This window comes from Hippopotamus amphibius, chromosome 17 (genome assembly GCF_030028045.1).
Source record: "Hippopotamus amphibius kiboko isolate mHipAmp2 chromosome 17, mHipAmp2.hap2, whole genome shotgun sequence".
Taxonomy (NCBI): Eukaryota; Metazoa; Chordata; class Mammalia; order Artiodactyla; family Hippopotamidae; genus Hippopotamus; species Hippopotamus amphibius.
The window spans coordinates 9,610,682-9,681,623 of NC_080202.1; the positions used below are offsets into that span (position 1 = coordinate 9,610,682).

General features: G+C 44.5%; 3 protein-coding genes across 6 annotated transcripts; 2 read left to right on the plus strand and 1 right to left on the minus strand.

Annotated features, from left to right (window-relative positions):
* Positions 1–9,341: 9,341 nt before the first annotated feature.
* ZFP3 (ZFP3 zinc finger protein) lies at positions 9,342–19,932 on the plus strand. Of its 3 annotated transcripts, none has more exons than XM_057715776.1 (3): positions 9,342–9,531; positions 11,562–11,708; positions 17,983–19,932. In XM_057715776.1, exon 3 carries the CDS (start codon positions 17,991–17,993, stop codon positions 19,500–19,502), a length of 1,512 nt encoding a protein of 503 aa, XP_057571759.1. In that variant the 5' UTR covers positions 9,342–9,531; positions 11,562–11,708; positions 17,983–17,990; the 3' UTR covers positions 19,503–19,932. The 3 variants fall into 3 exon arrangements, with proteins under 3 accessions (XP_057571759.1, XP_057571761.1, XP_057571760.1); XM_057715778.1 differs by having other exon boundaries at positions 11,562–11,704; XM_057715777.1 differs by lacking the exon at positions 11,562–11,708.
* Positions 19,933–34,498: 14,566 nt separating this feature from the next.
* On the minus strand, positions 34,499–54,392 carry LOC130840350 (zinc finger protein 232-like). 2 transcript variants are annotated; one of them, XM_057715780.1, is made up of 4 exons: positions 38,889–38,995; positions 37,350–37,827; positions 36,952–37,078; positions 34,499–35,277 (listed from the first exon to the last, which is right to left on the minus strand). In XM_057715780.1, the coding sequence occupies exons 1-4, from the start codon at positions 38,909–38,911 to the stop codon at positions 34,532–34,534; spliced, it is 1,374 nt and encodes a 457-aa protein (XP_057571763.1). In that variant the 5' UTR covers positions 38,912–38,995; the 3' UTR covers positions 34,499–34,531. The 2 variants fall into 2 exon arrangements, with proteins under 2 accessions (XP_057571763.1, XP_057571762.1); XM_057715779.1 differs by lacking the exons at positions 36,952–37,078; positions 37,350–37,827; positions 38,889–38,995 and adding exons at positions 47,372–47,467; positions 52,464–54,392 and having other exon boundaries at positions 34,499–34,915.
* Positions 40,080–41,518, plus strand: LOC130840351 (eukaryotic initiation factor 4A-III-like). Its single transcript, XM_057715781.1, has one exon. It carries the CDS (start codon positions 40,081–40,083, stop codon positions 41,314–41,316), a length of 1,236 nt encoding a protein of 411 aa, XP_057571764.1. The 5' UTR covers position 40,080; the 3' UTR covers positions 41,317–41,518.
* Positions 54,393–70,942: the final 16,550 nt, after the last annotated feature.

Below are 70,942 nucleotides of genomic sequence, written 5' to 3' on the forward strand. Positions count from 1 at the left end.
TCCCACATGCCACGGAGCAAGTAAGCCCATGCGCCACAACTACTAAGCCTGTGCTCTAGAGCCCGTGAGCCACAACTACTGAGCCTGCGTGCCACAACTACTGAAGCCCGCACACCTAGAGCCCGTGCTCTGCAACAAACCACTGCAATGAGAAGGCCACACACCACAAGGAAGAGTAGCCCCAGCTCGCCACAACTAGAGAAAGCCCGAGTGCAGCAATGAAGACCCAACACAGCCTAAATAAATAAATAAATAAATAAATAAATAAATAAAAATAAGTGAAACAAGGAAATCCCCTGGCGGTCCAATGGTTAGGAATCATTGCCTTCACTGTGGGCGTCTGGGTTAGATCCCTGCCAGCCATGTGGTGTGGCCAAAAAAAAAAAAAAAAGGTAAAACAAAGAATTACAAAGGTGGCAAAAATGTAGTGTCATAATTTTAAATGATTGTGCATTCTATAACCTCACTCTTGCACTTATTGTGTAATGGTGCTAATGTTAGCATTGAAAAATGAAAGTGTGATGTCATAAAACTCCGTAGAAAAGTTTCAACAACTGCTATGCCACTTGATCCTATCTATACGTTTAGGAGCGAGTACCTTGTGAAATTGTACAGATAATAAACATAGCCTTAAAGCAAAACACGTTCATTGACTGTAGGTTTATGAGCCACGTGATGTCACCAAACTCACTTTTTATCTTTATTCCTTTTGGGGAAATTGCCTTAAATTATTTGATGTCTCCAGAAACTAATTTCTTGCCTGAAACTGTCAGCTCTGTAGATGGTGGTTTTCTCATCCTGCATATCGTGGGCAGACGTGCCAAGTCTGCCCATTTTCAGATAAGCGAGCCAAGAGGTTTAGCCGCTTATTAAGCTCCCAGAAATACTAATTGGCAGAGCCAGGACCAGAATCCAGGTCTTGTGATGCTAATCCAATGCTCTTTTTACCTCTTTACAACAGCAGGAGCTGGGACTTAACCCTTTAAAGGGTACGTCAGCCCTTCTTCCTCCTTCCTGTCAGAAGGCCACTTTCACTCAAGTATCTATGCCTGCCTGGAGCACCTGAACTCCAGAGACACCAAATAGATCCAAGATCCAGGTGGCTCCTCAATAGTCTAGCCAGGGATTCTTAACCTGGGGGCACATTGGATCCCCCGGGGAGCTTTGCTGATGTTTCCATCTCATCTCCAGAAATTCTGAAATATTTGGTCTACAGAGCAGCCTGGGATTTTTTTTTTTTTTTTGCCCTAAAATTTTGGCATTTTGTTGTTTAATGTTGCTACCAAAGAACAGAAAAGGATCTGCCTATTAAACCTGCTTCAAAGAAGGTCATGGAGTTTTGCGAGGACGTGGTTTCTGATAATCATTTAAGAAGTCAGAACACCTACCCCTTTGAAGCAGATGCCTGGCTTTAGGCAAAGCTCTTTGGCTCTCCTCCCCACAGAATTAATCTCTTGGATGGTTTTAGGGTGGCAGATTAGTCCCACAAGCTGAGGGCTGAAACAAACCTAGTCATACCTGAACATCGTGTGCTGTTGTTGGGTGTGCTGTTCTAAAGGGGCAGAATAGTTCTTACTGGTCTCTGATGAGGCTGAAATGTCTGTTGTCTTGCATGATTTAACACTTAGTAGGCCTTGTCAAGGGAAGGGAGGCCTTGTCCCCCAATTTTGACAAGGTCTAATGTAATCATTTGTGTCCCTCTCCATGCATCCCAGTCTCCGCCAGGTTCAGCCGCTTTCCTCTCTCATCCTAACAACTCAGATCTCATATTAAGCAGTATTTATTAGGATGATGGGAGCTGTGACCTACTTGCCCAATTTAAAGATATCTATTCATCTCCTCCAGGGATGCTGCTTTTCCTTCTGGAGACTTTCAACCTGTGCCCACTAGTGCTGGAAATGGTCCCAAATTCTTCCAGCATCTTGGCACCAAAGATACTGCCTTTGGACATACCGGATCAGTGTGTCCTCCCTTGGGTCCAGCACGGTAGGTCAAAGTGCATACTCAGTCATGAGAAAGGAAAGGTCTAGTTTGACCATCTAGAATGTATAATTCTATAAGATTGATTGTTGCTTATCCAGGGGTGGCCCTGTCCAAAATTAAAGAATGACATTAACCAAGCTTGATAGTTTGCTACATTTTGGTTCACTGACCCTCCAGTGTTATGTAGAACTTGCAGACTCTAGGTTCAGCTAATGTTCCTTATCAACCCTCTGAAAAAGTTACCAACCTCATGATGACTGCTGATCTGATGGGATATAAGGAGCTTTGCAAAGCCAGCTTCACCCTGTGCCCCAAATCCCTGCCATTACTCTTCTGGGTTAAGGTACTGTTCCTTAAGGCCATTGTTTACATTCAGTTTAATCACAGAAGACTTTTCCAGGTAAGCGTTTCTCAGTCAACATGTACAGACCATCTCTGGTCAGTGCTGTGCTCTGGACACAGTCCCAGAGGGAAGGTTGTGTTCTTATCACTAGGTGGGGAGATGTCAAATATTCTTACAAGAGAATACAAGATACAAAAGGTTGAATTAGCCCAACTGCCAAAGGTCAGGAGGACAGTGGAGGAGCGACTGAAAAAAGAAGAGAGCGCAGGAAGGCTTTGTGGATGTGATTTTTTGGAACCAGGTCTTCAAGTAGGGAAGCTAGATAGGTAACCCAAACACCCTCCTCATGCAGGATTTTATTCCGATAGATGGGAGATACTTTATGTACGTGTAAGGCAAGTGTGGATTTTTCTGGATGTTACATTTGAGATTTCCTCTCTGGAGCTGACTTTTGGTCAAAATAGTGGCAAAACAGGCCTGGATAAAACACAGCCCCGTTAAAGGATGGAAGCAGATGTGTATTCAGTGGGATTTTAGGAAGACAGCCAGGTTGGAGTGAGGAGAACCTGGGGAGGAATCTGAAGATGTGGGTGCTGAGACTTCCCTGGTGGCCCAGCGGTTGAGAATCCGCCTGCCAATGCAGGGGACATGGGTTCGATCCCTGGTCCGGGAAGGTCCCACATGCCATGGAGCAACCAAGCCCGTGCACCACAACTACTGAGCCTGCTCTCTAGAGCCCCTGTGCCACAGTTATTGAGCCCCTGTGCTGCAACTACTGAAGCTCAAGTGCCTAGATCCTGTGCTCTGCAACAAGAGAAGCCACCTCAATGCGAAGCCAGCACACTGCAACAAAGAGAAGCCCCCACCCACTGCAACCAGAGAAAGCCCATGCGCAGCAACGAAGACGCAACGCAGCCAAAAAAAAAAAAGATGTGGGTGCTTATCTGATCTCTCTGCTTCTGACCTGAGTAAACCTGGACAAGTCACTGAATCCTTTGGGCAACCATCAGCTGTGAAAGACTTTTCTACAATTGCTTTAGATAGCCTAAGCTTCCAGAAACTCTGATCGTGGCTAGTATATAGGAGAGGGCTTTGTAAACTATGTTAGGTGTTTTTAAGGTTTGGATTTATTGTTCTTTTAACCCATGCCTCAAAGCCTATACCCCCTGAATGAGATCCATACACCATGATTTCATATATGGCATCCGTGTAGTGATGTGAAGGATCATTTGAATGGCTCACTACTGCAGGGGTAGAGAGAGTCTGAATGAGGGAGGAAGGCAACGAGCCCAGGATATACCTAGAGAGAGGACATGTGGGTGTTGGCAGCAGAATTAAGCCTGAGACAACGGGGACCTTTTGCTTGAGAGGGACTCTGAAGTGTCACCACAGCTATGGATTTGCGTACAGTGGACCCAAGGACAGCATTGTGGGCAGGGGTGTGAAGTCAGAGAAAACACAGTATGAAGAGCAAGTAAACAGAGTGTGAGTAATGGCAAATGGATCACATTGACCTGAGAGAACGGCTGTATCACAGAGAAGGGATCTTGTTGGAGGACTGAATAGTTCATCCAAGACTTTTTTAAAAATTGAAGTATCGTTGGTTTACCATGTTGTGTTAGTTTCGGGTGTACTGCAAAGTGATACAGATATATACATGTGTGTATACATATATATATATCCTTTTTCAAATTGTTTTCCATTATAGATTATTATGATATTGCATATAATTCCCTGTGCTATACAGTAGGTCCTTGTTGTTTGTTTTATATATAGTAGTATATGTCTGTTAATCCTAAACTCCTAATTTATTCCTCCCCCCCACCTCCCCCCTTTGGTAACCATAAGTTTGTTTTCTATGTCTGTGAGTATGTTTCTGGTTTGTTTTTTTTAAAAATAAATTTATTTATTTGTTGGGTGCATTGGGTCTTCGTTGCTGCACACAGGTTTTCTCTAGTTGTGGCGAGAGGGGGCTACTCTTTGTTGCAGTGCGCGGGCTCTCATTGCTGTGGCTTCTCTTGTTGTGGAGCATGGACTTTAGGTGCATAGGCTTCAGTAGTTGCGGCATACAGGCTCAATAGTTGTGGCGCATGGGCTTAGTTGCTCCAAGGTATGTGGGATCTTCCTGGAGCAGGACTCGAATCCATGTCCCCTGCATTGGCAGGTGGATTCTTAATCACTGTGCCACCAGGGAAGTCCCTGTTTCTGTTTTATAAATAAGTTCATTTATATCATTTTTTAAGATTCCACATATAAGTGACATCAAGTGATATTTGTCTTTCTCTGCCTGATTTGCTTCACTTAGTATGATAATCTCTAGGTCTATCCATGTTGCTGCAAATGGCATTATTTCATTCTTTTTTATGACTGAGTAGAATTCCATTGTCTTTATATATACCACATCTTTTTTAATATAAATTTATTTATCTATTCATCTATTTATTTATCTATTTATTTTATTGGCTGTGTTGGGTCTTGATTGCTGCACACAGGTTTTCTCTAGTTGCGGCGAGCAGGACTACTCTTCCTTGTGCTGCACAGGCTCCTCATTGTGGTGGCCTTATTGCAGAGCACGGGCTCTAGGCATGTGGGCTTCAGTAGTTGTGACACATGGGCTCAACAGTTGTGGCTCGCAGGCTCTAGAGTGCAGGCTCAACAGTTGTGGCGCATGGGCTTAGTTGCTCTGCAGCATGTGGTATCTTCCTGGGGCAGAGATTGAACCCGTGTCCCCTGCACTGGCAGGCAGATTCTTAACCACTGCACCACCTAGGAAGTCCCATCACATCTTCTTTATACATTCATCTGTTGAGGGACACTTAGGTTGCTTCCATGTCTTGGCTATTGTGAATAGTGTTGCTATGAATGTTGGGGTGCATGTATCTTTTTGAATTAGGGTTTCCATCTTTTCTGAATATCATCCATGATTTTTAGGGGCCGTATCTTGAGCTGGGAAAACAGCACCATGAAGATAGCAAGGAGTCATTCTGGCCACCTTCAGGTTCTCTAGTCATATTGGGAACTTACATGTCCCTGTGATGGTGGGAGATGCTTGGACTTGATTTTCCTCCCATGTTGTTTTCTCAAAATAGGGCTTCAGAAATATTCATGTAGGACTACCTTGGCCTGGATGGCAAATAATTTCTACTCACATGGGAAATCAGACTATACTTAGTAGCAGTTTCCTGAAGCCTTGTGATGGAGGGGCTCGATGGCAGATTTGGGGCTCAGTGGGCAGAGGTATTATCAGGGCTCAGTGATGTCTTAGCCCTGGTGGCAAGTGGGCTCATTATTTTGCTGACCGTGAAGACTCTGGAGCCCTAGGGAGGAGCCTCATACCCTGGGGTACAGCTTTCTTCTGCTTTGTCCTCTGATCACTTGCTCCCTTGTACATTCTGCTGTTGTCTATTTCCAGTGCATCCCCTCCCACCTCCTCCAGCTCTCCTTCCTCAAAGTCCAGTACTGCCTTCTCTGCCAGGGCAGCCTTCTCTTCTCTGCCTCTCCACCTGGCACTGAACCATGGAACAGTTACTGGGAGAATGAGGTTTCCAGGTGTTGCTGCATTTTATCCCGTGTGAAAGGGGCCATGATTTCACCTGAGAGAGAGACATGGACCTTACAAGACCCTGAAGGCACCTCTTAGGTTTAGAACTTGCCCAAGAAGGATCTGCTATCCTGACACAGTGATAATGTGACCTTGCTGAATCAGACTCAGAATTGGTCTTTCTGGGCTCCTTGAAGGTAATTGTTAACTCTAGAGAAGGAGGTTGCCTTTTTGCTTTACTTCCTGGCATCTTCATAGCTGGAGGTGCAAGGGGAAACCTAAAGACTTTTTTTTTTTTGGCCATGCCACGCAGCTTGCAGGATCTTAGTTCCTTGACCAGGGATGGAATCTGTGCCCCCTGTAATGGAAGTGCAGAATCCTAACCAATGGACCCCCAGGGAAGTCCCTAAAGACTTAATTGAACTTTGACTCAGCTGCCAGTTGCTTTAGTGTGTGGAGGTGAGAGATGAATATTTCAGGTCAGCTGGTTTCTACTGAATATGGACCCAGCAAGGCCAGCACCTCTCACGGACATGTAACACAGTGCTGGCTCTCAGGGAACCCTCTGTCCATATTGCGGGGGAAAGGTATGTTCATAGGAAATGGTTAAGTCCCATAAGGTAGGATGCATTTGTGTCATGTTGAGTGAGACTTTGGTGTGTAGGATGTACTTTGAGGTTGGTGCAGTTGCAAGGAAAGGAAAGCAGGATCAAGGAGAGAGGTGATAGTGATAAAAGAAGTGGATGTGAGGAGTTGGGAAGAGGAGAGAAGTTTACAGGAAGAGAAAGCTATCCAAGCTGGTGTCCTTGTGTTAGGTCATATCCTGGCCCAGGGTTATTTGTCTGGGAGAGAAGGGTTGTGAAAGATGTGAAGGTTTGCAAGGTGGGCGCTTTTGGTCACTTCTTCCAGAATCCTAACAACGACTTACATTTACAACTTTATTTAAATCTCAGGGGCCACTGAGTAGTTTGGTAGTAACTTGGAATGTGGTCCATAGACAATAGAAAATGTAATTATCATCAGCACTAGGTCCAAATCAGAGTTGTAAACCAATCTGAGAAATGACACGGTTTTGAAGTATAAGAGAGTAGCCAATACTGGTAGCCCCCCTTCCCACATCTTCCACAGGTAGAAGAGAAGGGACAGGGTGAATAAGAACAGTATGCCTTTTATTTTCCACGTACCCGTCTCTGTGTGAATTCAAGAGGGTGGTCAATGTCCCTGCCTGCCATTTTTTTCAAGAGGAGTGAAACTGCTCATACTTACTTACAAGGCTCAATTCAGTGGATGTCCTGAACCTGTTAGGAGACCATGAAATATCAGCCTCTACCCAGTCACATACATCCTCATACCCACTGGGCCTGAGAATGGTATTTGTGGACCTTGGCCTCCTTCCCTCAGTAGATCCCCATTGCTCCCCGTTTCTCCAGATGGCCCCTAAATTGGCTAGTGTATTGAAGCAGATGGTGGGCAGGGGAGTATCCCAGAGGGTATAATGTAACTTTTTCCCATTGAACCCGCCCCACAGGGGCTGATCGAGAGAAGCACCGGTAGTGTCTGAACCAGTGATACCCAAACTTCAGAGTGCAGTAGAACTCCTGAAGGGCTTGTTAAGATGCAAATTGCTGAGCTCTAACCTCAGAGTTTCTGATTCAGGAGAGCTGTGGGTGGAGCCTGAGAATTTGCATTTCTAACCATCATTCCAGATGCTGCTGATTCAGACACCACACTTTTTGAATCACTGACCTAAGCTATTGGTTTTCAGCCTTACTGGCTGCATGTTAGAATTGCTTGAAAAACAAACAAAACAATAACGCCCAGACCATATCTCAGATCAATTTCAACAGAATCCATGTGGGTGGCACCAGACATTAATATTTTTAAAGATCCCCAGGTGATTCCAATGTGCAGCCAAGATTGAGAATCACTGATCTAGTTTCCTGAGACGGACGACTATTAATGTAGGTGTACTAGATAAAAGTCAGTAGAACCAGATGTCTCTCGTTCTTGGTCTGAGGCAGGATATTTTTGTAGTATGGACAACTTTCTTTGGGATGAATGCAGCTGGCAACGTTTGTGATGGTGGAGCATGACTTGGACAAAGGTTCAAGGAGAATGAAGAAGGATGAAATAGCAATCATGAAAATGGTAGATCAGCTGACTAGGGAAACAGAAGATGATTTTTAGGCATAAGTGAAAGACCTCTGGGAAGTTGAGACCATAAGTTTATTTTCGGGGTCTTCTCCAAAATGTATGATTTCCCCCACTAGCCATCAGCGGCCTGGGCAAAGTAAATGGACATTTCAAGTGATCCAGGATTAACAAACTTCCAAGGCAGTTGCAGACAGTACGGCAAAGGACTTAAGGATATTGGTCTGAGAATGGCTAAAGTGATGTACTCTATATTCTAGGACAGCTTTTCTTTCTCTTTCCTGTTTTCCTTCTTTCCTTCCTTCTTCCTTTCCTTTCTTTTCCTTCCTCCCTCCCTCCTTTTTTTTTTTTTTTTTTTTTCTGATAGGTTGTGTACTGGATATATACATAATATCACTCTCTGTCAGCAGTCACTCCCTCCCCCAGTCCACAGGATTATGGTAAGGGAAGCACAGAAGCCTGCCCCCACAACTGGGGAAGATCCAGATTTGGCTAATCCTGCTATCCCTTTCCCCTGAATACAATGATTGGTCCAGGGGTGAGCACCAGACCTAAACAAGGCCACAGTCTTTCCCTGTAACTGATATTTGGGAGGCGTGGCATAGTTGGAGGCAACATTAGACAGGATGGAAGACTTCTCCAACGTGATTACCTTTGAACTGAGACCTGAATAACAAGAAGCTTGTTGTGCAAAAAAAAGGCAGAGGAAGTAACAAGTACAAAGGTGCTGAGTTGAGAAGGGTCAAGCAGTTCAAGAAATAAGGCGGCTAGGGTAGAATGCCGTTCCCTTTGCCTGAACCGCTGTCCCCTTCACTCTCAACCCGGGTAGTTCCTGTTCGACCTTCAGATTTCAGCCCAAACACCACTCCCTCCAGTAAGCCCTCCTTGACCTCAAGAGCGAGTCTCCCTTCGCCCCCAGCAGATGACTGGCCTGTTCCTAGGATGTAGGGATCTGTGTTCACCAGACTCGTGGAGTTCAGGGAAGGGAGTGACAGGATAAGGGATGCAGGTTAGGGCGTTAAGGGGGTCGCGCGATCTCTACCGGGCGAGAAAGCGAAGCTGACTTCGAATTTCTCAAGTCCAGATCAATGCTTGGGGAGCGACAGCAGCGCGCAGAGCGGCCAGTCCCAGGGCGGAAGTGCATCCCTGGAGCCGTTCTAGGAAACTCGGAGGACCTAGCTCGTCAGTGATCCTGGGGCTGAAGTGGGCATCGCCAGGCTCACAAGACCACTTCAAGGAGCTGGTGTGGCCGAGAGCAGCGAGATGGGACTCGGGTGAGGGCACGAACCGGGGCAAAGCAAGCCTGGGAAAGATGAGGAGGCGCTTGCTTGCCGACCACCTGTTCCTCCCGGGAGTGCGGCGCGCGCTGATTGGCTGGAGTGCCGCCCGGGTACCGGAAGTGGCCGATGCCCGTCGCCCCTGAAACCGAGACAACAGCTGCAGGTTCTGAGCGAGCTGGTGAAGCAGTGCTGGGAGGCCGAGCCGAGCGAGCGTGGGGTGGTAGCCGCCTGAGGTGAGACCTCATTCCGTCCCGGCGGGGGCGCAGGGCGCCGGGCTCCCGAACCCCTGGCCCGCGAGCCCCGCGGAAACCCGACGTCTAGGCCCGTGTCTGACCCGGGTTCGCTGTGTGACCTTGGACTTTATGGTCTCCACCCCCCTTCCCCACCGGGTCCCCCCCTGCACATACCCTGGACGCGACCGGGGCCCGTCCCAGCCCTGGTTGCCTGCCTGTCAGCCGCGAGCGCGGGAGCAGCAGGGACACCCCCTTCCTCGGTCCTGACGTGGGGCCGATGGGAGCTGTGGTTTCCTCAGACATTCCATCCCCAAGTAAACTGCAGGGACGAAATGGCGGGCAGCGTCAGAAACTTCAGGCCCCCTGGCAGATTGTGCCCAGGGCTGGCAGACGGGGTATTGGCTTAGGAGGGTTAGCTACGGAAGGGAGACAGGTCTGAGCACAGAGCTAATAGAGCCTTCTTGATTGTGGGAACCAGGAGGAGGACAGAGGAGAGGAGGAGAACAGTGCTTTAAAGTAAATGTCATTCAGATTGGGAGAAGGAACTTATTTTTCCAAATAGTTATTGACATCAGCTATGTGTCAGTCACCGATCTGGGCTCTTTAGGTACAGAATGAATGAAATATCCAATTAGTCCTCAAGGGTATCACAGATTCTTTATGTAAACAAGACATTTACACAAATTCATTTAACAGCTATTTACCAGGTACCCGAAATGTGCTTGGCACTGGGAATATCAAGATGAATAGAACATCATCCTTGTTCATGGTCCAAAGAAGGAAGCAGAGATGAAAATAGACTAAAAGTACAATGAGGTAACTGCAACAAGGTGAAGGAGTCTTAGGGACAGGGAAGAAAACAGAGGGGACTGTCCGTGTTTGAGCTGAGTCTTGTAGGTGTTTGTTAAGTGCATGGGACAGGAGATGGGAAGGGAGACAGGGGCCTGACCAGGAAGGCATGATGAGCCATGTGAAGAAGTTTTATTCTGTAGCTATTGGAGAGCAATGAACAGGCAGCGACATGATAACTATAGTACAAAGAAAGAGGTGAGTGAAATGCTGGTTTAGAGGACAAAGAGAGAACCTCCTTCCTGCAGATGTTGGTGAAGACTTTGGGGAGGAGGTGATCCTTGTCTTAGATATTGAATATTTAATAGGATCTGACCTTTCAGAAGTTAAGGGGAAGTATTTTTATGAATTAAGATGCTTTTGTCTCTAAGTCACAGAACACAACTCAAGCTGGCTTAAAAAATACAAGTGTATAAGCTCTCATAACTGGAAGTCAAGAGGGAAAATAGTTTCAGGAATGACTGAATCTAGTGGCCCTGGCTCCATTTCCCCCCAGTTTTCTCATCTCGTCCTGCCTTCATCCACAGCTGGTAGTGAAATGGCAGCAGCAGTTCCAGGCAACAATATATAGAAGTCTCTTCTGTGGTTCTCTCAGGATGGCAGGAAACTATTCCCAGGAGCTCCCAGTGAACTTCCTCAGAGTATCACTGATCCAGATGAAGGCATTTATCCATTGCTGAACCAGTCCCTACTGTTTTGAACAGTCACTTGCGAGGGGAATGGTATTAACTTGACTGGGTTAACTTAGTTGGGACTCACTCCTGGAGCTCTTAGGTGAGGTCAGATCTCCTGCAAAGAGAGCAAGGCCACTGCAATTTTTTTTTTTTCTCAAATAGCCCATAAAGTAATTTGAAAAGCTTTGTGTATCTCCTTACACGTTTGTAAGTTGACATCCAAAGTGTTTCATCATTTTTTCATCATGAATTTGAATAGTTGCAAAGGATATTGCTTTGGTCTATTATAAATTTTGACATTTCAAAAGTAAACCTCACGCCAGTTTGCAAGATTCCTGCCCTTGGTTCCATGTGCTTGCCACGTCCTTCACCCTGTCTGTAACCTCCACTCCTCCTTCCTTCGCCCACTTCATTTGCCTCCCTGTCTCACTTGGTCATCTCAGCTGTGTCCTGGCTAACATCCTCAAGTCCCTCACTCTCGCATTCTTCTACCACATGTGTCCCCAGATGCCCAGCCTGCTCTGGAGCTGTCAAAAGTGTTGCTGGAGAAAGTCAGGAAAGCACACCGATGGGCTGATTGGCTCCTCTCTACACTGAGGCCTCCAGCGTACTTGTCTCAGCAGGAGGTTGTAAGGGTGTAACAAGAGAATGTATGTAAGTTGCTTAGCACATAGTAAGCGCTCGTCATTACTCTCCAAATGTCAGTGCATCCTCACTTATCTTCTCTCCTTCCTTATCTACCCCACTCTGCACATGCTGCGTTGAGATCAGAATGTTCTTTCTGTTCCTTTTCTTGTTCCTCCTGCACTTCCTAGCCTCTGAGGCTTTGCTCACCCCATGCTCTGCCCATAATGCTGTAGTGCAATAGTCTTCAAATGACGTCTGTGGTGGGGGTCCACGTTTTCTGTAACATCTGTGAGTACATGGATTGTTGAATGGAAATCACTCTCTAGTTCCTTGACTTCATTTGTACCCTTGCCTACCACCAATGTGCTTGAGAATGGGCCTGTGACCTCTAGGTTTCTCTTTTCCAACTCCTCTTTCACGATTGCTCTTTTCCTCCTTTACAAAAGAAAGACATACTCTCACCATGTCCTCCTTAATTTTACTGTGGTGTATCACTCTGCGGTGGAAGAACCTCTGGCGTGCCAGACAGAGGGATAGTTTGTTGAGAAAGTAAATGATTCTTGGACCTTTTGTAACTCAAGTCCCAATCTTTGCTTTCAACATTTTAAAAAGACCTAGTCAGGCTGTCAGCTGATAGATTATGTAATGATTTTTTTACTAAAAATCACAATATGTTTTTGGGCAGATAATTTTAGAGGATTACGGGATGTTGCTATCCCAAGAGATTGCTGTAAACTCTGATTTAGGCAGTTTGGGCAAACTCAGGTCCAGTCACAGTAACTAGGGTCAGTCTGATAAAAGTAACGGAAATGTGATCTCATCAATTGTGTTATATTCCCTGTCTGCTCCCAGAAGTTTAGGGTTGGGGTTGGGGTGAGGGGTGTCAAGCTGGAGGGTAGGAAAAAAGAAGTCAGAGCAAGAACTGCTAGTGTATCTGTAATCCTGCCACTTTGCACGTGTTGATCTTCTTGGTGGACCAGACCTTGGGTAGGTGCGATCTGGGTGCACCAGATTGAAAGTTAGATAACTCCAGTCACTCAGACTGTCTAACACAGTGGTTTCCAAACCTGGTAGGGCATCAGAATCACCTGGGCACTTGTTAAAAAATACACATTCCTTGACCAACCCCTGGAGATTCTGACTGTGAGAAGTCTGAGGTGGGGCCTGGAAGTTAGTATTTTTAGAGATTTTCCAGTTGACTTTTCTGCATCTAATCTAATTCCAGGCCAACAATCATTATTTAAGGATTGTTCGTTAAAAAAAAAAATCTTCCTGGTATGATTGCAAGCCTGCTAAACAATTTTTAGTGTGTTAATGTGGCTTTTCAGTAGGCAGTATGGTTTCTTTCCCTTTCTTTCTTTCTTTCTCTTTTTAAAAACTTTTATTGGAGTATAGTTGATTTACAGTGTTGTGTTAGTTTCAGGTGTACAGCAAGGTCAATCAGTTATATCAGGGTGAGTCAAAAACTATCTGCACTCTAGTTATATTAAAACCTCTGTAAATTCTACAGCCAGAGTGCGGATAATTTTTGACTCACCCTCGTACATGTACTTATATCCACTCTTTTTTAATATTCTTTTCCCCAATAGGTGTATGGTCCTTTCAAGGTTTTATTTCTCATGGTTAATTGATAGGTGGATGTTTGGTTTATGCATCAGTATTTTGTGAATGAGGATGTCTGAGTGCATTGAAAAAACAATGCAGATCTGCAGAGTTGAAGACCCTATCCTGAACTATTGGAGACCCAGTAGATGCTTGTCAGCCCCCAGACCCAGGACCAGGAGGGGTCAGCCTCCTCCTCAGATGGCACATCTGTCTTCTCTCTCTCCAGAAACAGCTAATTTCAGATTTAGAAAAGTAAAGAAGTGAGAAACATAGGAAATTATGTTTGGAAAGTTGAATTTATGCTGAGAGTAGTGGAATGTTTCCATATGAGGACGAGGTCTAATGTGTGTCTATGCCTCTGGGAACATCAACCAAAAGGATCTGATTTATATATGAGAAGGTGTCTATAAAACAAAACAATATTTAACAAATGGCATTAATATTGTGTCACTGGTGAAATGCAAAGTAAAAGAATAATCAGAAGGGGCCAAATTTAGTTGGGGAAGGCTTTCTGGATTAGAATTTTTAACCAGGTGTTGAACTTGGGGGTAGATATATACACCTGACTTCTGCGTCTTGCATCTTGTTTTACTGTGGACACGTGATTTTCCATATGGTGTGGGTTTTATGAATGCTGACTTTGTAAGGAGCTAGGTGATGGAAAAGAAGTAACTATGGGAGAGATGATGGTGAAAAGGAAAGACCAGAGAGAGGGTCAGAAGTAGATAGGGACTGAAATACAAGCTTGTGGAACTTGTTCTTGGCTGAGCATTAGAGAGAGATTTATTTAAGACAGTGCTTCCTAACTCAGTAGCGTGGATGAAGAAGATGGCAAAATTCTCTACAGTGGATTCTTACAGTTATATAGGTACACATTTTCTATAATTTTCAAAAATTTCAATGAAAAGGAGAAATGCAGTTTTTGGATGTCTACCCTTATTCCAAGGGAAAATTAGAGAAGGCGCCGAGTGGGGGAAAGTTGAAGAGGATTCCAGGTCATTTTTAGGGGTAGCACAAAGAGCTTCCAAGACTTCAGGATTCCAGTAAGAGATCAGGTTCCTTCCAGGTGTCAGGGAAGAGGGCTTAGCAGGGCTGCACCCATGAGTGACTAGGGAGGCCCCAGGGTATGATCCTGTGGATGACTGGGGGCTGGGCAGAGAAAAAGGGCAGTACAAAGGGCACCCCAAAATCACCCCTTTCTTCTTCCCTCACCACTTGACCCCAGTCTCTCCTGCCTCTCAGGATCTTCATTTCTTCATTAATCTCATCTTTTCTTCCCTCTGAACCTCTCTCTCTGCTGGCACCATCCTTTCTAATATAAGGATGGTCACATCTCTATCATCAGAGAAAATCCTTCTTTGACTATCTTTGACCTTTTACACTACTGCCCATCTTGGTCCTCTCCTTTTACCTAGATTTTTTGAAAGAAGCAGCAAAGTTATTAATCAGTCTGCTGCCACCTGGCTTCTGCTTCTGTCATTCCACTGACTCTGTTCTCACATCATCTGTGACCACCTAGTTGTCCCAGCAGATGTTTTCCAGTTCTTATCCTACTGGATCTATCAACTGCGTGTAACACTTTATAATTCCCTCTGCCCTTGCCTTGGTGGCTTCTTTGACACTGTATTCGGGTTCTTTTCCTACTTCACCAACCATTCTTTCTCTTCTTGGCAGGCTTCTCTTCCTCTGCCTACCCCTTTTATCAGGAAACAGGTACTTTGCTCAAATTAGGGTAATTTGAGTAGGGCTTATTTGCGAAGAAGTTAATTATAAAAGATGTAGGTGTGGGCAGGGTATTGAGGAAGCTGGGACTGGCAATAGCGGAGTAGTAACTAGCCCCAGGCCAGAAGAGACAAGAGGTAGGAGACCTGGAACCCACAGAGACAATTGGGCAGGATAGACTCCTTGAGAGGAGCAATAAACTTCAATTGAGGGACATCAGGAGCACAAGGTGACCTCATAGGAAGGAGCCAGAAGGACAAATACTCTGACCTCACTCTCCTCCCTCCTTCCCGCCTCCTGCTGGGGCTCCCCATTGGTGGAACACAACTGAAAGCCAGAGGGCCTGTTGATGAGCGCCGTGTGGGTTAGCCTTCTGGGGCAGAGAGTAGGGTGGAGAAAAGTTGAAGATCTGGAGGGGAACGTGGAAGTTAACTGGAGTACTCTTCAATGTTGGCTTTGGCTTTCTAGGTTTTGTCTTCACTGTCCGACAGTTCTCACAGTCTATGCATTATGGTCTATGCTGAGTACTCGCAAGTCTGTTTCTCTAGTCCTAACTGCTCTAAGCTTTAGTTCAATATGTTTTGACTGATTCTTTGATACTTCTGTATGGAGGTGTTGAAACTCATCTAATCCAAAGCAGAGCTCATCTATCATCTTCCCTCCTAAACTAGCTGCTCCTCAATATTTCCAACCTTGGTGGTACCACTATCCATCTAATTACACCTTCCTTACACCTATATCCAATCATACCCAAGTATTGGAGAATTTGTCCTCTCAAACATTTCTCTAGTCTGTTTCCTCTTCATTCACACTCCTTTGTTACATCTCATCACCCCTTGCCTTGATGACCGCATCAGCCTTCTAACTGATCTCCTTATGTTCTGGTCTGTTGCTTTCTGATTCAGCCACTAAATGGCCACTCGTGTGCATCTACCTGAAATGCTGATCTGACTATGAACTGTGTCCTGTGTCATTCATTGGCTTAAAAACCATTCCATGACTCTGCATTGTAAGGATGAAGTCCCATAGTTTCCCACTCCCCTTTGAAAATCAGTTAACACTTTTATCAATGGGAGGATTATATCCCTCAGATTTGCTGTGGTGTACAGGTGCACTGCCCTAGGCAAAGGGCCTCTCTTCAATATTAGCTCCTGGTTCTGATTGAACAGAACCTGGGCTTATTTCCCCGGTATTTGGACCTTACTTCTGTGAGGGGACAGCTAAATCCCCAAGGCCATTGTACCAATTTGGAACAAGTTTGACTTCAGAAGTTAAAAAACCATAATGGCTTAGGCAGAGAAAAAGCCTGTTTCTTTCTTAGATAAAAGAAGTCCCAAGGCAGGCATTCCAGGGCTGGTGTGGCAGCTCCACAGAGTCATCAGAGACCCAGGTTCCTTCTTGCTCTGGTCCAGGGTAAGCCGCTGTACTCACAGTCCAAGATGGCACTGTAGCTATCACCTCATGCCCCAGGCACGGCATAGAAGACGAGGGTGAAGAAATGTATCCCCTCACCTTTAAGAAGTCCCAGAAGTCCCTTGTGCTGTCATTTGCATTTTACTGTCTCATTAGCCAGAGTTGGTTACATAGCCAAATCTAGCTGCAAAGAAGGCTTGAGAATATCTTTCTTTAGGTAGCTTTGTTGCTACAAAAATAAATTCATTATTCTGTTGCTAATGAGGTGGGAAGAGTGGCGATTGGGATAGACAACTAAAAATCCTTGACACAGCCTTTTAGAAGTTTTTTAAAAAAGTATAGGCTTTAAGATTTATAAAGGTGCTAAGAAAATTACATAAAGGGACCAATTATATTATTAGTAAGTAAAAATCAACAGCATTGCTGTGTGTGTGTATATATTGGGTTGACGAAGAGGTTCATTTGGGTTTTTCATAAGAACTCACAGAAAAACCCAAAAGAACTTTTTGGCCAACCCTATATATATGTTTGTGTACACACACACACACACACACACACATAATAACAACCAGTTAGAAAATATAAGAAGAGCTCACTAAAAGACAAAACATGCAGAGACATAATGGATATAAAAACGTCAGGGTAAGTTTGGAAATCTTACAAAATTATACTAAAATTTATTTGGAAAAATATGAGAATAGACAGGAAATATTTGAAAAAGAAGATTGAGAGAGAACTTTCTCTAACATATTAAAAAATTTAAAGCTGCAGTAGGTTGAACAGTTTGGTATTAGAGAGGGAATAGACAGATCAATAGAACTGAATGGAGTCTGGAAATTGACCCAGATATATATATGGAATTTTAGACTATGGTATAAGAGGCATTTCATCTTAGTAGGGAAAATTAGGTATTGATACAATTTAGTAACCATCTGGAGAAAATTAAACTAGAATCTTACTTCATTCGTATATAAGGGAGCCAAGAGTGGTTACTTCTGTGCCCGTTATAGCTAAGTCATGTTAAGCTTTTGAATGGGTAACCCTACAGCATATACAATCCCCTATTCTGTAGAGCTGGTGAGCACCACAGGACTGGGCTAAAGATGCTTCTTGCTACTCATTTCTGGTTACTTCCTCTATAAACCCAGAAGTTATAGTAGTAATTTTTGTCCCTCTCCCAACCTTTTCCATATACCATCAATTAATATGGCCACAATTTTCCTTAGATGTTTTCATTACCAACCTCACGTTCTGCCCCAACTCACTGTTGGTATTGTGCAACTTTTATCAGCATCTTCTTACCATCCATTTCCTGTTTCTCTCCTTAAATCTCTTCCTCTGATAATTTCTCTTACTCTTTGCAGTCAGCATCTGCTGTTTGTGTAGCATGTCTACCATAATCCTAAATCTTTCTCTTTTCAACAGTGTCCTGTAATCTCACTAGATACAGAGAGTGCTTTTTTTGGCAGCTGTGAGACCATGTTAAGCTTCATACTCCCTAGTGTTGGCTTCATTTAGTTGTGATACAGCCACTTCACAGACTTACCCTCTCTCATTTCAGATTGTGAGATGGGGACTGAGAACAAGGAGGTAATTCCCAAGGAAGAAATTTCTGAAGAATCTGAGCTACATGGGGCAATATTAGAAAAACTTCCAAAGGTGGTTTGCCAGGGTCATGAGTTTGGAGCAGCGTGTGAAGAAGACATGTTGGAAGGGCATTCTGGAGAGTCCACAGAAGAGATTCTGGAGCACGTGTCTCCTGACGAGAGAGACTTTGCATCAGGGTTGATTATCTTTAAGAAATCACCCTCAGGTGAGAAAGACCTGGAGGACAATGAGGGTGAGCGAGTCCGCAGTCCCAGCTCAAATCTGATCACATATCAGGGAAATGCTATGGCAGAGGCAGTTGGCACATTTGCTACTTCCGGCCAAAATTTCATAGAGAACTTAGGACCTAACAAAACACATAGAAGTTCTGTGGGAGAAAAGCCTCATACGTGTAAAGAATGCGGGAAAGCCTTTAATCAGAACTCACATCTTATTCAGCATATGAGAGTTCATAGTGGAGAGAAACCCTTTGAATGCAAAGAATGCGGGAAAACATTTGGAACTAACTCAAGCCTTCGAAGGCACCTGAGAATTCACGCTGGAGAGAAGCCCTTTGCTTGTAATGAATGTGGAAAGGCCTTCATTCAGAGTTCACATCTCATCCACCATCACAGAATACACACTGGAGAGAGACCTTATAAATGTGAAGAATGTGGTAAAGCCTTCAGTCAAAATTCAGCCCTTATACTACATCAGAGAATCCACACTGGGGAGAAACCATATGAATGTAATGAGTGTGGGAAGACCTTTAGGGTTAGCTCACAGCTTATTCAGCATCAAAGAATTCATACAGAAGAAAGATATCATGAATGCAATGAGTGTGGCAAAGCCTTCAAGCATAGCTCAGGCCTTATTAGACACCAGAAAATTCACACTGGAGAAAAACCCTATCTGTGTAACGAATGTGGGAAAGGCTTTGGTCAGAGTTCTGAGCTCATCCGGCATCAAAGAATTCATACAGGAGACAAACCATATGAATGTAATGAATGTGGGAAAACTTTTGGCCAGAACTCAGAGATTATTAGACATATTAGAATTCATACTGGTGAGAAGCCCTACGTATGTAAGGAATGTGGGAAGGCCTTTCGGGGGAACTCAGAACTTCTTAGACATGAGAGAATTCACACTGGAGAGAAACCTTATGAATGCTTTGAGTGTGGAAAGGCTTTCAGGCGGACCTCTCACCTTATTGTCCACCAGAGAATTCATACTGGAGAGAAACCTCATCAGTGTAATGAATGTGCCAGAACCTTTTGGGATAACTCTGAGCTGCTTCTCCACCAGAAAATTCACATTGGAGAGAAACCTTATGAATGTAACACGTGTGAGAAGACATTCAGTCAGCATTCTCAGCTTATCATACATCAGAGAATTCACACTGGAGAGAAGCCTTACGAGTGCCAAGAATGTCAGAAGACCTTTAGTCGGAGCTCTCACCTCCTCCGACATCAAAGTGTTCACTGTATGGAATGACCTGCAAAACAGGAAAGCCTTCTGTGGAAAAGCTGAAGTCAGACTTATTGTTCTTAATCTGCACCCCAAGTTCTCAGATCAAGTGAATGGACGGACAGAACCTCCTCTGTCCTTTTACTGATTTTTATTTAAACAGTCGGTCCAAAAGGATGAGGCACTTTTATGCACTATTCATTGAGAAGTTTCCATGTACTGAGTTAAATCATAAAAGCTGTTTCAGGCCTTAATTCTCCTCTAGTCCCTTTTTCCTTCCCTTCCTTCCACCCCACTAGTGGATCACATAACATTAGGGGTGTGTACCAGCCATCTAGCCCAAATTGTTACTATTCAGGAAAAATAGAGGAACGTGATTCCATCACCTCCTAGGAATGACAGTGTCGACCCCTTGAATATTATTCCCTGAAATGTTAAAGTCATGGCCTGGAAGATATACCTCTCTCTTTTCCACTGTTGAGCATCGGAATTTAGTAAGCTTTTATTAATTTCAAAATCTTCCACATTTGCTATCAAGTTCCCTTAGAAGATGGCAGCTTTAATGAAGAAGTGGGAAGCTTGGGTCATTTCCCATCTCCTGCTAGGCTTCCTCAGTCCTCTGAAGAGGGTGCCACCATGGAGGAAACTGACAGGCAATTTACAGGATTGTAAATAAGGCCCTCAGAATCCAGAGGGGCTGATTAGCAAGGCCAGGGGATAAACAAGTGAGGCCAGACTACTCGGCATGGGCAGCAGCAGCTCTTCCGCAGCTATTTCCCACTTCAGGGCTGCTCAGACTGACTGCTCCCAAGAACTCTGCTGCATTCACATTTGGCCCCAGCTCCTGCTCCTGCTGACAGATCCTGTGTCAGGAAATAGCAAAGAGGACTGCAGCTTCCTTGTCTCCAGGCACCAGGCCACAGTGATGAGCGGGTTCACCTAACTGATCAGGGCTCTGCCTGGCCAAAGCACTTAAGCGCTCATGACCTGGGCCCCATTGCTGGGGTCCTGATAGGCCAGGATATGACAGCCTCTTCTCAGTTTGCCCTTGGCCTTGGAATTCTCTTTCTCCAACATCTTTACATGTGTTTTCTGTGTTCTCTTATATGTTTTTTCTTCAAGGAAACACACCCTCAATTTGTCTGGTGTCAATGTTTCTGAGGCAGTGGGTGGTAGTGGGAATTGCACTAATGGGGATCCAGCAGGCTTGGGGTCTGGTCTTAGAACTAGACCTTGAATAAGGCACTTCACCTGCTAATCCCTAATTTCCTCGTCTGTAAAAAGAGGGGAGTTGAACTAAATGATCTCAAGTTTCAACCAGCCCAATAATTCCTTTGTTCTTTTTTAAAAAAAATTTATATATCTCCAGTGTTTTATTCTTTAATATCCTTATTACACTGATACTAATCACTAGTATTTATTGAATTTTTACTCTGTGCCAGGCACAGTGCCAGACAGTTTACATTTTTTTTCACAACCTCCCTATGATGTGGGTACTCACTTTTTAAAAACAAACAAAACAGCTTTATTGAGGTATAATTTACATACCATAAACTTCACCTGTTTCAAGTGTTCAGTTGAATGCTTTTTTAGTTAACTCACAGAGTTGCGCAACCATCAATATTGTGGGTACTCCTACCCCAGTTTGAAAGGTGAGGGGCAGGGGAGATGTCAAGTAACTTGCCCCTGATCACACAGCCAAGACCCCAGCCCTGAGCTGTGCTCCTAAGCACAGTGCTGTGCCGTGGGTAGGTGCATGCATTACTGCCTTACTTGAAATCCTTTGTACATTTTCTATCCGTTAATTACTACATGAATTTGAATATAATGGATTTAAATCATGTCCTTGGAAGTGTAATTGGTCATAGCCAAAACCCACCAAGTGAGTTTATTCTGTTCCCCAGTATGTGTCCCCCCGAGGCACATACCCTTGGCTTGAGATAAGGGCCGTACAAATAGAACAGTTGATGGGGACTTCCCTGGCAGTCCAGTGGTTAAGACTTGGCCTTCCAGTGCAGGGATTGTGGGTTCAGTCCCTTGTTGGGGAGCTAAGATAAAACATGAAACAGAAGCAATATTGTAACGAATTCAATAAAGACTTTAAAAAATGGTCCACATTAAAAAAAACTTAAAAAAAAACGATTACACAGTTTCCACATCCTTCAAGGTACCTCTGTTTCTAGTAGTCAGACTTTAGCAGAAGTTCTTAAACTTACCTCTTTCCATAGGGTGATTACAAATGCAGCGTGCTCTTACTCCTTTTTTCATGGCTCAAGCTCAAATTGAATTATACGCAAACACATCTTTCTCACATGAAACCTGTGTTTGAATATTTTATTTGCACATTCACCCCTTGCCACCCCTTAATATAGAACTCAGCACCTCTTCAAGCTCCCCAAGAAGGATCCCCTTACACAAACATAATCTATGAGTTACATGGACTTTACTGAAGATTCTGGTGTGTAAGCGGTGGAGAAGGGGGTTCATATCCTACTAGACATTTTGTTCTCAGAAGTCCCTTGCCCAAACTGCCACTGAAGATTTTTCTCTGTCCTCCCCTCTCAGCGCTGTCACCTCAGCTCCTTTTTTCTTGGCAGATAACCAGTGTCCCCACCCCCGCAGCTCCATTTCCTTCTTCAACCCACTGCTTAGAAAAACAAAACAAAAACCGAAACAACAACAAAAAACCCCTTCAGTTAACACTGGAAGGCAATTTTGTGACCAGTTTTTGTTGTGCCTGATCAAGTGCTTTCCCAAGAGGAATTCTGGTGGATGAAATTATTTTCACCTTGTTACATACACCATACACATATCCTGTAACCCCACTCCCTGCCCTTATCCACCTCTCACCCAGCTAGCTGAGAAAGATTTCTTTCTTTTCCTTGTCCCCCGCCCCCCCCCCACTTTGATTTTCTTGGGAGCCAAATCTGACCATAATACAATTAAAACTAGTAGTCATAATCTAGTGCAAGTAGAATTCTATCAAGGAAAGAAAAGATGTGAATTTTCTTAATTTTACACCCATTAAAAATACCAGGCCTCACAATCTCAAAGACCTACCAAAATACCCAGAAGTACTCCAGAATTTTTGCAGATCTGTCCATGTACATTTTCATCTTTCCGTAATTAAACAATTTTACTGGTATACTAACAGTGTAAATAAAGTATTTCTTTACAATTGTACTGATTTGATGCCTTTCTAATGTATATTCCAAAGTACATTGTTTCGTTATGGTCTTAATATGACTTTGTATGCCAGTTTTCTGCCATCCTATAAATTTCATCTTAGTACCCCAATATGTGCTCTGGTAGCTTCTGGTTTTGCATAAGCTGTTCACTCTGTCCTTGATCTGCTTTGCTTGGTGAGATCCTTTATCTTTCTTAACAGGTCAAATGTTACCTACTCTGTTTATCTAGATAGATACAGTTTTTCATGATTAACAACAATGTAAGATATTCTGGATCTGGAATTTCCTGGGGGTCCAGTGATTAGGACTCAGGGCTTTCACTGCCGAGGGCAGGGTTCCTGGTCAGGGAATGAAGATCCCACGAGCTGCGCTGTGCGGGTTGGGGTGGAGGGGAGATATTCTGGATTCTTAAAAAATCTTACTGAGATTCCTGGGCTGGTGTTTATTGTATTGTTTTGTTTGAACATGTTCTCCTAAGTGACTGCTGGTCCAAGGCAGGTTTCCTTGTTAGGTCCAGGATCTTCTTTGAGACTCAGGAAAGCTCTGCCTAGAAAAATGTGCATGCAAATTCAGGGAATTCATGGACCATCTGAAACCCATCTTTGGACCCCTGTAGTCCTTTACACGTTCCTGAAATCAATCTTTTACCTATAAGACAAATTACCAAGTAACCCGCAATAACCTCTCCCTCATCACATCCCTCAGCTTTGGGGATGAAGCTATGCCAAGACTACCCTCCTGGGTGAACCCCTGAAAGTGGACAGGAGTAGGAGCCTCAGTAAAATCCAGTGCTAAGCGGGGCGTGGGGGCCGGCCGACTCTGGTGATAACCTAGGGAGGGGGCCTCAATAACGCGGGTCCCTGTACATTCATCAACCACTTGCTGAGCGCCTGCGACGCGATGGGAGCCGTGCGAGCCTCTGGGGCTAAGCGCTGTGAGGCTGGTAGTGACCTGAACTGTGCAGTTAGCGGTCGCCCGGCGGAGGGTGGGGTGGGTGGGGGGAGTTGGAGAGAAGGCTTCGGTTCTCCCACGGAGCAGGGAGCCCGCCTCCTCCCTGAGAGCTGGGGAGCGGCGGCCGACGAGGCAGGCGCGGCCCCCTCCACGACCCCCAGGACGCGAGCTCGCCCCTCTCCACCCCCGGCCGTCCCTGCCACGTCCTTGTCTCCGGCCCCGGGCTTCGCACCTGCGGCCGCGACTCGCACCTCTGCTGCGGTGCCGCCGACGAGAACACTGACGTTTTATTGATTTGTACCACTCTTTGCAGGCAGTGTTTTCATCGGTGGACCCAACTTTGCCGGCACCGCCAAACCTCCAAGAAGTCACCGAATGCTCTCGGCCGCCACTGCCTCGGGGACCAGAGGTACGAGCCGCATCGAGCCGGGCGACCCCAGTCTGTGCGCAGGCGGGGCGGGGGAGGCGCGCCGCGCTGATTGGTCGAGGCCGGCGGTGCCTCTTTGCTGGTGACCAGTGAGGGCCGGGGTCTGAGCCCGGAGGGCCCCGAGCGTGGGCCGCTGCGCGCCGCTGACCCCGAAATCAAGTCCAGGGGCGTCCGCCGGCTGGGACCCAGGCTGGTGTGAATCAGGCCGCCGTGATTTGTGGTTCGTGAGGGCGTTTCACGTCCCAGGGTGGGATCTATTCTGCCGTTCCCAGATGTTTATGGAGTCCTTGCGGAGGCCCAGGTTCTTTCGGACTTCCAACCAGGCCTATTAAGATACTTATCTAATAACTAATTATTAAAATTTAATTTAGTGGCACTGGGAAAGGACGTACTTAAGGTACAGAAGGCAGGTTTGGCTTCAGAAAGAAGGAAGAAAGCATTGTCCTCTGAGGCTGCTGGAGGGAGTAAGAAGACAGATATGGAGGGAATGAGCGCAGGGGGCCCAGCAGAATTGGTCATTTGAGGTCTTTTGCTAAGAAGAAACGTGGTTATGCGTTCGAGTGGGCGGAGGTCTGGGTCAGTTCCGGCAGATTACCCCAAAAATCATCAAGAAAGGAGAAAAATGCTTCTGTGCCCCCGATATGTCGGCATTCGCTGAGCTGGGCTGTGGTGGGGACGGGGCGGAACCTTAGTCACAGGAGAACTGCAATCTGTACTCCACGCCGTTGACTCCTAAGTGGGAGGGATCCCAGGAGTGCAACGAATGTGGGAAAGACCAGGGAGGTCTTCCTGCGGTCAGCTGGAGCCGAGATTCTCTGCAGCAGAGTTCACACTGCTGAGCAACCCTTCTAATGTAACGAACAACCACCTTCAGGCAGAATTCCCACCTTGAAGTTCATCAGAAAACTGGTACTGGAGAGACCCTTTGAATACCAATGTGGGAAAACCTCTGGTCAGAACTCTCACTAATTTCAGCATCAGAGCATCCGCAGTGCACAGCGATCTGGGGATTTATTCACTGCAGGACACTTTCATTCCGACCTGAAACTTTGCTCTGAGCTTTCCTCTTTTTTACCGATGTCCCTAGACTGGAAATGCCCTTTGTGTCAGCTCATTTTGTCCTGCTCCTTGAGGACAGGGCTACCTTGCTGTAGAAGAGTGTACCACATTCAGCCCAGCGTTTGCCACTCAAAAATTAATCAGTGAGTGAATTCAATAAAGAAGAGGCCATAAATGATGAATTGGACATTTGAAATTTAACCAAATGTAGCATCGTAGTACCTTTGTTGTCCTTTTTTTAAAAAAATGCAGATCCTTTATCCCCTAAAATAATGATGGTGATGGCATTAAAGACCTATATCACCCCTCATATAAATTGTATCTCTCTCTCTCTCTCTCCAGGTGGGGGCGGGGGGGGGGGGGATCCTGCCGGGCTGCTTGTGGGATCTTAATTCCCAGGCCAGGGATGGAACCTTGGCCCTCGGCAGTGAAACTGCAAAGTCCTAACCACTGGACCCCCAGGGAATTCCCTAAATCAAGGGTCCCCAACCCCTGGCAGCAGAGGGCCTCACAGCAAGAGGTGAGCAGCGGGTAAATGAACGAAGCTCATCTGCCGTTCCCCATCACTTGCATTACCACCTGAACCATCCCTCCCCATCCCATTTTTCGTGGAAGAATTATCTTCCATGAAACCGGTCCCTGGTGCCAAAAAGGCTGGGGACTGCTGCTCTAAATTGTATCCCTTTATGTGACATGGGGACAGGTAAAACGTTAAACAGGTGAACCAAAACCTTTCTTTAGCTGAGGGAATTGATCCACTATACAATTTACTCAAATACAAGATAGCCACAGATTGCTTGAAACACACCTCTTTTCCTTGAGACTTTCAAGCACCTAAACAAAACCAAACCAACCCAAATCATATATTTCACCTGTACCGTCCTCAAAATCTTTCTTTCATAAGAACCTTTGTTTACTTGATCTCATTTCTGTTTTTTACACATGATTTCCACCTTCTCGGATATATTTTTTTCTTCGTGTGAGCTATGTCTTACACGTATTTGTTGGGATTCAGTATTCCTACTTTTGCAGCTGCTTCAGCATCATCACAGGCTTATGTTTTCTTCAAATGTAGTAACATGCTCGGGATAATTTTGAAAATTAGTTTTGAAATGGCTTGTTATTAGAAAGAATTAGAATCTATTGCAGTGCAAACCATATCCTGGGAGCCTCATGGTCTACAGCAGAACCTTGCGGGCTGGATGTTCTGTCCTTCAAATACAGGTGCCAGCCAACTTGGTTCCTAGTGAGAGCTCTCTTCCTGACTTGTAGATGACCACCTTCTCACTGTGTCCTCACAGGGTGGAGGGAGAGGGAAGGAAAGAGGAAAGAAGGAAGGGAGGGAGAGAGGGAGAGGTGGGGGAGAGCTTCTTTTTCTCTTTTTCTTACAATATTTGCTCAGGTACCTCAGGAAAACATGCTCTTTTCTTTCTCTCTATGCCACGTGGCCCCATTCTTAAGCTAGAAATGAGTTCCAATCAGGCAAAGAAACAGCCATCATGCAGGAAATGCAAGTGAATCAAGGAAAAAGTAGCCATTAAAAAATTTTATTTATTTGGTTGTGCCAAGTCTTAGTTGTAGCACGCTTGATCTTTAGTTGTGGCATGAGGGATCTAGTTCCCTGACCAGGGATCGAACCTGGGCCCCCTACATTGGGAGTGTGGAGTCTTAACCACTGGACCACAAGGGAAGTCCCTAGCCATTTGTTTTTAAGACAAGCTGAAGCAGATAACCAGTGCCACCAGTCTGTAAAGACCCCAGACACACCCAGAAGTCCCTTCAGAATTCATCAGGGATTGTCTAATCTTGGTTATTCCCTGAATTTCAATGTCCTCATCCACAAAGTGGGGAAAATGCCCACCCTTCAAGGTTGTGGGACTATAATACAAATGATATATTCCAAAGCCCACTGCTTGGTGTATAGTAGGAGCGTGATACATGCAGTTTTTTTCTCCTTTACCCACTTTCTTTCTCCTCTGATTTACCCCAAGTTAAAGATGTTTTCTCACAAGCATTATAATTCAAAGAGAATAAAAATTGCATCCTAACCACTACATTGTACTTATTTTTATTTCCTGCTGTGATTTATCTTAAATTTACAGTATTTCATCTACCTTTAGGATACTAAGTAGCCCTTGTGAGTTCACATGGGAATCTAATTACCATTTATAACACTGTTTCTTTGTCAAACCAAAAGTATTGTGTGTGCAGGTCTATCACAGATTTCTTCCTTTACGAGTGGGAATTCCATTGTGAAGTGCTTACAGCCTTTAGGTTTCCTAAAAAGTCAATCTTCATTCTACTTCTAAAAGTTTCAGTTCTTGTTTCTAAAGTGAAAGTCCGTATCTCAGCCAATTATGCTGCCTATGTATTCATTACTGGTTTTAAGTAGTTTGATTTTTTAAATTAATTAATTAATTTATTGGCTGAGTTGGGTCTTCCTTGCTGCACACGAGCTTTCTGTAGTTGTGGTGAGTGGGGGCTACTCTTCATTGTGGTGCATGGGCTCCTCATTGCAGTGGCTTCTCTTGTTATGGACCATGGGCTCTAGGCACGCAGGCTTCAGTAGTTGTGGCACACAGGCTCAATAGTTGTGGCTCATGGGCTCTAGAGCGCAGGCTCAATAGTTGTGGTGTATGGGCTTTGTTGCTCCACGGCATGTGGGATCTTCCTGGAGCAGGGATCGAACCCATGTCTCTGCATTGGCAGGCAGATTCTTAACCACTGAACAACCTAGGAAGTCCCTTAAGTAGTTTGATTTTGATGGTGCTTTGGTGTATTTTTCTTCATGTTTCTTCTGCTTTGTGTTTATTGAGCTTCTTGGAAATATAGATTTATAGTTTACAGCAAATTTCGAAAATTGTTAGCTGTTATTTCTTCAGATGTTTTTCTGCTTTTCCCTTTCTTCCCCTGGGACTCTAATTACACATAAAGGAAGTTGATTAAAGTTGTCCCACAGCTCACTTATCAATGTTCTGTTCATCTATATTTTTCAGTACTTTTAATCTATTTCATTTTGGGTAGTTTCTATCCAGTATAATTTTCGTCTCAGACATTGTATTTCTCATCTTTAGAATTCAGTTTGGGTCTGTCTCTCTCCATGCTCATGTTTTCCTTTACTTTTTTGAACATAGGGAGTATAATAGCTTCATTCAGCATCCTTGTCTAATAATTATCTGTGCCATATCTGGATCTATTCCTATTGATTTTTCTCCTCATTATGGGTCATGTTTTCCTGTTTCTTTGCCTGCCTTTAATTTTTGTTTGGGTGCCAGGCATTGTAAATTGTATGTTGTTGGGTGCTTTTTTTTTTTTTTTAAATATAATTCCTTTACATATTTTTGAGCTTTGTACTGGGGCGCAGGGAAGTTATTTAGAAAGAGTTTGATTCCTTTGAGGCTTTGATTTTATGCTTTGTCAGGTGGGACAGAGCAGCGCTCTAGTGCTAATTTGGCCCATCACTGAAGCAATACCCTTTGGAGGGCTCTGCCTGATGCCCTGTGTATTACAAGTTTTCTCCTCTCTGCCTCTTTAGAACATAGACTATTCCCAGACCTGTGTGAGCTCCAAGAATTCTACCTGCTTCTTCCCAGAGGTTCTTTCCCTGGCTACAGGTAGTTGCCTCACACAGAAGTGCTAATCAGTCCTTAGCTGAAGAACTGAGGGGAACTTCCTGCAGATCTCTGGAGCTCTGCTCTCCTCTCAGGTACTGTGTTCTGCCTCAGCCTCTCTGAATTCTCAGTTCTGTGCCTTCCACTCAGGGAGTCTGCCCACTCTGTACTGCAGCCTGGGAACTCTCTCCAGACAGGAAGCTGGGCCAATCCTAGGACTCAACTCACTTCTCTCCCCGTCCTGCACTGCCTGTTGTCCAATGTATGTTTCATACGCTTGTCTGGCCTTTGAGTTGTTTAAGAGGAGATGGTAAATCCAGTCCCTGTTACTCCACCATGGCCAGAAGCAGACGTCCTATCATGTATTTAGGTTTGTTAATTTGATCTCTAAGGTTCTCATTTATGCTGATTTTGTGGGTGACCGGCCTCTTTCAAGGCTGTTTTCATTTTTGAAATAAAGACCATCCTTTTCATTGTTCCATTATGCAATTAGGAGGATAGAAATAATTTAATTTTGCCCTGGTCCCAGGCCGGCAGAAAAAGTCAGGTCTCAGATCAAGCACCCACCTATCTAGGCAGCAGTGCTGACCAGAACAGCGAATGTGGCTCTCCCCACCTCACACTTTGAGTTAGATATGCAACAAGCTCCACTTCCTTGTAGTTTTGTTGAGTAAACAACCTGAGCTCTGTGTGTGAGCACAGGGTTTAAAACCACATTTAAGTTCTGATTTTTGCTCTGCCACTTGGAAGTTATGTGACCTTGGGAAAAGTCTGAAATCTCTTTTAGTCTCTTTCTTCACCTGTAATATTTTATTACAAGGTGGGTAGTGAGACTGAGAAACTGCTTCATGAGTTTTCATTGCCTGGAGGAAGAGAAGAAGGCCCCTAGGCTGACTGACTGCCTAGCCCAGCCCTCTGCCACGGCCCCTTCCACTACTCCCTGGTTTGCAGCTCTTCTCCTTGACCCCCAGCCCACACTGCCCATAGGGCTGCCCCTCTGCCACCAGGACCCAAGAGGCTGGCCCAAACAGCTGCTCAAGGTCCCCTCAGGGGCGTGCAGAGGCAGGTGTCTGGAAAGGGCTGAGGAGTAGAGCTCCTGGACAGAGCCTGAGGTTCTTGGGAGGGAACCTTGGAACCATAAGCACTACTAATTTTTTTTGGCTGCGTTGGGTCTTCGTTGCTTAGCATGGGTCTTCTCTAGTTGCGGTGAGCGGGAGCTACTCTTAGCTGTGGTGCGCAGGCTTCTCATTGCAGTGGCTTCTCTTGCTGCAGAGCACGGGCTCTAGGTGCGCAGGCTCAGTAGTTGTGGCTCGCAGGCTCTAGGGCACTCAGGCTGAGCTGCTCTGTGGCATGTGGGATCTTCCTGGACCAGGGGTCAAATCCGTGTCCCCTGCAATGACAGGCAGATTCTTAACCACTGCACCACCAGGAAAGTCTAGCACTACTATTTGGAGCATAAGTAGAACTAGAGTCTAAGGAAGGAAGGTGGGCTGGCTTCTGCCCGCTTCATACGCTTCCAACCCATCTCCTCTTCTTCATCTCTGTGCCACTACCTCAGTTTAGGCAGCCACGCTGTAACTCTGGACTTACCCCAGCAACCTCCTGATAAACACATTTAAGGTTTGTTTCCCACACTGTAGCTTAAATCATCTTTCGGAAGCACACACGTGAACACCTGCTGGTGTCACTCTCCATTAACAGCTTCCCGTCCTCTTAGAATCCTTTAGGTGGCATGCAAGGCCTGTGGCAGCTGCTAAACCTCAGTTCATGTGTCCGGCCTTTTCTGTTCCTTGCACTCAGTTCAACAAGTACACCAGAAAATGTTCCCTCACCCTTCCTGGCCTTTCTGCGTGCTCACGTTCTGCCCCTCTCCCCTCCTGTCCTCTCCCCCCTCTTCTTTGCTAACCCTCCTCACCACACCTGCAGCACTGAGCTCCGGCTGCACCTTCTCTCCTGTGTGCTCCCACAGCAGCTTCCTGTCGGACACACACTCCAACAGACAGCAACTCCCTGTTCACTTGTTTCTCCACCTCTCCTTTGGTTGTAAACTTCTTCCTGGTAAGGCACTTGGAATTTGATGAACAGATATGTAAATAAAGGGACGCATTGATGCTTGACAGACAAAAGAGCAGAATAGGCAGGGCTCTGTGGCTTCTCTAAGAATTAATGATGTAAAAGTCCTGGCAAGTTTCACTTTTACCATCATTCGCATGTCTTTACTCTGCTTATTTGATGCTGCCTAATTTTCATAGGTTGAGATCCCTGGGAAACAGAGCTGACATGGAGGGTGTGCAGGAAGTCTGCTGGGGAATGCTCTTGGGAACACCTCTGAGAGAAAAGGAGACATAGGCTGGGCAGAGGGAAGAAGTTAAATGGTGAAACAGATGCAATGAAAGCCTTCTCAACCCAAGAAAAATGTGGGAGGACCTTTCAGATATGTCTCCCATCAAGAAGGGTGGCCAGGCTTTTGAACCCATCTGCTTTTCTCCAGCCCCAACCCCAATCTCATGGACTAGATGTGGGCTGCTCCTGGCAGGGGACAGACACTTGGGTGTGGCAGCCCCCTTTAGCCAAGGGAATTTCCTGGGGAGGGACAGCTGTCAGCAGGCTGCACTCATGTCTGCTGTGAAAGGGAATGTGGGGGGCACACCTCAACATCCATGACACTAATTAAGACTTCTCTTTCTCTTCTAACTGCTTGCATATGAACGGGTATATGAAGGTACATAAGAAGTGTTTATCAAATATTTTTTCCTTCTCTAGTGAACTTACTCCCTGGGTGGGTTTTTTTTAGATTCTGGAATACTCAGACATAACTCAGGACACTGTTGCCTTTCGACAATTTCATATCACTAATATAAGCTAACATTTATTAATGTTACCTGTTTCGGTCACTGGGCTAGGTGTTACTGCATTTAATCCCCATCACCTATGCATGAGTACTATTATTTCCCCCATTTTATGGAGGAGAAAGCTGAGCCTAGGAGAGATTAAATGATTTACCCAAGGCTGAGTTGTGTCTCCCACAAAATTCATGTTGAAGTCCCAATCCCTAGTACCTCAGAAGTGACTGCATTTGGAGATAGAGTCTATAAAGAGGTAATTAAGTTAAAATGAGGTTATTAGGGTGGACCCTAACACAGGATGACTGGTGCTGTTATAAGAGGAATTTAGGCCACAGATGTGCAGAGAGGGAAGACCATGTGAAGACATAGGGAGATGATGGTCATCTGCAAGCCAAGGAGAGAGACCTCAGAAGAGACCAGCCCTACCAACACTTTGATCTTGGACTTCTAGCTTCCAGAATCGTAAGAAAATAAATTTTTATTGTTTCAGCCACTCAGTCTGTCATACTTTGTTAGGACAGCCCTCGTGAACACAGGGTCATCACAGCTAGTGAGTCCTGAGCTCTGGGATCGTACTGGCTGCCTATCTCCGGAACCCACCACTGCTGAACTGACCACTGCTGCTGAAATGGGTTCTCTCAACTATAGGTTGCCTATCAGCTTCCTGAGACCAGGAACAGTGTTTCTTCCTCTATCTCCTGCTGTGGACAAAAGACCACAGTCCTTAGCGGGTACAAGTTCTTTTGTTTATTCAGCTGCACAGCTAGGGGAACTTCCTGTTATCAGTGAATTCCAAAATTCACACGTGAGCAGGGCACTCATACATAGAAATAGGAACAGATTATGACTGGACCAGTATGGCCCCTTTAACTCCCAGGAACCCCTCTTGGATAAGGAACTAGCTCCTGTAATACAACCAAACTAAGCACACAGAACTTCTGTTGTTGGAATAGTTTCTTTTGCACTAACAAAGGCAAAATAGATGGCTTCAGGTTAACATTTTGCCTACAAAATATTCTGGTTTCAGCTGTTCTCAGGGTGACGAACACAGGGCACTGCAGCCAGAATGACGGCTATTTCTGGAATGACCACCACCAAGACCTAGAGCTCTAATCCATACCCTTGACCTCTGGGCCCCATCCTCTGCTTCCCAGATCCTGCTCTGCCCTTTCAGGACTCTCCTTCCCCAGCCAATCAGCAGTACCAGGCTGCAGAAGTAGGGAGATGGACCATGGGTGGAGCACTGCTGATGGTCTTCCCCAATTTTTATTCTCCTTCTCCAGTTTTAATCAGGCAAATTGTCACCCTGCTAGAGGTGTTTTCCAGCCCCCCTGGTATGTAGATGTGGCTGTGGAATTGAATCTTCACCAAAGGATTGGAGTACCTTCTGTGACACCTACTGAAAAGGAAATCGCCTGTCCTGAGACTGTTACTTTACTCTTCCTGGGAGCTGGAATGTGGCTACAGTAATGACCCAGCATCTACCATGTAGACAAATGCATCCTAGCCTAGGGGACGGAGGAGAAGGTGAAGTACCCAGTGAAGCAAAACTGAGCTGTCCCTTAGACCAGGGCTTGGCAGACTTTTCCTTTAAGGGGCCAGAAGTAAATATTTTAGGCTTTGTGAGCCACATGCAGTCTGTCACTTATTTTTTCCTGCTTTTTTACACTTACAAAATGTAAAAGCCATTCTTAGCTTGTGGGCTAAGCACAAGCTGGATTTGGCTTGTGGGCTGCTTGCTGACCTGTTTATGTCTGGACATTTATGAGAGAGAGAAATAACACTTGTATGTTAGAGTCAGGGAAGGCCTCTTTGAAGAGGTGACACTTAAGTGGAGATCTAGAAGAAGTAAAGGGTGACTTACGTAACTATCTGGGGGAAGGGAGTGGAGAATGAGGCCCCGAGGTGGAAAGGAACTTGTAACATGGGCCAGTTAGCAAGTAATCGCCTCTCAACTCCAAGTCTGCCGTACTTTATGAGACCTGAGCTGGACCTGCCAACATCTCCCCTTTGCCAGCTGGCATGGTGTCGGGCTTTGCCAGTAAAGGGCACTGGAGGGACAAAGCAAAGAGGAAGGGACTTCTCCCTCTGGTTCTGGTAGTTTTCCCTTCGTCCTTACGGTGTGGCACCCGTCCTCTGGTGAGTTTATGGGCACCCTGACCAGTGGGTTCTTGCTCTGGCCTGCAGCACCCTGATGAACCTCACCAGCCAGTGTCAATATTTAACAATTAGTTTAAAAAAAAAAAAAAAGCCCTGATTTGTGGCGTTTACTGACTTCCACGGTATGGCATGAGTACTCTCCCCTTGACCAATTTCAGTGTAGGCTGGTGAAAAGATGTGCAAAACCGGCTGTTGCAAGCCCATAGAGACCAGCTTTCATGCACCACTGGAGCAGCCACACCTGTCCAGAGAGGTCTGAATTTCACCTGTCTAGGGTCCTGGGCTGTGTGGGGGTTGAGTTTGGCTCTCCTAAGTCTGCTTCTTCCCTGGGTGCTCTCCCTCAGTCCTAGAGGTGGTAGCTGTTCCCCATGCTGCTATTCCTATATTAAGATCTCTTTACCTCCTTTAACAGATAATCTCCCTTTGCTAGCTAGCACTTCTTTGTATTAAACTTTTCCTGCTCAAGTAACTAGTGTGGTTTCTGTCTCATGCCTGGACACTTATAGATGTGACCCTGTCCCAAGAGGCAGATCAGTATGGGGCTGAGGAAGAGCCAGGACCAAAGACCCATCCACAATAATACTAATATAGGACGGCCACTGCCTGCACATGTGCTCAGAACCCTAATGAAGTCAGCATCTTAAGCTGTTACTTGCAGCCAAAGGCATGTTGTTGATACAGTCATCTCAAACAGAGGGCATGAAGTGGTGACCTGCAGGTGGGACTAGGTAAACAGTTTTTCCTAAATCAAGAAAGACAAAGGATAAATCTTAAGGTACTTTATAACTTTTATGGAATCTGGTCCTAAAACTGATTAGACAAAAGTACAATTCTGTCTGGAGACTTTCTCACCCTCAGTCCACTGGGAAGGCTCTTTTCTGCCATGAACTCTCTGATGTCTAATTAGCTCTGAACTCCATCTGTAGGCTTTCCCACATTCTTTACATATGAAAGGTTTCTCTCCACTGTGGATTCTCAGATGCTGACTTAGATATGAGCTTTGACTGAAGGCCTTTCCACACTCATTACACTCGTAGGGCTTCTCCCCTGAATGAATCCTCTGATGTTGAACAAGATGAGCACTCCACCTGAAGGACTTCCCACACACACAACATTCGTAGGGTTTCTCTCCAGTATGAATTCTCTGATGCTGAATGAGGTTTGAGCTCTGGTTGAAAGTTTTCCCACAATCACTGCACTTATAAGGTTTCTCTCCAGAGTGAATTCTTTGGTGGATTATAAGGTGTGAGTTATAAATGAAGGCTTTACCACATTCGCTGCATTCATGGTCTTTCTTCCCGGTGGAAGTTGTCTTATGCCTGAAGCTTTTCCCCTGGGTGGGGGACTGCCTCAGTCTCTTCCCTTTGAGAGTTCTCTGCTGCTGCTCTAAAGGGCCCTCAACTTCAGAGGCAGGTTCAAATGTAGAGGTGCTGATGGTGAGTTTTTCTCTGGACACCTGTGATTCCACTTCAGTAATGGGTGGTTGTGGCAATGACCCTTTGTCTTTGGACTCTGTATCATCTTCTGCAACGACTGATGGAAAATGTATATATACCTGTTCTGGATGTATGGAGAAATGACACTTGGATTAGCATTTCTGACATGAAAATAAAGGCTTAAAAAATATTCAATATACACACATGACAAAATTCAGAAGGATAGTCACTTAAGTATGAACAATGGTCATCTCTTGGTGATGGGATTGTGTAGGGGACAAGGTTTCTCCTTTTTTTTCTCTCCTCTCCCCCTTATGTTTTTTTCTAATTTTTCCTTAATGGAACACTGCAAAAATGTTATTTGAAAAATAAAATAAATTTCAAGGCAGGATCTTCTTTTTAGGATTTACTCTTAAAAAATACGAGAAAAAGTAGTATTTTCAAGAAACTGGGGAGTGGTCAATTGATGTCGTTCAGGAAGGGATAAATGAGAATCACACGGTGAGGGAAAAGGGATATTCGCAAAGGCACAAAGACCCTGCTCCTCCTGACTCTGTGACCTTCACTTCTTCCCAATCATTCCCTGCCCCACAAGTCTCTAGCCACAGAAAAAGATCCCCAAGCAGCTGGCTCCTTTACTGATGGGGTGACTGCCTGCTTGGTGCTCTCTGCCTTTCCCTTTGACTTGCTTCTTAAAAAACAGAGAAGAGTGCTTTGCCTTTTCATTTTTAAATTGTCTGTAATGCCTTTTGTGTTTTAACTGACTGTAATGCTTTCTACAGTCTAAAGGGGACAAAGAGTAAATTGCTATAATGTAATGCAAGACTTTAAAAATACATTTTTTTCTCAGGTTAAATGCTTGTGGTTAAAGAAATGTGAAACATGCTTGTTAAAAAAAAATCAAACAGTTGTTAGCTATGAAGAGAGACTTACAAAACAGAAGTAAAGGAGACAAGGAAAACTCTGCTAGAAAGGCAAGAAGTGCTGGGAAGTAAAAACATACTTTTGGAATAGACACTAAGATTCATCTCCATTTCTAGTTTTTCCCATTTTGCTGCTAGCAAGAATTTGAATTTTCAGATGTTTTTTCTGGTGGTGGTGGGGTTGTGGTGTAAAACCAAGTATTAAATAGAATCTCCTTGATTAGCAACATATTCATGTCACGTTCCTGATGGTTCATGAGGTTATACAGCACCCAGCAAGGACAGTGCATGGTCCTGAGGCCCTCAGTCTAGGATGTGCCATAGGAGGGAGAAGAGGATGTTTATGGGATGAATGCAGGCCGGGAAGGAAGTTTTTGTGGTAAGTCCGAAGGCCACAAGTGTAGACATAAGAGAGTTTCAAACAGGGCTTTTAGATGGGAGGTAGGGGCAGATAAAGGTGATGACAGGCTGTGTCTCTCACACGGAATGCTTTATGGCTTAAAAAATATGTTTTGCAAGCCACGAGAAAGTTAAAAGAGAAGAGATTTCCAGGCTGCCTGTAGCCCAGGGCAGTGGAGATGATAAGGCAGGAAGTGAATGAAGTATTTTCTAGTCCTGTTTTAGGGCTCTCTAAAGCCAGGAGATGCTGGTGAGGCTTTACAGCCAGATACGATAGAAATTTAATCCTTAGAGCTACTACATGAGGTAGGTTATCATTAGTCCTAATTTTGTGGGTGATGAAACCGGCTAAGTCTCTCACCTAAGAGGTAAGGACAGTAAGGCCAAGATGATTACAGCCAACTTCTAAGCACCTACTCTGTGCCCTTAATACTCCCTCCTCCTTCCCTCCCTCCCCAAAGAATCCTGCTCCTCACCACTCTCTGGGAAAGGCTGGGTCTCCTTAGGCTGCAGCTGGATGCTTGGTTTCTCCTGGGCTGCTCCCGGAGGTGCCTTCTCCTCCCACGGCTCTTGCTGTGCAGGTCCATGTGTAGGGCCTGGGACCTGGAGGTGATCAGGCACCACTTGGTTTCTGTGGAACCAAAGCTTCCAAAGAGACTTTAGAGAGCCTCCTTAGAGTCAGCACAGGGGCAGGAAGAGGAGCTAGAGTCTTATTCAGGACTTTAGGGCAGAAAAAAAACAGATAGAAACACACACTGCTCTACCTGGCCCATAAGAGTTTTGAACTTGGCAACTCCCCCTACTGCTGCCCCTCTGTCCAGCCTGAGGGTCACTGATCTGGCTCCAACAACAGATCATATGTTCCCCTTCCCACCTGCGGTCCTGGTTCATCAAGTCCTTTCTCTAAATCCTCCAGCACAGTCACAGCCTCCTCTCCACTCTTAGGGTGATGTCCCCGCACCCAGGACTGGAGCTTCTCAGGCAGGATGGTCAGGAATTGTTCCAGCACCAGTAACTCCAGGATCTGCTCCTTGGTGTGCCTCTCGGGCCTCAACCATTCACAGCAGAGTACCCTTAGTCGGCTCAGGGCCTCCCGGGGACCAGGAGTCTCCTGGTAGCAGAGCTGCCTGAAGCGCTGGCGGAAGATCTCTTGACTGGGAGAGTGGTTCCCATGTAGCCTGGTCTCATACTCCCAAACCTGTTCCTCTTTCTTTGGCTCCATCATCATAATCTTCTCTTGATCCTGTGCACCCTGAAGGGCCAGAGTTGTAGCTGCTGTTAGTGATACCGCTATCCTAGCCTGGACTGGCTCTGTAGAAGGCCCATACCAGCAGAAGTCTTTCAGGGGCACCCTGTAACATAATTAGAAATCATTCTTTTTTTTTTTTTTTTTTAATTCATTAACACACACTCAGCATCTACCAAGAGCCACACGGTGTACTATACCCTTTAACCCTTTTTTTCTCCGTCCCTCCCAGATTTCTATTCCAGTAAGTCACTGCCTTTGAGATACTCAGAATCTGGTAGACAGATATGTAAAGAGTCTTCTACACTAGATAATACAACTAGATAAATGCTGTAGCAGGAAAATACAGCAGGAAAAAAAAAAGTGTTCCGGGATCCACGGGAAGAAACAAGTTTGAAGCAAAACCCAACTTTCCAGAACACAGAGCTGAGCACCTTTTCAGTGCAAGGTGACTTGCCTGTTTTCAATTATTGACTCTCAGAAGTATTGGAGAGGCAGTCTCCTCCCAGATGACCCCTCCACTCTTTCTCAAATTTCTGTAGTGGTCACAACAAAAGAAAACTTTAAATTTCCTGTGAAGAAATCTTATTCAAACGTCTAGTATCTGTAGCAGAGTCCTGTTTAACGGGGCTGCTATGGGCAAGACCTGGTCTCGGGTAAGGTGTCCAGCGTCAGGAAAATCTAAAGGGAAGGAGGTGGGACGCACCCAGAGGCTATTAAAGGCACACAAACAGGGGCCGCTGGCCGAGGACAAAGGAAGCGCCAGAAGCCTGTTTCTCAGGGCGATGCCCCGGCGGCGCCAGCCCCCAGCTCAACTCCTGCGCGCGGCGCTGGGCAGGGGCCCGCCCGATCGCCTGGGGAGGGGGCTGGCCTCCAGGCCAGTTACAATTCCCCACACTTCACTTTAACCCCTGGGATCTCCAGAGAAGAGAAGAGGGGCAGCGGGCCAGCCCACGCCCTCCACAACACGCGACATAACCCGTGCAACCCGGGGCGGGAACCGTGGGGACCCAGGCCCCTCTCCTCGCACACGCGCGGTCTGGCCCGGGCTCCTTACAGGGCTGCCTGCGGGGTGTGTTCACCGCAGAAACCGCCGCTGCCTTGCCGGACTGGCCACAGCAGCGCCGGCCACGGAGCAATGCCCGCGACGCCGCCGCCAAGACTCACCTCTCAGGACCCGGAGGTTCCATCCGCTCATTTCTGCGCAGCGCGCGCTTCCAGCCCACGCGCGAGGGCAAGTGTGCGCCTGCCCACCCGCGGCCCCGGCCACCACGGTCGCGGGGGCCTCTGGGAATTGAGTCCTCCCGCAGGCGGGGCAGGGCGGGGCGGGGCCGGCGGGAGCGGGCTTAACGGCTGGCGGGCCTCGCTTCTTTGTTCAGTTGTACACCCAGGGGCCGTCCAAGCAGATGGAAACGGCAGGGAAATTCTAGCCTGTGCGTGGCCTCTTTTCTTTTTTATACTATGATTTTTAAAAATTAAGTTTTAAATTTATTGGCTGCGTTGAGTCTTCGTTGTGCCGGCTTTCTTTAGCTGCCGGAGCTGGGGCTACTCTTCTTTGGAGTGCGCGGGCTCCTCAGTGCAGTGGCTTCTCTTGTTGTGGACCACAGGCTCTAGGTGGGCGGGCTTCAGTAGTTATGGCATATAGGCTCAGTAGTTGTGGCTCACAGGCTCTAGAACACAGGCTCAGTAGTTGTGGTGCACGGGCTTAGTTGCTCTGTGGCTTGTGGAATCTTCCTGGACCAGGGCTGGAACCCATGTGCCCTGCATTGGCAGGCAGATTCTTAACCACTGTACCACCAGGGAAGTCCCTGTGCGGTAGCCTCTTTGCAGCATTTCCTCTTCTACCTCCTGTTTTACAGTTATATCTTCCCAGACTGATTAGAGGGTCACAGTGGAAGAAGAAGTTACCCCCAAGGAGAAAATATTCCCAACCAGTGGCCTATGTGGGTCCATTAGTAAAGAAAAACCAATTCCTGGGGAAGAGTAAAAAGAAATCTAAGGTTGCAGTTTATTGGGGTAGGGTTTATTTCCCCTACTTTTCCCTGGTAGGGGAAAAAGGATTTTTTGATAGAGGAAATCACTGCTATCTTTTCCAATAATAATAGACAAACATGCATCTGATTATGAGCTCTAGGGAAGGGAAGGTAAACATTATGAGAATGGAAAAGTACAGTATAGCGTCCAAGTTAACAAGAGAAAAAAACAGAATGCTCTAGAACTTGAGCAAACTAGTAAAAATCAGAAAGAAAAGAATACAACTGGATCAAAAGAGGAAATCAAAAGCAAAATTACAAACTGTCTTCAATGCTGCAAGGGCTCAGGAGAGCCTGAGATAAGAGTTAGGACAGCATTCGGGATCATGGCGGCCACGGCCACGATGGCGACCTCGGGCTTGGCGCGGAAGCGGCTGCTCATAGAGGAAGACATGACCAAAGTGGAATTCAAGACCAGCGAGGAGGTGGACATGACTCCCACTTTCGATACCATGGGCCTGCGAGAGGACCTGCTGCGCGGCATCTACGCCTACGGTTTTGAAAAACCATCAGCAATCCAGCAGCGAGCTATTAAGCAGATAATTAAAGGGAGAGACGTCATTGCACAATCTCAGTCTGGTACAGGCAAAACAGCCACCTTCAGTATTTCTGTCCTCCAGTGTTTGGATATTCAGGTTCGTGAAACCCAAGCTTTGATCTTGGCTCCGACAAGAGAGTTAGCTGTACAGTTCCAGAAGGGCCTGCTTGCTTTGGGTGACTACATGAACGTCCAATGCCATGCCTGCATTGGGGGCACCAATGTTGGGGAGGACATCAGGAAACTAGACTACGGACAGCATGTTGTTGCTGGCACACCTGGGCGTGTCTTTGATATGATTTGTCGCAGAAGTTTGAGGACATGTGCTATCAAGATGTTGGTTTTGGATGAAGCTGATGAAATGTTGAATAAAGGTTTCAAAGAACAGATCTACGACGTGTACAGGTACTTGCCCCCCGCCATGCAGGTGGTGCTCATTAGTGCCACGCTGCCCCACGAGATCCTGGAGATGACCAACAAGTTCATGACCGACCCCATCCGAATTTTGGTGAAACGTGATGAACTGACTCTGGAAGGCATCAAGCAGTTTTTTGTGGCTGTGGAGAGAGAAGAGTGGAAGTTTGACACCCTGTGTGACCTTTATGACACACTGACCATCACTCAGGCCGTCATCTTCTGTAACACCAAGAGGAAGGTTGACTGGCTGAAGGAGAAGATGAGGGAAGCCAACTTCACCGTGTCGTCCATGCACGGGGACATGCCCCAGAAGGAGCGTGAGTCCATCATGAAGGAGTTCTGGTCGGGCGCCAGCCAAGTGCTCATTTCTACAGACGTCTGGGCTCGGGGGCTGGATGTGCCCCAGGTGTCCCTCATCATTAACTACGACCTACCCAACAACAGAGAGCTGTACATACACAGAATTGGGCGATCAGGTCGATATGGCCGAACGGGTGTGGCCATTAATTTTGTAAAGAATGATGATATCCGCATCCTCAGAGACACTGAGCAGTACTACTCCACTCAGATTGACGAGATGCCCATGAATGTTGCTGATCTGATCTGAAGCATCTGCTCACTAGAGCCTATTCCCCTATTTCATATCGATTTGGAAATATTTAGGGGTAGTTTCCATTTAAAGGGGTTTGTGTGAACTCTCTTCTCAAAGACCCCTCAGGACAAGTTCTGGAGATTTTGCCACATTTTCTTACCCACGTGTAAATAATGCATTGTTTAAGTCTTTTTCATTAAACATTTAAAATTTTTCCCATAAAAAAAAAAAAGAATTAGGACAGTGCATTAGCTCTTTGGGGACAGGCAATAAGCAGAACACTTCGTGGTAAAATCCATGAGACCTAGCAACAGCCATACTTGAAAATGTATAACCTTGACAAATTGAAAATGTATAACCTTAACTACCTCCCTTGTTAATGAAAACAGATATAAAACAATTTAAAAGTTACCTTAAGAAACTTTAAAAGTGGGACTTCCCTGGTGGTCCAGTGGCTAAGACTATGGGTACCCAATGCAGGGGGCCCAGGTTGGATCCCTGGTCAGGAAACTAGATCCCACATGTCACAACTAACAGTTCACATGCCGCAAATAAAGATCCCACATGCTGCAACTAAAAGATCCTGCATGCTGCAATGAAGATCCCACACTCCATAACTAAGACCTGGTGCAGCCAAATAAATAAATATTTAAAAAAGAAAAAAGAAACTTTAAAAGCATAGTAAAATAAACACAAAGAAGCAAAGAAGAATGAATCAGTAAAGATAAAAACTAATGATGTGGAAAAATTAAAAATAGTAGAAGGGATAAATTTAAATGCTGATTTCTTTGAAAAGTGCAATAAAATAGGTAAACATGTTCAGAGCCTTGTTAAGAAAAGAAAATTAACAAGAATGGGAATGAGAAAGAAAACATAACCACAGAATCAGAAGAGATGAAAAGAATTACAGACCATTTTATTCAACTTTAGGGAGGGATATTGGAAGACCTAGATGAAATGGATAATCTTCTAGGAAACTATAAATTACCAAAATTGTGTCCATCAGCCAAATGTGTATAAAACAACACTGACTCAGGGGAAGTGGGTAGAAGATCCCAAGAAAGTGCTAGAGAGCAATTACATTTAGATGTAACATGAAGCACCACTTTCTGGCAAACAACATTTCAAATGGGAACCATTAAAATATTTGACTAGGACCTCCCTGGTTGCACAGTGGTTAAGAATCCGTCTGCCAATGCAGGTGACACGGGTTCAATCCCTGGTCCAGGAAGAACCAACATGCCGCAGAACAACTAAGCCTGCACAGCTACTGAGCCTGTGCACCACAACTACTGAAGCCCGCGCGCCTAGAGCTGAGCCAGTGCTCTGCAACAAGAGAAGCCACTGCAATGAGAAGCCCACACATGGCAACGAACAGTAGCCCCCACTTGCCACAACTAAAGAAAGCCCAATGCAGCCAAAATAATAATAATAATAATAATAATAATAAATAAATAAAATACTTAACTAGAGAGAATCCCCTGGCAGTTCAGTGGTTAGCACTCTGGCACTTTTACTTCTGGGGCCCGAGCTGGATCCCTCATCGGGGAACTAAGATCCCACAAGCCTCTTGGCATGGCCAAAACAACAACAACAATAACAACAAAAACACAGCTGGAAACCATTTACCAAGTTTAATTTGAAATAAATGGATACTTTGACCAAGCAAGCAAAATATAATTTACAAAATATAAATTAACCTGAATTTTTTCTGCAGTGACTAATTTATGGTTATATCTGGAGTGGAAAGAAAAGAAAGGAAATTACGCATACTTTTCAACAACCACTACAAAACTAGAAAATTATAAACTTGGACATTCATTCAAACATTTATTGAACAAAAATATATATGTAAATCTAGGTCTAGGTTGGAGGTGAGGGGATACAAAAAACACAGTTCCCTGCTTTCAAAAAGCTAAATGTGTAGGGAGTGTGAAGAAAACAAGAGAACGTGTGTGAAAGATTTACAATGTAATAATGGCTTCCTGTAAGCTGTGAGACTGGAGACACAAAGGACTTTGGTTTGTTCATTCAAAGAAGTCATGCTTCAGTGTTTGAATTTTTCTTACAATGAACAATGTAAAAAAAAGTGTCAAGGCATTTTCCTTTAAAGAACTGAGTGTGTGTCTGTCAGAACCTGTCCCACACGTTGCCTGTGTTTAAAGAAGAAGTTAAGTTTAAGTGGTAGCGACTCTGAATGCCCAGGGGATCAGGAGAGCCTGAGATAAGAGTTAGGACAATGCATTAGCTGTTTAGGGACAGTAAGTAGACCAGACCTCAAACTGGAGGGTTTCATGAAATGAGAGACAAGTCAGTATGAGAGAGCATATTAAATGCCAAGCCAAGAACCTTTACTTTAGGTAACGGGCAGCCACTGGCTCCTTTTTGACTGTGAGGTTTCATACGTTTCTGCGTGGGATGATGAAAGCAGTATTTCAAGAAAATCAAACAGAGGCATGTATGGTGGATCAAAAAGGTGAACAGTTCGGAGGCAACTAGAACAGCAATGGAAGACCAGGGCTCAGAGAAGCCTTGTTCACTTTCACTCTCAGGATCTCAAGGTGCTGCCAGATCTGATCCAGATCCTTTATGCTAAGAAGAAAGAAAGCACACGGGGATACAGTCTCCTTGATCACACATCCAAAAAATGGTCATGGATACCCTTCAGAGGTAATCAGGAGAAATCATTTTACCCAAGGTTCTAATAAAACTCCAGAGACAGAGAAACTAGTCCTTCCAAACTTGTCCCCAGCTGTTCAAGGCCCTCTTCACCACAGGCTTAACTCATGCCCAACCATCTAAGACATGGCCATCGTGTCACACGACTGATCAGAATTTTAGGTCTTCTAATCTCATCAGCTTCAGAGGTAGGCAGAAAGTTCCTCCAAATCTTTATTTCATCAGAGATTCAGAAGCTGTACTCTAGCTGCAGCCAAGGGACATCAATATATTTACCTGCTCTATTTTCAGCATCCTCAACTGCTACATTCAAAGCCATCCTGCTTCAGGGGAGAGATGGTTTGGAGGAAAGGAGCCAGATAAAGAATAGATTTAGTGACCAATGTCACTGGTGTGCTTGGTAAAGGTAGATTTGATAGTGTGTTGGCAGAGGGACTTCAATGGGTTGAGGAAGAGAGTTAAGAATTGGAGACAATGTGGGAATTCCCTGGTGGTCCAGTGGTTAGGACCCCGAGCTTTCACTGCTGAGGGCCCAGTTTCAATCCCGAGTCGGGGAACTAAGATCTCACAAAAACTGGCTACAAAGGGAGATGATATAGAGAAAAAATGGGTTGGGGTTGAATTTTGTTTGGTTTTTAGGATGGAAGATACTTGGACCTATTTGTACACATCTGGGAAGGGAGAGAGAAGAGAGTTGAAGATACAGAAAAGAGATGGGATAATGGGATGGAGTCAGGTCCCAGAGGAAGTGGGATAGGAAGCACAGACAGCAAGACAACCCCTAGATATGAGAAATGGCAGTTCTATTAAGAATGGAGCGAAGTTGGATACAGTGTATGAGAGATGCCTGAGGGAAAGGAATGGGAGCAGAAAAAGTTGAAAATGTATTCGTGTGATAGTCTCTACTTTCTCTGTGAAGAGATCACCTGCTAAGAAGGGCGGTGAGTGGATAGTTAGATGTACAAAGAGAGGGGGAGGTGTTAAGTGGTACTACAGACAATGGGAGAGAACCAACTAGAGATGGCATTAGTGTCGAGTGCCCAAAGGCATAAGTCTCCCTAGGTTTGTGATTTTCTTCCTCAACCCAGGTGCAGGCTCAGAAAAGGACAATTAGGACTGGCCATGATAGTTTTTGTTTTGGCTAGGTACCCGTGACTGAAGAACAGTGAGGCAAAAAGAGTGGTAAAAGAGTGGCTGAAGTGTTGGAGAGTGGTATCTAATAGGAAAGTGTAAAAACCAGCGAGAGACGATGGATAGGAAAGGTTGTGGGACTGGAGACCCAATGAGTTATAAGAACACAAAGATTAAACCATACAACAGTGCCTTGGCTCCTCTGAAATAGTTCAGATGGTTCTAAAGAAACTTTCCAGCTCATTACAATTTGCCTTCTATGATATGGCCTGTAATTCATTCATTCTTTCTTCCTTCCTTCCTCCTTCCCTCCCTCTCTCTCTTTTTTTTTCCCTTGTGACATCTTTGTCTGGTTTTGGTATCAGGGTGATGGTGGCCTCGTAGAATGAGCTTGGGAGCGTTTGTTCCTCTGCAATTTTTTGAAATAGTTTGTGAAGGATAGGTGTTAATTCTTCTCTAAATGTTTGATAGAATTCACCTATGAAGCCATCTGGTCCTGGACTTTTGTTTGTTGCCTTCTATCGAATGAAAAAGTTGAGACCTTCTTATTCTCTCTGATTATTACTGTCTCAAAAACCAGTTAAGCCACCTACAGGAATTAAAGTTCACTAACTATCATATTTGCAGGATATTTATTGATTTGACCTCTTAACACTTTCAACTTAACCCTAGCCTCTCCAAGAAAAATCTTAATTCAACTCTGTAGTGCTATAGTAACTCTTCTCAGATTAACTGCTAACTTCATTATTCCAAGATACAGCATGCTACAGAAGGACAAATACTATATGATTCCACTTATATGAAGTATCTAAAATAGTCAAAGTCATAGAAGCAGAGTGTGTAGAATAGTGGTTGCCAGGGGTTGGGGGTAGGGAGAAATAGGGAGTTGCTATTCAACAAGTGTGGCTTTATTACGGAAGATAAGTTCTAGAGATCTGCTGTACAACGCTGTGCCTATAGTTAAAAGACTGTGCTATATACTTAAAAATTTGTTAAGAGGGTAAATCTCATATTAAGTGTTCTTATCACACACACACACACACACACAAAAGAAAAACAGATACAGCATCCTTGAAAATTTGTAAAATCCCCCCTCCCCCGCCCCAATTCTTACCATTTATTTACACTAAGCCAAGCCCCTTTCGACTTCAAGTTGGACCAGGAAATGCAGGATCACGTAACCTTCCAGAAGGCTTTAGCTGGGGAGAATATGTTGTCTCCTTTCTTTCAAAATGCCTTAGATAATCACTGCTCACAGGAACTACTGATAAAAACAGCTATCATGTGTTGTCTACTGTGTACCTAGAACTCTGCTAGGTGCTTAACAAAATTGTCTCATTTAGTCTTCACAAGAGCCCAAAGGGAAGAATCGTTATCTTGATTTTACATATGAAAAAACCAAGGCTCAGAAACATAAAAAAAATTGGCCTAAGATTCATAGATTAAAAGTGACAGAACCTGGATTTCAGAATGTCAGACTCCAAAGTGCTATTATACTTTAAAATCTTACGGAAGAGATTTCATCACAACTTCTACCCTTATATGAAAGAAGGTAACTGTCCTATGATTTACTAGCCACTTCCTTTTTCTAATTAAACTAGCTGCTTCTGTATCTGATTTTTACTAGGAATGGAAGAACAAGCTCAAACTCCCTAATCTATATATTGACATTTATTCTAATGAGAAAAACTTCAGGACCATTTTCAGACTTTTGGATTAGACTCTGACCCAGGAAGAACCATTCTTTCTAGAGTTCAGGATATCACATCCTATATTTCCTTGATACAGTTCGTATTATGGGTAAAAAGATGGGAAAAGTTATTAGATTCCTGGTGCTGCTGAAGAGGACACACAAGGACACCATTTTGTGATGATGTAGGTGCTTTATAAGCAAGTTCTTCCATTTGCAAGATTTCCCTGTGGTGTAGAACCTCTGATGATAAAGTTAGGAATGAAAATGTAATTAAAGGCTTACCCGGTCAAGGTTTTTGGGGAAGCATTTAGGAAGGACAGATCTGCACACGGCCTGAGGCTGAACACTCTAAACTGAATCAGATGAAAACTGTTCTTAGAAAGCTTAGAATTTTCCAAGTAGTTATGATGGGTAAAGGTAGATACAACAGTATTTAAAAACAAATATATATATAGACGTTTTATCATTACTGTCTTCCTAGGATTATGATTCTGTGCGGTGCCTCTGATGCTGAGTAAGACCTGAGCTCTGACGGAAAGTTTTTCCATACTCATTACATTTGTGAACTTTCTCTCTAGTGTGAATTTTCTGATGCCTAACAAGGTCTGAGCTGCATCTGAAGGCTTTTCCACATTCATTACATTCATAGGGCTTTTCTCCACTTAAAAAATAATAGATAGTTTAAATTTTATTACTTGGTTAATGATCTTGACACCAAGACCTTCCTGCTCCAACTGAGAAAGGACAATGCTGTTAGTTATGCATCACCTTCGTCACGTTAATCACTGTTCAAAAACCTTTAATTCTCCCTATTTATTACTGTACCAAGTCTAACTCACTTAAGTGCAGGAATAACTGCAAGGCATCAGGATGTCTCATTTTATTTGCTACAGGCATTTTTTTGCGGGGTGGGAGGGACGAGCCTTCGCGCAGTGAGCCTGACTTTTCAGAGAATAGTTCAAAACGGAACTGAGACAGTTCTGTATCCTAGAGGGATTCAGAGGTCTGGGACTCTTGCTCCAAATCCAAGAAGCCACCGTCTTGACCCTCATCCAACCCAGAAGAAAGTTCGTTTTGCGAAGGTCACAAGGTCCCCATAAATAACTCTGGAGTCACTGAAGAAGCTCCTTACCCAGCATGACCTGGTCCCCTTCACTCTCCTGTACTCGGTCCTCGCGGAGACCGCCTTGTGTGTGGACTGGCAGCGCTCCCGGCCCGGCTGCATCCCGCACGGTCTCTGCGCCCGTAGGTAACAGTCCTGGAGGCGCTGAGCCAGGCCTACCCGCCAGGGCTGGGCGGGCCGCCCAGAGAGCCTCAAAGTTGCGGGCGGGAGCCCATGGGATGGGACCGGGACGGAAGCGGGCCCTGGGCGGCTGGGCTGGACTGGCAGAGCCGGAGACCTGAGCCCAGGAGCCCAGCGCCGCACGCAAGGCCACTGCGGGGCCTCGTCGCCGGGCCACCCTCAGTGTCCCCATCATTTAGTGCTTTTTTCGCCTCTTTGGCCATTGTGTCCCCCAGCAACTGGACACGGGTGTAGCCGCCGCCGCTGCCAGCCACAGGAGGTTCCGGGCCAGGCCAGTCGGTTCCTCTTCCCGCCTTCCCGGGACGCACGCGCCGGATCGCCACCAAGTCGAGTCCTCCCGTCTTCCTAGACAAGCCGGGGGTGGGGGTGGGGGTGGGCGGAGCGCCGCGCTTCAGCCCACGTGAGCTGTAGTCTCCTCGTGAGTCACAGAGCCTGCGAAGATTAGGATATGGTTCCCGTCTAGGTTGGGCCCCGTCTAGGTTGGGCTCAGTCTAGTGGGGCGACGAGAAGATTAAAATTACTGTGTTGTGGTGTCTGTGGCCTGTGGGAGCAGAGTGTAAATAAGCACTCAACCCCGACTGGGTGTGTGTCAGGGAAGGTGACTGGAGGAAACGAGGCGAAAGCGAAGGAGTTGGGAGACAACAATACTGCAGTGTCTAAGAAGATGGGTTTTGGAGTCAGGCAGCCCTGGGTTTGAATTCCAGTTTCTTCACTTACTAGTTTCGGGTCTCTGGGCAAGTTACTTTGCCTTCTTGACCTTAATTTCCTGTTTAGAAAACGGGGGAAACAGTAGTACCCACCAATGAAGACTGAGCCAAGGAATGCAAGAGGAAATTGGTGGTAAGTCCTTGTCACAGTACCCAACACGTGGGAAGTACTAAAAAAATAGTGGAGCTAGGTAAGGAGGGAGAGAACCCCTCTGGCAGAGGGAACAGCTCGTGGAAAGGCAAGAGAGTAGTGCCTAGGTCCTTGGGGAGTTGCAGGGGTAGATGTTGGGTTTAGAAAGGTGAGCACCGCAGTGTCATGCCTCTCCTTTGGGCTACCATGGTTGTAATTTAACTTAGGGTTCTAATTAATCTCTCTCTGCTATTATAAATAAGCTTCAGGGCAGAAAGTGTTGTCTGTTTGTGCTCTTTGTACCCCCCAGTGCTTGTGGCATATTAGAGGCTCAATAAATATTTATCAAAGGAGTGGGTGAATGGGGCCAGATCAGAACACATGTGCCCCTGCTAAGGACTGGATTTCAGGCTCAGGTTAGTGGGAAACCACTGCAGAAGTCTGGAGAGGGTGGCACTATCAGATTTAATCTAAAGAAAGATCATTCAGGCTGCTCTGTACAGAAATGGAAGCAGGGAGGCTGTGGTAATAAGACAAGAGATGATGATGGTGACCTCTCTAAGTAAGGATGTCAAAAATTAAGAAAAGTGGATTAAATTGGCAGATTATTGGGTAACATTCCCTTCCTCTAATATATTCACACACTTTCTCCCCAAGGTTGTAGCAGTCTTGTTTCCTATGAAATATTTGTATGGAGAAAACTCTCATAACCTACATTCCAATCACCTGTTGCTCAAAAAGATTTGACCATCTCTCAGCTTTGGTCCTGAGTTTAGCTTTTTAAGGTCTTATGAAGATAAATTTTCATCCTTCAAGCTCTCTTCCCAAAGTTCCAACGTGGGCTACTTCCAAACAGGTAGATCTTACTCTGTGACATTCAGGTTTACAAATTGGACAGGAATTTTAATACCTAAGTCTGGTTATGTCATGCCAGTCATAAATGTGATTAGTGGTTATACATGGATTTGAATAGCAAAAAATAATTATTCTTTAATAAATGCAGCTTGGCAAACAAAGGGTTTTGAAACACAGGGCACAGGGGAGTAAAAAAGAGGGCCTTGGTGTTTAAAATTTGGAAACAACTGCATTAAATTACCTTCAAGTCTGTTTTCAATATCCTGCTTATCCTAAAAAAACATCATTCTCGCTATACAGCACTATAAATACAGGTAAAGGAGATGGGGATAAGCTTTTTAGAATAAATTCCAAATTCCTTTTTTTTAAAAAATAAAATAGAATGCAAATATGTTCTGGTTAGCTAAAGGTTTTAAATAGAATCTGGGATAACTAAAAAAATTTAAGTACCTTTAATTTTTTTGATTACTTTTTAAAATTGCTCCCCATATTCTTTTTTTCAATTTTATTATTATTTTTTATAAATTTATTTATTTATTTATTGGCTGTGTTGGGTCTTCCTTGCTGCACGTGGGTTTTTTCTAGTTGCGGTAAGCGGGGCTACTCTTAGTTGTGGTGCATGGGCTTCTCATTGCAGTGGCTTCTCTTGTTGTGGAGCACAGGCTTTAGGCACATGGGCTCAATAGTTGTGGCTCACAGGCCCTAGAGTGCAGGCTCAGGAGTTGTGGCACACAGGCTTATCTGCTCTGCAGCATGTGGGACCTTCCTGGAGCGGGGGTCAAACCCATGTCCCCTGCCATTGGCAGGCAGATTCTTAACCACTGCACCACTAGGGAAGTCCCGCAACTGGCTTTAAGGGATGGTGTAGATGGGCTTCTCCACTTCAAGATATCCACTACTGTTCAGGATGCCCCCCTGGGGAAGCCATAGCCCACAGTGCTTTGAACTTCAAGGGGTCATATTCTCTACACCAGCCACAAGACACCAACTGTATCTTACACATCTTACATTTTGCTTGTAAATACTTCTGTTTAAAATGATTAAAGCTCTAGATGCCCTTCTATGTGTCAACAGTGAATTTCAGTTTTCTCATTTAAACCTCACAGTTACACCACAAGGTAGGTTGTTTTATCACCGTTTTATTAGGAAAATAAGGATCAGAATGGTTACGTAATTTGTTTCAGGTGCTGAAGCTAATACGTCATATGCTCCCTACACTACCATGTCTGTGCTCCTTCCACTACACCACTTTGCTTCATCAAACTAAAGTGTTCTCTCAGACTCTGAGTTCCCCTTGGGATGCACTGCCACCACCCGCATCACACTGAAATGCTTGCTTAAATGGCACCAGGTGACTGGTGCTCTAAATATCCATGGGCAGGGTTTCTCAACCATGGAACTATTGACACTTAGGGCCAGATAATTCTTTGTTGGGGGGAAGCTATGTATTGTAAGATATTTAGCAACATTCTTGGTCTTTAGATGCCAGTATTTTCTTTCCAGTTGTGACAACCAAAATGTCTCTGGACATTGCCTAATGTCCTCTGGGAGGAAAAATCACCCCAGTTGAGAACCACTGACCCCATTTGTGCATCTCACAAGCTACTCCCACTGAGGAAAGATATGAGGTTGAAATTCTTGCCTTACATTGTCCCATTCAGTAACTTTCTTATCTGCTGATTTGTGGTGTAAGTTCGTATGTATACAATCTACCAGTAGTTGAGGGTACAAGAAATATTTGACAATTGAGTTTGACTGCACAAATAGGCAGGGCCTAATTATCAATATCTGTTATCAGATTAAAGATGACTGGTATCTTTCAGAGTTCTACTCAGACTCTCCAGTTCTCAAATAATTACAAAGCCCTGGATCAAGATAAAACCACTCCTCTGATCACTTGACCTTTCACAGTTGTTGCTTTCTTTTAATTCCCACCAACTCAGGTCACCTAAACGCTCTGCCCTGGCACTTAGTCTAGTCCTGTCCTTGACACCCACTGTTCTCTCCTTTGCTCTTTCATTTCCTGATGCTACTAGTTGTCACCACTCTTTCTCTGGGGAACACCTCATCTGGCTCTTGTGTCCTGGCCTTCAGCTCTCCTGTTGTCAAGACATTTCTATTATTTTTTGTTTTCTCTCAATTAATGGATCATTCTCATTTGTATTATTGCATATGCATAAGCATATTTTTATAAGGAGATAAAAGGGGAATATATCTAATGGAAGGAACTCATCCCAGAGAAAGATTTAATCACCCTAAAGTACTTAAAGCAGATTTATACTTGGACTAGGTAGTTGAGATTGAAAGAATTTAGTTTGGGGGGGGTGTAGGCAAAGTGATTTCTAGTGATTTTATTAACAATGGAAGTCCCCTAAAACATTCTCAAGTAATTATATCCTGGGGACCACACTCCAGTGTCAACTCTAAGACAGAAAAAGGCAATTATGTCCAAGAACTTTCCTACATTACACTTATATGTTTTCCATCCAGTAGGGCTCTTCTAATGTTTTCCTACCTTCAGATGGTTTTCAGCAATAAAAACCTTCTATTGTGCAATAATATGTGGCCTCCACCAGGCTTTTCCTACATTCATTAGGTTTCTGTTACCTATTAGAATAAGTCCTGTTTAAGGCCTCTCTTGTGATCCCCAAGCTCCTTTCCAGTATGAAGTTTCTGATGTTTAAGAAGAGCTGTGCGCCCACTGAAGGCCTTCCCACAGTTGCTACATTCAAAGGGTTTCTCTCCAGTGTGAATTCTCTGGTGACCAACAAGGTGTGAGTTCTGACTGAAGGCCTTCCCACATTCAGGGCATTCATAGGGTTTCTCTCCAGTATGAACGTGGTGGTGTTTAATGAGATCTGAGCTGCCCCTGAAAGATTTCCCACATTTATTGCACATATAAGGTTTTTCTCCACTATGAATTCTGTGATGTCTCACAAGATCTGAGCTCTGATTGAAAGTTTTCCCACAGTCTTTACATTCATAGGGTTTCTCTCCTGAATGAGTTACCTGATGTCGGATGAGGTCTGAGCTGCCTCGGAAAGTTCTACCACACAGATTGCACTGATAAGCTTTCTCTTCTTGGCAAATTCTCTGCTCTTCTCTAAGCAGTTCTTTCTTGTTGAATGTTTTCTTACCTTCCTCAAGTTTCTCTCCAGCGTGAAGTCTCTGATGTTTGAGAAAAGCTGTGCGCCAGATGAAGGCTTTTCCGCATTCCTTACATTCATAGGGTTTCTCACCACTGTGGATTCTGTGATGCTGGATAAGGAGTGAACGCTGCCGGAAGGCTTTCCCACATTCATTGCACTGATAGGGTTTCTCTCCAGTGTGAATTTTCTGATGTGTAACAAGGTGTGACCTCTGGCTAAAGGCTTTCCCACATTCACTACATTCATAGGGTTTCTCTCCAGTGTGAGTTATCCAATGCCGAATTAGATCTGAACTTCCCCGGAAAGTTTTTCCACACTCAGTACATTCATAAGGTTTTTCTTCCCTGTGAATTCTCTGTTGTTGGATAAGATCTAAGTCAGAAGTGCAGGCTTTTTCACATTCAAGTTCCTTTCCAGTATGTAGTCTCTGATGTTTAAGAAAGGCTGTGCGCCCACTGAAGGATTTCCCACATTCGTGACATTCATGGGGTCTCTCTCCGCTGTGAAGTCTCTGATGTTCAGTGAGGTGTGAACGCTGCCTGAAGGCCATTTCACAGTTGTTGCACTTGAAGGGTTTCTCTCCAGTATGAATTCTCTGATGTGTGACAAGGTGTGAACTTTGACTGAAGGTTTGTCCACACTCATAACATTCATAGGGTTTCTCTCCAGTGTGAATTCTGTGATGGATAATAAGATCTGAGCTCTGATTGAAGGCCTTCCCACATTCATTACATACATAGGGCTTCCCTCCACTGTGAATTCTCTGGTGCAGGACAAGGTTTGAGCTTCCCTTGAAGGCCTTTCCACACTCTTTACATTCATAGGGATTCTCATTGTTATGAATTCTCTTATGTCGAATCAGGTTAGAGCTCTGATTGAAGTCTTTTCCACATTCATGACATATATAAGGTTTCTTTCCTGTATGAATTCTCTGATGTATAATAAGATTTGAACTTTGATTAAAGTCTTTTCCACATTCACAACACACATATGGTTTCTTTCCTGTATGAATTCTCTGATGTATAATCAGGTTTGAGCTCCGATTGAAAGTTTTTCCACATTCCTTACATGCATAAGTTTTCTTTATATTATCAATTTTCTGATGTTCAATTACTTCTGACTTCTGTTTGAAGCTCTGGTCACAGACTTCATATCTGTGGGATGTTTCTCCTGCAGAAAGTATTTTTCTTTCCTTATGTCCATGGCCTCTCTCTCCTGCTTTCTTGGGGATCAGATTCACTTCCCTGATACCTCTCTCTTGGGAAGGGGGATGTCCCACTGCATCCTCTAAGGGGCTTGCCCAGTACCTCAGTAACCTGTCCTCAGGATCACTGGTTTCAACTAACCCACATTCCTGGGAGATCTGTCTTTGAAGTCTTTCTGATACAGCCCTTGCTGAATCTTTTTCTTCAGAAATTTCCATCTTTGACTTCCAATCTTTCATCTTATTTCTGGTATCAGAATCTGAAATGATAAGTAGAAAATTCTATAACTCCTAAAATACAAATTTTCACCTCTTTCCTACACTGGGAAGTCTCAGAGGGAGAAACAAGGGACTTAGAAGAAAACTCTTCCCTGCTGGAGCTGAGATTCAGACCTTTTTCAGAGGAATTGTGGCTACCACAGGAATACACACCCTATTGGTGAAGAAGAAACTTGCCGGGGTGCAGGCTGGAGCTGGTGTGTGGGAGTGGCCTGCAGGATAGTGGAAGAATTCATTGGAGGAGATGGGCAGTCTGGAGCTGGAAGTGGTCTGTTTGATGGGGTAGGAACCTGCTGGGCCCTGTGGCCAGGCTAGAACCAGTTCACTGGAAGCAACCCACTAGGTTGAGTGCCACCAGGCCTCCCACAAGTTGATCTGCTTGCAGCAACACCATAAAATAAAATAAAATAAAATAAAATAAAATAAAATAAAATAAAATAAAATAAAATAGCACACCAGCACCAGGGAGAAAAGTTCCTTCCTTTTCCTATGGCCTCGCATTTCCCTCTAGCATCCTCTATTGACAAAATTTAAATCTTGTATCAGCTGGCAAAGGAGAAATGGTCCAGATCCAATAACATAAGCAAAGCAAAGAAGGGTAGATTTGGAGTTGAGATATGATAAATTAATAACTGGTCCACTAACCATTCCTCCTAATATAGCATGACAGTTAAACAAATATGAAACTATGCCTCAGAATAAAAATGCTTGGCTGCCATTTTAATAGAAATCAATTCTCCCTTCCTCAGACCTGGCATTTTTCTTTCTGGTATTCTGGTGCAACTGCCTCCTTTGTATGGCATTGTATCCTCCTGCAACTGGAAGACAGATATGCTTGTTGCTTTTGGGTGTTCATATCATCAAATCCCTGACCTTGTCCAGTCACAAAAACACATTTCTGAGCTCCTTGAGAAAGCCATTTCACCTTGGCCCTGGGGATTGGAACGCTCTAGTTAGTAGTCTTTTTGCAATGAATAAGAGGCAACACAGCACAGAGATTAAGAGCGTGGACTCTTAACTGACTGTTGGGCAGTCTGCCTGGGTTTGAATTATATCTCCGTGACTTACTGACTGTATAACCTTAGGCAAGTTGCTGCAGCTCTCTGTACCTTAGTTTCCTCATCTCTAGAATGGAGATATAGTATTTACCTCATACAGTTGTTATGAGAATTAAATATATGTAAAACATTTAGAACCATGCTTGGCATATATAATAGAAAGCAATTATGTAAGTGTCAGCTGCTGTTACTGTTACTACTATTATAATTAATCATTGCCCTTCATGCCCAAGAATTATCATTATATAATGTGTCCCTAGCACAAACCTCCATATCTAGGCTGGATTTTATTTATGTAACATTCAAATAAAATACTGGAAAGAATTGACTCTGTCATAATTTTCTCTTAAAGTGCTTTTTTGGGGGATTTTTTTGATATATAGTGTTCAAAATTTATAAGCAGATTAAAAGATGGTAAAGGCATTTCTCAAAACCCACTGAAAACAATCAAAAGAATGAAAAACGAGGTGAACTCCATCATCAAAAAAAGGGTCATATACAGATGGCTCCCAAAGTATCATATCCTGAAAGGCATGGTCAGTGATCTTCTGATTAGAGTGAAGAGATCTAGAGCCATGGCAGGGACTGTCCCACAGAGATCCAGTCTGATGTGTCAGAGTGGCAGGGGGAAGATGCTAAAGAAGAAACAGTGCCTGCAGATCACTTCAGTTGTCTTCCACCTGGTACCTGACTGAGGAACACAGGCACCAGTGGAGAAAGATGCAGAAAGAAGAAGAGTGTGCTACAAAAGTCCAGTGATCTACAGGGCTTTTTCTCATGCTATGTTGATCTCCTGGAAACCAAAAGCTGAAGGGAGATATGCCTATAGATTTGATGAGAAGCTCTTTGTGGCAGCAGATCTGTATGAAGTCTTCATGGTGCCCTCGTTCAGTTCCCTGTCTCTTCCCTCTTTCATAGAGCACCTGCTTCGTGCACTGCTGAGTAGTAATCATGGAGGTAACTTTGTCAGATGTGTGCTTGAAAATAGGTGGTGGTTGTTTTAGGAAAGAAAGGAACATGAGTAACAGAGGGATTAGGAGTGTACACCCAAAAGGAACACCAAAGGAATTAATAGGACACATTCAGCAGAGTTCTCCACTGTCTCAAAGAAATGATAGACAAAACCACTGTTTAAATGAAAACTCAAAGAAGAGATATAAGAGCTCAAATAGACTGTAGATTATAAAACAATAAAAAGAAGTGAGAAGTAATCTGGCCGAACTGAAGGAAAAAAACGGAAGGGAAAACTAAATGCATTATATAGATGAAACTCATCTAAGAAAAAAGAAAAATAGTCATGACAGGGACATGATGAGGCCTGGAGAAATCACACAGAATGCAGTGGATATAAATGATTACAGAGAAAACAAGTTGCTGCAGAATGATATTCAAATATATGTATAATCAGTGTTCCTAAAGAAGAGAACAAACAGAAGGAAAAAAAACATTCAAGCATAACAGAAGGAAATGTGGCTACAATAAAGATTTGAATCTACTGGAAGGATACAGTGTAGTCCATAGAAAGCTGATACAGAAGAGTCCACACCAAGACATATTCTGGTGAAGTACCTAAATTTCAGGAATAAATGAACAAATGAACATCTGGGCAGAGAAGCAAGTAATGTTCAAGAGGGAATTTCAGGCTGACTTTATACTCCTCCACGTTACACTCATGCCAGAGTACAGTAATGCCTATAAAGTTCTGAAGAGATACAAAGTGTCACCTGATCATTTTTTACCGGTCAAACTGTCCCCTCGTATTCAAATAGGCAAACGTTCTCAAGCAGGTAAAAACTCAGGGAGTACGACAGGCAGCCCTTTTTGAAAAGAACTGTTGGGCAATTAGATATAGCCAATGAGAAAATGAGTGAAAGTTAACATTCAGGACCTCAGAGAACATTGGAAAACAATGGATGATGCGTGTTGAGTCAATTTAAATGTGGAAATGACATTAAACAATTGAAAATTATTTTTGTAGAATAAGGAGAGGTAGTGGGAGTGACTATAAATTGTACTAATTTGCCTATCTGTCATGACAGGGATCAACAGACAGCATCTAAAGTAGAAATATATAATTTTAAAAGAGACCCAAACCTTAACATGTTTCATGATTGGCTTTCCCCCCCATAATTTTAGAGGAATAATCATTCAAAATTAGAGAAACAGACTTCCCTGCTGGTCCAGTGGTTAAGACTCCGAGCAGTGGTTAAAACTCTGCGCTTCCAATGCAGCGGGCATGGGTTCGATCCCTGGTTGGGGAACTAAGATCCCACATGCCAGGCATAGTGTAGCCAAAAATAAAATAAAATTACAGAGAAACACTTCTTTTTTTGGCCACGCCACATGGCATGCGGGATCCTAATTCCCAACCAGGGATCGAACCTGCACCCCCTGCATTAGAAGCGCAGAGTCTTAACCACTGGACTGCCACGGGGGTCCCCACTTGTTCCATTTTTGATCATAAAAATACTACATGCTCATTATAGGAAAAATCAAAAGTAGAGAAGAGCACAGAGAAGAAGCTAATAAGCACCCATAATCCCACGATCCTGCCCCCAAAGATAACCAATATTTTGCTGTATATTCTCCCAGTCTTATTTCTGGGCATGAATTTTTTTCTGATACAGGAATGGGATCACAGTATACATGCCCTTATTGTCCTCTCTGCCCTACTTGTGCTACGGGAGCTGGACCCTGGAAACAGTTCCCCTTTGCCGGCTGGCTTTGTCATTAGAGGGTGCTGGAAGAACACAGTAAGCCGCAAAGAGAAAGGAGCTTTTCTCTGTACCTTTGAGCTGTTTCGTTTTTTGGTGGGGCCCTCAAATCAACAGATGGGAGGCTTGACAGGGTGGGCTGGCTCTGGCCTACCCAACCCTCCAGTGAGTTTTCCACTCCCCAGCAGGCCTTTCCTATAGACTACCTGCAGCCTGCCCGCGTCCCTCAGTGAACTTCCCTGCCACTTGGCAGGTGATGCCTACAGACATGCCCTCTGACAAATTTCTTTACACCAGCAGGCTGTGTTTCTTTAGCAACCACAACCCATCCAAAAACGTCTGAATCCCATCTTTGGGGTGGGGGGAGCCCTCTTCTAAATTCAGGTTCCTTCCTTATTTACTCTTCCTTAGTCCTAGAGGTAAGACTGCTTCTTGCATTATCTATTTCTATATTCCTTAGAGCCTTCTTTGGACCCTTTTAGGAGTTAGTTACCTTTACTAGTTAAATATTCTTTATATTAAATGTCCTCTGTTTAAACTACTGGTATAGTTTTTATACTGGATCCTGACTGGATTCTGACTGATACAGATACATATTATTTCATTTTAGATTTAGAACAAAGTGAAGATGATACAAGAAGAATAGAAAGGGGGCTAAGAAAGAGGAAACAAAAATTTGTTTAGAAATAGTGCTAAAAGGACTCCCCTCCGTATGAATCGTTAGGATCAACATCTGCCACAGGCACGAGTATGGCAACGATCCAGTCCTTAGTCCCACACAGCTTTCCCTGCAGAGGTGAACGGCTTTCTCTGCTCAACAGGTTCCTCCAGTTCCACAGGTGAAAGGAATAGGGAGTAATTTAAGGAACTCTGCCCCTCAGAGGATGTCTGGAGAAGGGTACAGTATCTGAGAATTGGGCTTGATCTGAGATGAATCCTTCTCTACAATCCAATGCAGCTGAATTCAGAATTCCTGGGAAAAGGGCATCATTATTTCATATCATTCACTGATGTGTCCATCTGACTTACATTAACTAAGCACCCACCATATTCCAGACATTGTACTAGGCACTGGCAATACTAAGATGGACATCCCCGCCCTCAAGGAACTTACAGTTCAATGAAGGGAGATACATGTACAAATGGACAACAAAATAGTGTGACCAGTGGTGGAATAAGGTGAGCACTGTCCAGTGTGGGAGAACCGGAATCAACCGAACATGGTAATTGCATGCGGGGGAAGAAAGGAGTCAAGAATGGCTTTCAGTTTTCTGACTTAGGCAATGGGTGGGATATGGTGCTGTTTACGAAGACAGGGATCAGAGAAGGAAGAGTAGGTTTCGAGGGTGGGAAGTGTAGGTCCGAAGATCTGAAGATGAGTTAAGTTTTTGGTCATCTATTGGTTTCTAACAGGACTGGTAAGATAGAGATAGTGCAAGCTCCAGGAAAGGCAAGGAGCTGTCAGCTCCACAGACTAGGCTAGATGTCCTTCAACAAAGAGCAGAAGTATCTCATCTTGCCTGCAAGAGTCAAAGCCATTGGAAATCCTTAATCCTCCAATTCCACTGAGCTCTTTAAAAACTTTTCTTGTGTTTTGCTTTTCAACCGAAACTCAGAGAATTAGAGGATAGAGTCTTACCCAGTGAGACCAGCTCTGTCTCCTCCTCTAGCATCTCTTCCGTGCGGGGATTCCACCGAGTGTGGACCCAATGCCCAGCATCCTTTTGTGATTCATTCACAGCCACATCCTGCAGCATCGTGAGTTCCTGAAATAGAAGTTCCTGCTCTGTAACTACCCAATAGGGAGCTGGCAGCAGATACTCCATACCTTCCCTTTTCTTTTTCTTTCTTTACTTATTTTGGCCTCACTGTGCGGCATGTGGGATCTTAGTTCCCTGACCAGGGATCTAACCTGTGTCCCCTGCAGTGGAAGTGCAGAGTCTTAACCACTGGACCGCCAGGGAAGTCCTCCCTTTTCTTTTTAAATCTCTACTTCCCGCATACCCTTGGTCTCAGTAGATAATCTTGCCCCTCACTTTAAAAATATGTGATTGGAATCATCACTATATAAGTACAATCTAAAGCAGAAAAGTGACACTGGTGGTTACAGCTTGGAGGCAGCTTAGAGTTCTGAACTTAACAGGGCTTTGGAAGCAAGCAGAACCAACTTAGAATCCCAGCTTCTTAATCTCCCCCAACCATCATTTCTGCAAATATAAAACAGAAACACCACTTATTCCAAAGCATTACTGTACCCATTAAAAAAACCCCACCACGGGAATTCCCTGGTGGTCCAGTGGTTAGGACTCAGCACTTTCACTGCCATGGCCTGGATTGGGGAACTAAGATCCTCAAGTCTTGTGGCACAGCAAAAACAAAAAAAAAGCAAAAAACACCCCCCCCCCCAAAAAAAAAAACCCCAACCCAGTGTATAGAAAGCCACATACCACTACAATGTAAGCTTCCCAAGAATGTAAGCTCTGTAGGGGTGGGAGTCCTTTGTTTTGTGCAGTGTTGGAACAGTACCTGGACCATAGTGGGTGCTCAATTAAAAACTGTTGAATCAATGAATAGTAGGTTACCTCTCTTCCCTCTTTCCCTTGACTAAATAATCCCTGAAATTCTTTTCTCCCTTGGCTTCCATAATGCAAGATACTCCACCCACTCTACTTTTTTATTGTCTTTACCCTTTCAGCTTTTCTTTCCTTCTCATCCTCTCCTTTTATACTCAGTATCTCAATGACCATATCACCTCTGGCTTCAGTGATCACCTTTGTCCAGAATGAATCATAAATCTAAAACTCCTATTCCTCACCTACATCGTAGCCTATATTCACAATGCATTTCCAGTCCAGTGTCTTCCTGACGGTCAAGAAGAATCAAATACATAAAAATGAACTCAACATTTTTCTTCTAAACTTATTCCCTCTTCTTACTATCTATTTCTGCCCAAATGACCAACTTTCATTGAACAAATATTTAACACGAGCCTACAGTGTCCAGGTACTGTTCTGGGCCCTGACATACTCTGGTGAAGAAGCCCCTAATGGGGCTTGTATTCCAGGGGTTTCTAAACCAGAAACGCAGTAGTTTACTGCCACCTAAAATGTGATCCACACACCAGCCACATCAGCCTCACCCAGGAGCTTGGTGAAAAGCAAATTCTCAAGCACCATCCAGGCCTACTGAGTCAGAGTCTGTGGGGGAGGGGCCCAGCAACCTGTGCTTACTCAGCTCAGCTCCAGGGGATTCTTAGCTTTGCTACAATCTGAGAAGCACTGCTCTGAGAAGCAAGTCATCTTGGGACTCCTCCCTCTCTATCCCTTCTATCCATACCTGCTACCTAACTCTGAAAACTGCTGCAACTCCATCTTAACCCAGAACCTTCTCACCCCATGCTTGGATTCTTGTAAAATCTCTAAACATGTTTTCTGGCTCCAGTTAATGCTGGTAACACTGATAACACCATCAGATGAAATAATTTTCTAAACCAGGGGTCCACGGCCTGTTAAGAACCAGGCCGCACAGCAGGAGGTCAGCAGCGGGGGTTGGGGAGCGAGGGAAGCTTCACCTGCTGCTCCCCATTGCTCACATTACCACCTGAATCACCCTCCCCCACCACCACCACCACATTCCTGGTCCGTGGAAAAACTGTTTTCCACTATACCCGTCCCTGGTGCCAAAAAGTCTGGAGACCACTGTTCTAAAGCACTGATGACACCAATGATCAAAAATCTACCATGAGGGCAGGGAGGGTGGGGGGGACTCGAGGGGGGGGGGGCGTCAAGGAAGGGAGGGAATATGGGGATATGTGTATAAAAACAGTTGATTGAACCTGGTGTACCCCCCCCCAAAAAAAAAAAAAAAATCTACCATGACTTTTTTATCACCCATTAAAGGAAACAACAGCTTCTTTTAGACTCACAAAGCTGTATTATATCCTAGGATTGCCATGACAAAGTACCGCACACTGGGTGACTTAAAACAAGAGGAATTTATTCTCTCACAATTCTGGAGGTTAGTTGTCTGAAATGAAGGTGTTAGCTGGGTGGCTTCCTTCTGCAGGCTCCTAGGGATAACTGTTCCATGCCTCTCTCCTAGCTTCTGATGCCAGCTGGCAGTCCTTGTGCTCCTTGCATCCTAGATGCAGTACTCCAGCCTCTGCCTCCATCTTCACATGGCATTCTCCCTGTCTCTGTCTCTTCACCTGGCCATCTTCTTATAAGGACACCAATCATATTGAATTAGGGGCCCATTCTACTCCAGTATGACCTCCTCTCACCTAGTCACATCTGCAATGACCCTATTTCCAAACAAGGTCACATTCTGAGGCACTGGGGGCTAAGACCTCAACATATACTTGTTGGGTGACACAATTCAACCCATAACAATAGCTCCACTCTATGAGTCACGTAAGAGCAAACCCATGCTCTTGTATCCTCCCTAACGTTCTCATACACTAGGCTTCTTCCCATTCTATCCCTTTGCCCATGATTCTCCTACTTGTGATGTCCTTCCTACTCTCCTTCATCTACATGAAGATCAAATGAGGCAAGAGGCCAGGCAGTTAGTCAGAATGAGTGAAGCAAACTAGGTGATAAATGACAACTGATACTCTGCTTCAGTGTTCTGGAGACAATGATTAGTGGGGACTGGGGATCTGAAAATTTTATACTGAGTCTAAAGGAAGGAGCTGCTACTCAATTCCTGCTTATTGCACCAGGCAGGCATGTGGGCCCTGTATGGCCACATCTTCTGATTTTTCCAAGAGATGCTAAAAATCCAGATTTTTGAGTGAGTGGATGTGAAAGAAATTATCTGATTTTAAAATGTTGGCCACTAATTCAAGTAAAAACTGCGGGAGTCAAGAAAATATGTCTACAGGGAATTCCTTGGTGGTTCAATGGTTAGGACCCTGCACATTCACTGCTGCGGCTGGGGTTCAATCCTTGGTCAGGGAACTAAGATCCCTAAAAGATGTAGGGCTCTGCCAAAAAGAAAAAATGTGTCTACAGTCTAATCTGGCCCAGGAGCCATACTTTTACAACGTCTGGCTTACACAAATCCCTCCCACTGTTTCAGGCTCACCTTAGTACTTTCTATTTCAATTCTTTTAATTCATATTCATGTGCATGTATTAGGTGATGCTACACATGATGGAATCCCTGCCCAGGGGCCTGGAAGACTTAGACAGACACACACGAAACCAGGTAGTAAGTGCTTGTGAAGTAAACGCCAAACAAGTTAAAAAAGATGAAAAGCTTAAAGAGGGAGGTAGCAATCCTGGAAGGCTTCCCAAAGAAAATGATTTCTGAAGCTACACCTAAAAGGATACGCAGAGCTTCACGAAGAAGAGACCGGCCCAAATGCCTGCCTCCTCTGAACTCCAACAGTACGAACATTTTAGATCAGGTATTAGAACATGTCTGAACCACACAGTTCATTCCTGCGCTTTAGTCTAGTCTTCCTAACGGGCTGTCAGTTACTCCTGGAGCGTAGAAACCAGACTTTGTCCTCGAAGTTACGTCTACAAAGGTGCCTGGCACAGCGCTCTGCAAGGAACACGGTCAATTCATGCATGGGCGTTGATCCTGGGCCGGGAGATGCGGTTTGCAGTACTCACTGGGGGGAACTGGAACAGACCAGAAAAGGGGGACGCGGCGAGGGGCGGGGGCGGAGAGAGCGAGTGCGGGCGGAGATGGGCGGGGCACGCCGAGACCCAGACGGGGGCCGAGGACATAGAAGGCCTGGCCGCACGCACCGGGCGCCTGAATCCCAGAGGCCGCAGCCTCTCCTCGCTCGGAGGAAGGAGGGGTCAGCGCCCACCGCTGAAGATCTGCTCTCCACCCCGCTTCCCGGGGGGACCCAGGCGCTGGGGCCTCCAGTTCCGCGATCGCAGCGGGGTCTCACCTCCAGGCCACCCCCAGCCTCCCGCTCTACCGGCGCCCCCCTCCACGGCCGCCAGCGCTCAGCCCCGACTGCTCCCTCGGGCGCGGCGCCACCGCCCTGGACACCGCGCCCGCGGCCGCCGGCCACTTCCGGCGTGCTCCCCCCGGCGGCTGCCCCCGGCCCCGCCGCGGACCCGCCTGGGCCCGCAGATTCGCAGGCGCGCCCCCAGGCCGCCCCCCCACCGGCTCAGGGGCCTCCCCTAGGAAGGTTCGGCGTCATCCCCTCGGTCTCGCGAGAGCAGAGTCCCGAGGGTCCCGCGCTGCGCAGGTTGGTGCACCTGCCGGCGTGGCGTAGTGTAAGCGAGGCCACCACCGAGACGCAAGTCCTCCGGGGGGTCCTAGACTCGCTCACGGCCGGCCTCCGGCTCGTCGGGCTGGGCGGGAGACCCCGCAGACAGCGACTTTTTTGTTCTGATTTTCAATCCTTTTTTCCCTGCCTGTCTTTGTGGTCTCATTCGTTGATGTCTTCTGTTTGCAGTGCGCTGGCAAAGACTTGGTAGTACAGAGATGAACAAGGATAGCGAAATGTTTAAAAGGGCAAGTTCCTCCGTGAGAAAGACACTCAGAAAGTCAGATAGAATCACTTACCCACCATTTATGGGCTGTGTGACTTTGGGCAAGTTGCCTAACCTCTCTCAGCCCAATTTAATGGCTTATCCTGCTTTTCCTCACTGATTTTAAATGCTGTCTTTATCATTAAATTCACGTGTACTTGGCTGTGTAGTTCAGGTACTTTCTGTTTATCCGTTTCTCTCTGCTTTGATAATAAGCTATTATAATTATTGCGAGCTTTTCAATATGTTTTAAAAATCTGGTAGGGGTAGTCCTCTCTTCATTTACTCTTCTTTTTTCAGGAAAAAAAATTGTAACCATAAATGTTTTCTTGTATTTCTTACATTACTTTTAACAGAACAAAATAGTGTTTTTGTTGGTTGGTTGGTTTTTTGTTTTAAGAACCAAAATCTGCTTGAGCCAGAAGAATGAAAATGGAGGGGCAAGGGAAGAACAGTAGCTACATTTTTGTTGAGAAATATAAACTCAACTCGAGAGTGGTTTGTTTTGGTTTTCTAGTCATTTTTTAAGAACAAAAAACTGAGTGATCTCATCTGGGTTTAACATGCTGCCCCTGTCAGCAGTGTGAATTCATTATGTAATTCATTTGCTCTGCAAATACGTATGCTGTGCCCGCTTTCTGCCAGACACTGCCGATACAGTGAATATTGAGCAAACCCAAGGCCGTCTCATGGAACCTAAAATCATGGCGAGGAGATACTTAATTCCATGAATAAATATAAAATGTTAAGAGTAGTGAGTGCTACCCTAGAGAGTACATAGTGCCCTAAGAGTTTATGAAAGATCTGACGTACACAGAAAGGTCTGTAAAGGCTTTCTGGAATCAGGCTCTCCCTGAAGAGTTAGGCAGATGAAGGACGGGAAAGTAACAGAAACCCATCTCTACTTGAACATATGTAACAGGAAAGTCCAGGGAGTGGGCTGGCTTCCAGCAAGGCCAGAATTCAAGGACTTAAGCACTGTCAGGGGGACTCTCCTCTCTCTTCATCTCTTAATTTTGCTTTTCTCTCTGTTAACGTCATAGATTCCCCCGCCCCCCACGGAGATGTTTCAGTGCCCAGGATTACAAAAGGATGTCTATAACAGTTACAGAAAGGGGGCTCTGATTGGTTCTGCTTGCATCACATGGCCAACCCTGGACCAATCACTGTGTCCAGTAGATAAGGTACTCTGATGGAGCAGCTTGAAATACATGTTGGGATGGGGAAGGGAGCGATGTTACCGCTGGACCCATCAACGGAAGGGAAGAAAAGTCAGTTTTTTGGTTTCTTTAGGTTTTTAACAGAAAAATAAGACAGCTCTTAAGACAGGCAAAGTAGCAGATGTCTGCTATGGGAGGCTGCAGGGGGAGAGCATTACATTCAGCAGGAACTTTGTGTGCAAGGCCCTGTGGCAGTGTCTGAGAAGCTGGAGGCCAGTGTGAGTGGACGGCAAGAATAAGATGAGCTTGGAAAGACTGGGCCATAGAGCGTCTTGAAAGCCACATGTAGGCTGGCTTTATCCCAAGGGTAACAGAGACCTATTAGGGGTTCAACGGGACAAGGCATCTGGGTGTGAGGAGGGGGAGCCACCATCCCACTGCACCTGCATGAGAGACGTGGATTGGGAACTGCCCTGCCCAGCCCCTGTGAATTCCTGACCATAGAAACTGCAAGAGAGAATGAGAAGTAGTTGTTGTTTTAAGCCAGTAAATTTGGGGGTGATTTGAAAATGAGAACATGAAGCATCTGTCACTATCATGTAATCTTCTTTGTATCAGTTTTCTTTGCCATATTCTCATATGTCAGTGGGTGTTGCTTGTGATTCAGGTGATTTCCCCATAACTTTTATGTACTTTGTGAAATCCTTCTTCTTTTGTTGGAAGATTTGTAATTTTACTGTGTAATACATTTTCATCATACAGTATTTTAATTTTATTATACAATGTTTACATCACCTGAGGGACAAGATGTTAACTAGATACGTGGGGATAGACATGGATATTAAGCCGGGAGGGATTTTTGCCGGGGGACTAATTGGAAGTTGATGGGTGAGTATTTTCATGTTTTGGTGAATTTTCCTTACCCAGATTCATAACTGTGGAGACTTAGATAGTGAATATTTGAAAAATGAGGACTTCCTGGTAATCATCTCTGGGGCAGGGCCATTTTGTTGATGAGGAAGGGTAAGGACCCCTGAATCCCTTTATTGGAATGATTTTTGGTTGCCTTTGAAATCTTTGTAATCCACCATGGCTTCTTTGTCATAGTTACTAATGTTCTAGAATCCTAGGGATGGAAGGCACTCTGAAGATCATAACCTGCTATCTCTTTTTTTGAGCATAATCAACCTTCCTTCCTCCCTTTCATCTTCTCTCTTTCCCTCTCCACCTTCCTTCCACAATTTTTATTCAGATCCCTTACGTGCCAGCCATTCAGGGTACAAAAGTGAACAAAAACAGGTATTGAGAAAAAGGCCATGGATGTTTGTGTTTTCTTAATCAGGAGCAAATGTTTACTGGGCAGTTACTATGGACTGGTGGTTTTTTTTTTTTTCTGCATGCAGTTTAAAAGAATCTCTCACCGTGTAAATCAGAGACTAAGTAAAAGCAAGAAAAGAGGAGAGAAGGGAAAATATCTTTACATGAAGACAATAATCTATTAATTTGCTTTAACCATTGATTTTGTTGTTTGGCCTGAGAAATGTTAACAAATTTACCTAAATTATCTTAAGAAAACCCTCCAATATACATGCAAAGTATAGGGGTAACAAAGAATTCTGCATTAATTATCTTATTTTGAGAAAGGTCTTTAAGTAAATAGTTCAATTTTCTGTCTGAATTACAGAATACATCCAAACAAAATATGGGCAAAATATTCAGTTATTTTTTTCTTAACAGCAAAGGCCACTTTGCCCCTAATGTGTGGACTTCTTAATGCACCAGTAGGTGGCAGTAGTTTGCAGCCCGTGGTTATTAACAGATCAAAACCCCTTAAATACACCTTTATTTTTAGACAGTAGAAAAATAAGCCTCCTAGTTATACAAGAATCATGTGATTTTTGGCCTTTCCTACCCTGTGAACCAAAAGTCTGCATCTGTGAAAAGATGTCCACGAAATACAGTACAGTTAAATTTTAAAGCAAGTTGCAGGCAGTTCCCTGGCAGTCCAATGGTTAGGACTCTGCCCTTTCACTGATGATGGCACAGACAATATTCGTACTTTCTCCCTCAGTATCTCTGTCACTTCCTTCACTCCTTCCACAAATACTTATTGAGTACCCACCATGTGGGTCACTGGAAATACGGGGGTGAGCAAAGCAGCCACAGTACAGCCCCCATGGACTTTGTTGTCCCCTGCAGATGGACAGATATGTAAGCTCCACTTTCTTATTACAACAAACCCTACTAGAAAGAACATTTTTATACATGTTCTTGGGTTTCTCTTGGGCAGTGGTTCTCAAAGTGTGACCTGAGCCATGAGAGTGAAACGATCTTTATAAATAATATTAAGGTGTTATTTGCCCTTACTCGCGCTCACTCTCTCATGAATGTAAGTGGAGCCTCCCAGAAGCTACATGATAGTAATCTGCAACACACTGACTGAAGAATTAGATAGGAGAATCTGGATATTTTTTTATTAAGCCAGACATTGAAGAGATTCACAAAAATATAACACAGTGCCACTCTTCTCACTAGTTTCTTTTTTTTTTTTTTTTTGGTTTGGGAAAATGTAATTATTTTAATTAAATTTAATTTACATGAATATGAATGAATTGTTATTTTAAGTGAATTAATAAATATCTTAAGTCTTTCTCACTTTTACTTTCCAATAATGTAAATAGTCAGTAGATATCTTCTGCATAAATGGGATCTCTTTGGTGTCCTCAGTCATTTTTAAGAGTATGGTGGAGAGACCTGGTACCAAAAAGTTCAAACACCCACTGTTCTAGGGTGTGTATTCTGAAGTAGGGTTGCTGGGTCATATAGGATGTCCACATTTTCAGTTTTGCTAAGTGTTGCCAAAATTGCTCTCCAAAGTGGCTAAAGCTGATCTTTTAAAAAAATCCATATATGGTGGTTGTTTTTGTTTTCAGGCAAATTTGAAACTGTTAAGAATTATGGAGTTGTTATTAAACTAGGCTAATGATACAATAGAGATTTGATATATGAAATATTGAATATCTTTTCTAAATAACACTGAGAAAGTCAAGGTTATTTTATTTTTAGTGTACTTAGAGGAAGAAGATTTTCTTGGTCACGAGAGTAGTGTTGTAGAGTATCAACATTAAATGTATCGGAAAATTTATTTTTGTTTGGTGCCTCATGGGAGGTAGATGTGTACAAGTTATGCAAATTAACTTTTTTTTTTAAACCGTCAGGGGAATTTCATTTTTCTTAAATACTACCTTCTGCAATTTTGGTTAAAACCTAAGACATGTTCCACTGACACTCAATTTGTAAAAAAATGCTGAGGCATCTAATATTAGAAAACTAATAATTCAAAAGCTGTTAGTTCATTGGTCACTTTGTAAATGAGAGTTTAATTTAAGCAACTCAGGGTGCTTTTTTGATTGTAGAATATTCAAATTGTGCAAGCGTGGTTGATCTAATACTTTAACTGCATTAAAGTTTGGCAATGAGAGGTGGGTAAATATACAAACTGACTCTTACAGTTGAAGGACCAAGATGCAACAATATTAATCGGCTGTTTCTTACGATGGTTTTGCAGAAAGTGAATTTGCACACTCCACTCAAGTAAAATGCAGTGTGACCACGGTCAACTGCCACCTGTCTACTTATGGTGGAGGGTTTTCAGCAACCAAGTTAACCTAGGTGGGATTTCATTCTGCCATGTGGCCGTGACAGAGCATACAGAGAAGGAGGATGGACTAGGTTAGAAACTGAAACACACCGTGATTTAGGAGACATGTCTGAGCAGTAATAATACTGTTGATGCAACACGCATCACAAGAGCAAGTGGAAATTGGGTTTCTGCCTGTTGTGAGGAGATTATCCAGCTACTAGTGGGCCTCCTGAGGGAGGTGTGTCTTCAGTAGAGAAGACCTGCTGTGTTTATTTGTGTCAATAGCCAGCCTCCCAGTAGATCATGACGGTCTCTAGAGTTGTTGATCCAGGCGTGCATGTGTTTGAAGCTGTAATTCTATATGACAGGTCCTTTGAAGAGGAAGATAAACTAAATCTGCTGGTTTTAGCCTTTTGAATTACTGACTTTATTTGAATGACTTCAGGCAGTAAAGAACTTAGAAATCATCTAATTCAGCTCTTTTTCTGATAGAAGAAAATGAGACCTAGGGAGGGTCACACATTCACGCACTCATTTGAAAGATATCTTTTTAGCACACTCTGTTGAAGGCAGGCACTACCCTGATCATGAATAAGTAGGCTGAACGTATAATTTATCATCCAAAGCAGGAGACTTTTGAGAATGAAACAGGGTGCTATTAATAATTATGCCAAGACATTAAACAAAAACCAAAACTCCTGGGCAAACTTGATTGTAGTCACCTAAGACATAATGCTAACCCTCAAGGAGCCCAATATCTGAAAGAGAGATGTGTAACCACGAGATGGAGATAATCATGCACATGATAAGTACAGAGAAATGCTGGGGAAGGATGCACCTGACCCAGTGAGGAAAGACCTGTCGGAAAAAGTGATGCCTGCCCCAGCTGAGTGCAGAGGGCTGAGTCACAGTTTATCAGGTGGAGAAGGAGGGAAGGGGTGTTCCCACCAGAAAGAAGAGAATATACAAAGCCTTAGTGCCATTTTGATGCTTTGGGGGAGCTGTAAGTGGTTTCCCGTCGTCAGGATTTGTGGTGGGAGGACAGGGGATGCTGAAACGAGGCCCATGGGGACCAGTTATCAGGGCCTTGCACGGTGTGCAAAGGAGTGTGGATTTTATCCTTGTAGGCACAAGGGCACCATGGAAGGATTTTAAACAGGGCCATGACCTAATCATATTTGTGTTTTAGAAAGTTCACTCTGATAGCAAGTGGGAGATGCATTGGGGGAGGAGAGTATAGTCAGGAGGCTTTTGCATTAAGCCAGATGAATGATGACAAGACCTAGATTAGGCAGCGATGGCGAGGATAAGCCTTAAGGGGCAGAGTTGAAGGCTTTTAAAGAATATTGGCTCCAGTAACTAAAAAATCCAGAGCGTATGCCTGTTTCAAGCATGGCTACTTACAGGAGCTCAAACAATGCCATTAGAATCTGG

What these genes read in the sequence shown, in the direction of transcription:
- LOC130840351 (XM_057715781.1), top strand. Translation starts at nt 40,081, where the DNA reads ATGGCGGCCACGGCCACGATGGCGACCTCGGGCTTGGCGCGGAAGCGG.
- LOC130840350 (XM_057715779.1), bottom strand. Translation starts at nt 54,392, where the DNA reads ATGAAAGATTGGAAGTCAAAGATGGAAATTTCTGAAGAAAAAGATTCA. An exon ending in TTAAACATCAGAAACTTCAT is followed by an intron (nt 47,468 to 52,463) that starts ACTGGAAAGGAG and finishes TATTATTTTTTA; the next exon opens with AGTGGAGAAAAGCCCTATGA. An exon ending in AAATTCACACTAGAGAGAAA is followed by an intron (nt 34,916 to 47,371) that starts GTTCACAAATGT and finishes AAACCTTATAAG; the next exon opens with TGCAGTGATTGTGGGAAAAC.
- ZFP3 (XM_057715776.1), top strand. Translation starts at nt 17,991, where the DNA reads ATGGGGACTGAGAACAAGGAGGTAATTCCCAAGGAAGAAATTTCTGAA.